Source organism: Lathamus discolor, chromosome 2, assembly GCF_037157495.1.
Source record: "Lathamus discolor isolate bLatDis1 chromosome 2, bLatDis1.hap1, whole genome shotgun sequence".
NCBI lineage: Eukaryota > Metazoa > Chordata > Aves > Psittaciformes > Psittacidae > Lathamus > Lathamus discolor.
Genome location: NC_088885.1, coordinates 115,007,284 through 115,079,372, shown reverse-complemented (window position 1 = coordinate 115,079,372; position 72,089 = coordinate 115,007,284). Strand labels below are relative to the sequence as shown.

The 72,089-nt window shown below is 38.1% G+C and overlaps 1 protein-coding gene across 2 annotated transcripts; it reads left to right on the top strand.

Annotated features, from left to right (window-relative positions):
• The first annotated feature begins 21,662 nt into the window (after positions 1–21,662).
• Positions 21,663–48,130, top strand: LOC136008631 (desmocollin-2-like). Of its 2 annotated transcripts, XM_065668175.1 has the most exons (17): positions 21,663–21,902; positions 24,481–24,565; positions 27,197–27,399; positions 27,884–28,009; positions 29,662–29,817; positions 30,732–30,876; positions 32,025–32,191; positions 33,277–33,411; positions 34,656–34,841; positions 36,283–36,542; positions 36,747–36,889; positions 38,402–38,617; positions 40,170–40,406; positions 42,666–42,787; positions 43,984–44,220; positions 44,859–44,904; positions 44,991–45,073. In XM_065668175.1, the coding sequence occupies exons 1-16, from the start codon at positions 21,864–21,866 to the stop codon at positions 44,892–44,894; spliced, it is 2,493 nt and encodes an 830-aa protein (XP_065524247.1). In that variant the 5' UTR covers positions 21,663–21,863; the 3' UTR covers positions 44,895–44,904; positions 44,991–45,073. The 2 variants fall into 2 exon arrangements, with proteins under 2 accessions (XP_065524247.1, XP_065524246.1); XM_065668174.1 differs by lacking the exon at positions 44,859–44,904 and having other exon boundaries at positions 44,991–48,130.
• Positions 48,131–72,089: the final 23,959 nt, after the last annotated feature.

Below are 72,089 nucleotides of genomic sequence, written 5' to 3'. Positions count from 1 at the left end.
ATCTAAACTAATAAATGTTAAACGTGTGCCGAAACTAACGTACATGTATTAACTTGCCTGTGCTTACAAATGGAATAATTTAAACAGAACATGGCAAAGGAATTAGAAAAATAAAGGAACAACCACACCTATCCTTGTAAAGCATGTAAAACTGAATAACATGAAAGAGCATGAGTGAGTGAAAGAAAATTGTATGTGTGTGTATAAGCCACTTAATGTGGTGATATTAAATGAATGTATCACTAACGCAGGGTGGATGAGGTGGACCTGGTCAGCTTCCTCTTCCCATGACACAATAAGATCCAATCAATGCAATAATTAAACAAACGTTTCATCTGTTAATTGCTGTGTTATTGTCAGAGTTTTAACGTTTCTTGTGAATGCAAGCCATAATACTGAGATTTTACAGGAAAAATCCTTGCTGTATTGAACTGCTAAAATGTCAAGACTTTAATGCAGGGTGCAGTCACGATGAAAACATTCTAAATTAATATTTCTGGGGTTGTAATTTTATCCAAAATGTTCCCTACACATTATAGAAATTACAAGGGGTCTTTCCTGTAGACACCAAATCAGAACATCATAGCAAAATTCTATGGAACTTGACATTGATCTCAGCAGCGACAGTCCGTCTTCACTAACGTAAAAACATCAACCAGGAACTGTGATACTCATTTCCAAATTTAAATTTTGCTCTACTAATGAAAGGTAAAGTGCTGTTTGGTTTTTGTTTGCTTTTTTTTGTTTTTTTTTTTTTTTCTCAAGCTGGTCACACATTTGCAGATATTTCTGAGATTTATACAGCGAATGAAAAAAAAAAAGACCAAATATAAGCAACCTGAAAGTCATATGCGAAGTGAAACATGAGATTATTTTAAGGATATTTTAAAATATCCTTCTACTATCAATATCCTTCTATCATCAACAAGTAAATACTAATTTTGTAATTTGAAAACACCTTTTAGCAGTATAAAAATTCTATGTATATTCTAGCATGTATAGTGAGACTTGGGAGAGCTCCAACACCAAGCAGAAAACCCCAGCCTGATGGAAGTCAAACCCACCCCAACTTCCCACTGTCTCTTCTCCTCTGTGTCCTGGTTTGCACTGAATAGGACCTTGCGCATGAGGACAGCCCTTTGTATGTCAGTATGCTGCTACATAGTTCCCTGTTTGGGCAAGCCGGGGCCAAGCCTGAGGGAAGCACTGTGGACACCCAAACTCACCAGTTAAATGTAGCCATAAGTGTTAGCAATGCCTGCAGATTTGCATGGGGGGTTTTATTCAACAACACAAAGAATGCATTGTTATATATGACTAAAATTATGAAAAGCATAAAAAGATTTCTTCTTCTTTAGTCGCCATTAAAAGTTTCAGTTTCTTCTGTGTCATATGACATACAGTAATAGTCAATCTCCATTCAATATTCTGAGAATTTAAATAAGAAGTGTTCTGGTAACTGATCTTTTGACCTTTTTTTACATCACAGGTCAACTCCTCTACCACTAGACCCAGTAATTTTTTCTTGATAAATACTTACAAATCCTTATGGTCTTAAGAAGCTATTATTCTGAAATTTTTCTGCTCTTGGTTTGAGATCTTCAGGAGCATGAGTCGCCAGCTCCTCCACCCCTATTATTTAACATGTTCATCTCATAGTGTAGAGTATCTACCAATTTTCAAATAATAATTGCATGGTTTTGTCTGTTGATTTTACCATAAGAATCAGGTACTTTGCTCTAGTACTGTTCTCACCAGTTTTGGATACAGATGTAAATCATCGGGTTTTTTTCCCCCTAATCTCTGTATATCTGAGGGTCATAGTAACTCTGCTTTGTTGATGCCTTGCATTGGAAACTTGTGTTCACTTGCTGATCTAGTAGTGCTTTCTCCACTAAGACATGAAAAAGCCAAGGTACTTGATACCTTATTTGCCATTGTCTTTATTGGTAAGACCTGCCTTCAGCAATCCAACATCCCTGACATCAGAAGGAAAGTCTGAAGCCAGCAAGGCTTACCCCCAGTGGAGAAGGATCAAGTCAGGGAACGTTTAAACACACTGAACAAACACAGATCCATGGAACAGAGCACTGAGGGAGCTAGCCGATGACATTGCAAAGCCACTCTTAATGATCTCTGAAGAGCTGTGGCTATTGCAGGAGGTTCCTGAGGCTTGGAAGAAAGCAAATGTCACTCCTATCTTCAAAAAGGCCACACAGAACGATCTAGGGAACAAGCTGGTCAGACTCACCTTAATCCCAGGGAATGTGATTGACCATGTAATCCTGGAAGCTATTTCCAAATACACTAAGGATAAGAAGGTGACTGGGAGTAGTCAGCATGGATTTATAAGAGACATCCTGTCTGACCAACCTGATGAAATGACTAGCTCACTGGACAATGAAAACAAACAGTGGATGCTGTTTGCTTTGACTTTACCAAGGCCTATGACACTGTTTCCCATAACATCCTCAGACAAAATATTGCACTATGTGGGCTAGAAAAGTGGACACTGAGGTAGGCTGAAAACTGGCTCAGCTCCTGGGGTCAAAAGTGTTGCAACCAGATGCATGAAGTCCAGCATTATGGGAGTACTGCAGGGGTCAGTACTGAGTCTGATACTGCTAAACATATTCATTACTGATCTGGATGATGGAACAGAGCGTGTACCTTCTGAAAGTCTGGAGATGACACAAAACTGGGAGGAGTAGCTGATACACAACGAGGGTTATGCCGCCATCGAGAGAGACCTTGACAGGCTGCAGACACAAGGGGCAAAGAGTCCAGCAAAGGGCCACAGTGATGGTTAATATCTTGAGGCATTCGACATGCGGTCAGAGTGAGTGAGCTGTGACTTTTGAGTCTGGAGAAGTCTCAGGTGGGATCTTCTGGATGTGTTTAAAGACCTGGTGACAAGAAGAAATAAAGTGGAGCCAGGTTGTTCTCAGTGATATGACAAGGAACAATGAGAAACTGAAACACAGGAAATTTCACTTAAAAGAAAAAACTTTTTTTACTATCAGAGTAATCAAGCACTGGCACAGGTTGCCCAGCGAGTTTGTGGAGTCTTCATCCTTGGAGATACTAAAATTCCAGCTGCACCGTGTTCTGAGCAACCTGCTCCAGCTGACCCTGTTCTAAATAGCAATGATCTCCAGAGGTGCTTTCCAACCTCAGTTATTCTGTGATTTTGTGGTTCTGTAAATCAACACTGACAGAACACAGCATTACACTGTTGGGTGCAGCTTAGGCATGTTCTTTCAACAAATAGACATATTTTATTTCAATGCAATTTATTTCTTATACGCAAGATATGGTACAAGTTGAAGAAAACTTTGAAAGTCTCCAGGGGTAATTTCCCTAGCCTTTATTGATTGTCAGTTCTCTTCAGATAGCACTGCTAATTTTATAATGGTATTCCAGTGCTGGAAGAAATTGTTACAGAAAGTAACAGAACAGTGCAAAAAGATCATATTAGGGCCAGAACAAATAATAGGACAGCAATTAAGGCAGAAGTTTTAAAGAATTTTAAAGCTGGGTGAAAAATGCCTCCATGTAAAGTGCCAGGGAAAGTAAGAGTGATAAGTTACCAAATTGCAAAAATAGAAGTCTAAATATCACTTTATGTGTTGCTTTTTTCCCCAAATAAGCAAACACAGAATTACCTGTTTTTATGCCATCTAATATATGGCAACATGCTATGACCCCTAAGCAAGGCCAGAAGTGACTGAAAACAGAGAAGCATCTCCAAAAAATCCATCCCATCACCACCAGGCCTTTTTGCAGGAAGCTCATCTCACCCTATAGAGTAATGAGAGAATCTGGGAGGTTGTATTAATGACTCAATGTGACTTCAGTATCTAAAGAGCAGAAAAGACTCTTGGCCAGTCTTTCAAACCAACACACACCAGAGTTAAAAGCTTCTGGTAACTTCAGGTGACTCGGAACAAAATGAATGAATCATAGTTCTGTGAATGCTGTTTTGAGATAATGATTTATCTGAATTATGGTAGGATAAAGACTGGGTATTAACGTATTTCAGGGCACACGTATCTCAAAATTAATCTCTTAACTGACTTGAGGCACCTCAACAATGTAGGCAAAACTAGGTGGTGGCAAAGGCCATTTCAAATGCAAGTGGGTTAGGATAGGGGAAACTGGGAGTTTGGTCAGAGACTGGAAATCTGGTGAGGTAGGAAGACTCAGGGGGTTTCAAGAGAGACCTGTGTGCAATGAGATAGGGGTGAGATACATGAGCTGTGCTGGAGGGAAGAGGAAAGGCCTGAGTGGATTCTGGGGGTTGGAAAACCTCAGTGACTCTGTGGGCTATGAAGTTGGAGAGAGGTCTGGGACAGGACATGGCAGTTTCAGGAGGCTGTAGAAAGTGTCAGAAAAGGTCCAGAAACATTTTTTTCTCTTCCCACACTTGTCTTTAAAAAATCCCTAACCAGATGATTGGATTCAAAAATCTGGACCACCTGCCATGGGAAAGAGGAAAGGGTGAAGCTGGGCTGGGTTGTCAGAGGCAGAAATGGCTGCTGATCTTTGAGCAAAGCCTGAGAGATGAATGGAGCAAGATGCAACTGCTGTTACAAGAGGAAACCAAAAACTGCTGTTGACCACAGATTGGACTGGTGCTTTGGAGGCAACTGTGTGGACAGCAAGTTCAGGGTGGGTACACTGGGTTGTACAGTCATTCATTTCCTCAGTCTCTTACACAGGCTGTCTTACACTGTTCCAGAAGTTTGCCACCCTATGTACCTGCCTATTTTGCTCTTCTCTAATTCAGCTGTGCAGTAAGTGTTTGTAAAACTTAGGAATAGATGTAATTTAAAACCAAGACAAGCTGAATAAGAAATATCCCACATCTATTCCTGTGTGTAGTGAAATTTGATAGGAGATCAATATGCCATAAATGCCAGTGAAGTCACCCATATAATCTATTAGGATATTACATGGCCTTCAGTATAAGTTACACACCATAATAAGTCTTTATATACATATCTAAAAATGTATGCAGGTTTCAAGATTGTTTGATTGACAATGAATACCTATGTCAGCATGTTTCAGAGATGTACATGAAAATAAAGAATTTCACATTTCAATACAATTCAACAAGCCACTTTCATTTCCTCTATCTTTCTGTAGCAGGATTTATCAATGGTCTTGATCAAGGTCATAGCTGACCTTGCAGAATAGATGATATATAGAACTCCATCTCATATTATCAGATGGCATCCCTTTTGGGACTAGTGTTGATCACATACATATGTTGGAGCAATCCCAGGCACAGCTACAGGTTGGGCAAAGAAGAGATTCAGAGCAGCCCTGCAAAAAAGGACTTGGGGGTGTTGGTTGATGAGAAAATTAACATGAGCTGGCTTGAGTGTGCACTTGCAGCCCAGAAAGCCAACCGTATCCTGGGCTGCATCGAAAGGAGCGTGACCAGCAGGTCGAAGGAGGTGATCCTGCCCCTCTACTCTGCTCTTGTGAGACCTCACCTGGAGTATTGTGTGCAGTTCTGGTGTTCTCAACATAAAAAGGACACGGAACTGTTGGAACAAGTCCAGAGGAGGGCCATGAGGATGGTCAGGGGACTGGAGCACCTCCTGTATGAAGACAGGCTGAGAAAGTTGGGGCTGTTCAGCCTGGAGAAGAGAAGGCTGCGTGGAGACCTCATAGCAGCCTTCCAGTATCTGAAGGGGGACTATAAGGATACTGGGGATGGACTATTAGGGACATTAGGGACTGTAGTGATAGGACAAGGGGTAAGAGGTTAAAACTTAAACAGGGGAAGTTTAGATTGGATTTAAGGAAGAAATTCTTTCATGTTAGGGTGGTGAGGCACTGGAATGGGTTGCCCAGGGAAGTTGTGAGTGCTCCATCCCTGGCGGTGTTCAAGGCCAGGTTGGATGAAGCCTTGTGTGGGATGGTTTAGTGTGAAGTGTCCCTGTCCATGGCAGGGGGGTTGGAACTGGATGATCTTAAGGTCCTTTCCAACCCTAACTATTCTATGATTCTATTATTCTATATGACTAGCACGAATTCAAGCAAACCCTACCTTGTAATGCTGAAGCCAACTAAAGAGTCACGTAAACAAAGAAAGAATCATAGAATCATAGAATCATAGAATGGTTAGGGTTGGAAAGGACCTCAAGATCATCTAGTTCCAACCCCCCTGCCATGGACAGGGACACCTCTCACTAAACCATCCAACACAAGGCTTCATCCAACCTGGCCTTGAACACTGCCAGGGATGGAGCACTCACAACCTCCCTGGGCAACCGATTCCAGTGTCTCACCACCCTAACAGGAAAGAGCTTCCTCCTTATATCCAATCTAAACTTCCCCTGTTTAAGTTTTAAACCGTTACCCCTTGTCCTGTCACTACAGTCCCTGACAAAGAGTCCCTCCTCAGCACCCCTATAGGCCCCCTTCAGGTACTGGAAGGCTGCTATGAGGTCTCCACGCAGCCTTCTCTTCTCCAGGCTGAACTTCCTCAGCCTGTCTTCATACGGGAGGTGCTCCAGTCCCCTGATCATCCTCGTGGCCCTCCTCTAGACTTGTTCCAGCAGTTCCATGTCCCTTTTATGTTGAGGACACCAGAACTGCACGCAATACTCCAGGTGAGGTCTCACAAGAAATAATCTTAAAGACTTGTATTAGTTCTTAAAGTACAGATTTTACTGGTTATACCTAACATCAAATCATTCAAGTCAAGATTAAGAACCCCCCAAAAGATACATTATCTTCCTGCTTTTCTTAAATCAACAATGTAAACAGTATGTTTTGTTTGAAATGAAGTAATCCCTAAATATTTTAATTATTTTTATTCTTTACTGGCCACAGAAACCTGAGAAGAATCCAATGTAAACAATCTAAGTAGGAAGTTTTCACTTAGAAGAATCATCTGGTCAGGTATACAATTTCTGTGTATGTTGTGGATAGTGTACTAGCCCTAGTGACTGCAAAGAATAAACTTTCTCTTAAAACAATTTCAGAACACCAAATGAAACTTTCACATAGTAGAGAGTAAAGCAAGTTGGTTTTTGTGGGTTTTTTTTTAGTTTTTTATTTTTTCTATTTATTTCATGGAATTAATTCTAGAGCATATAAAAATAAAAGCTTTTGAAACACCTTCCTCTAGAACTTGTCACACTGATATATGAGTTTGTTCGATCATGAATCTATACCTTTGAACAGAGATAAAGAGAGTGCTCATCATCTAATCAATACCTTCAGAAAGCCCTAATAATTTCATCCTGTATTTACTGAAACACAAACTTTTACAAACCCTTTTCATATTTTTGGTAGCAATTCTAGATGCATACACAATAGTAGTAGTAAGACAGCCAAAGTACCGGCTTCAAGTATTTCAAGCTCCCAACTGTATTGGTACCACTGTGTCACTTAATTGTACCCACTGAAGTTCCAGTTGCCATTTGATTAAAGCAAATTGGCCATTGGCATTTCACCTACATTCCTATTTGTATGAATTGAATTGGCCTAATGATAGTAACATGAACACATTTACGGAAATGTGTACGATCTAAAGGAAAAATTGGTTAGAAAACAAAAAACATTCTGTAGTATGTCAAAACTGTTTTTGTGAAATAAAAGTTGCATCTACAGTTTTATTCTGGATTTCAGTAGCAGAACATTGGAATTTGGGTTTCAAAACTTCCTGTTCCCTCCTTTTTCTTCTCCTTCTGCTAAACAATTATCTGTTTCCTCACTCACAGGAAATGCTACTTCCTTTTCATGATTTCCAATTCCCTGCACAGACACCTTTCCAAATGTTGTAGCGCTCAGAAATCCTTTGTATCTGCATATTTTACTACTTAAAAAAAAAAAAAAAAAGATAAATAAAAGTAATTACTTGGGATTTATGCTGTTCCCAGTAGGAGCGTATTTTCAAGAACACTGTAGAAGCATGTTGTAGGAAACTGTTTTGAATGCAAATATTTATGTGAGAGGAAAATGAAGAAATATGTTCGAGTTGTACAGATTTCCAAGTACCAGTCAAGAGAAGCCACAGGAATCTTGGGATTTACTTCTTTCTTCTAACAAAAGATGAAATGCTGTAAAACATTTCACTGCCAACATCTCCGTTTGCTACTTTCACCTGTATGTGAGAAAGCCAGATTCCACAATGAATGTAACAGAATGAAAAGTGTCTACGCATAGCTACCAAATGAAAGGCCTTTTTTCGGTTACCAATGCAAATGACTATATTTAGAGTCTCAAGGCTAGTTTAATGTATGCCATTCATTAGCTGAAACATCACACTTCTGCAACACATTTTTCACTTTCTTTATACTATTTGCATACCTTTCTCTACACACCGATAGATACCCATCCTTAGGATATCTGTATCCAGCAGGGCAAGGAAACAGTCTAGATGTAGCAGTACAAGATGCAGCAATAGAATTACAAAGCAATATAGCTACAAAACTAGTACCAGATGTAGTAATATTTTCAAAACCTGTTTAATCATTCTACTTTCTTCCTTGTGTCTGTAATAAAATTTTATTTTTCCGACATGCTCCAGTATATAAATGCTGCCAAATTACTATTTTCTCTACAGTATTAAATAGATTTTCTTCTTGATGATGAGAAAATTAAAGTGTGAGAACATACTTGCATTTGTTATATTCACACTCTCGTTTGTTAAATTAACTCTGTGATTCTGTTTAAATAATCAGATTACCTGAATAATGAATTTACACAGAAAAAGAGAGGAAAAACATTCTTGGGTCATTCTGCAGTTGCACATAGAATCACGAATAGTTTTGACTCCTTTTCATTCTGGCTTTTTTTCTCACTAGCAATTGCAGAGCTTTTCCTTATATTACTGACATACATAAAATACTGACATTTCTCTTACAAAGTTCCTCTTCTTTGTGGAAGGAAAGTTAACCTTCCACAAAAGGTCTTCATCCGATGCTTTAGGAAAGAGAACAGAGGACCATGTCTACAGTTCAATGATATGCACATAGATTATAGCTCTGTCTTCAACAGAAACCAGTCTGAAAGATAGACTAATTTATTAGGAACTTAGCCAAATCTTTTACCAGGAAAATAATAACATGCAACTTTGAACTTCAGTACCTCATTTACCTGAACAAATTGTGTTTGATTCATTAATTAAACAACAATTGCTCTGGCAAGCTTTCAATGTCAGACTGCCACTTTTGCCTTTTGCTGTGTTCCATCAAGGTTCTTTCATTACTTTGATAATAGTTGTCTCACATATTTGATGAGAACTCTGTATTATTAAAATAGACGTTTAGATTTAGGTCCTTAATATTCATCTTCTTACCCTTTGTTATACTCTGTCTATCCACACCACAATATTGCTATTCTATTATCTTCCTTTTATTGCTACTGCATCAGTTATTACATTGCTACATAGAGTATAATCAAAGCAAAAGCATCATAAAAAGTCTGTTAGTAAACCAATATTTTCTGTTAAAAATTATTTACTGTTTTGCCTCAACTGGAAATTATTCTATAGTAATACATATTCTAAAAGCATCCTTAATAATACACTGTTAATTGTATATTCTATGTCTACGTATTTGCAAATATTTGCTAAGCTTAAGGGACAATTTCAATATTCAGATGCTGTGTGCATAGAGATTAACTCCTAAAAAGTATTATCAACTTTATTTTTGCAGAACCAAAGAAAGCTTATGTCAGATTCTCTTCTTAAATTTCCTGAGTTTTCAGCAGTGCAAAAATTAAGGTCTAGGAAATTGCACCACGCTACATGACAGAAGAATACAATCTGTATTCTTTATGATGGGGAATTTAATAAATGTTTAAGTAAGTCCAGAATAAATATAGTGTCATGAATGCAAGACAAATGACAAATTATAGCTTATTAGTGAGTTGAGAGGATTCACTCTCTGATCTAGTACCACCAGCAAACCAACAAGAAGGCAAAAGGGAAGGGGAGGGAGTGAGAGGGAAAGAAGGAACAAAAGTCAGGAATAAGGCTTGGTCAGTGTAGAATAGTTGTTAAGGACAATCAGCAGGATCATTTCACAGATCAGCATAGCAATACTTCTATGACGTGGTAGTGTTACATTCACACTGTTCAAGTCCCCTGTCCCAAATGTCTCCTAAATCAGTTATATTAAAGCTTGACTTTCTGTGGCTTTGGGAGCTAAGGAAACTCAAACTTCCTCTATTGTATCACTGTTTTTTGCCAAATAAATGTTACAGTTGAACTCCAAGAGTGAAACTCTGTGATTTTTACTACACCTCCACATGGATGATGACATTTCGAAGACCCTGAAACTTCAACAATAAATAGAAGGTGGTATCTACTCATTAAAGTGGAAAAATATCAACATCAGATTTTATATGTATATTGTTATAATTATCTGACATACATAATACATGGTCAACTCAAAGTAATCAAAAGTATGCAAAAATTTATTTTTGGTCCAAAGCAAAGCTGTGTATTCTTCAAAGATATTTTGTTCTCTATGTGTAACCCTTCAGACATTATTAGAAAAGAATATAAATTTGAACAGAAACAGAGACAGGCTAATGTAATAATAACAGAATGTATTTCAGAAAGTTAAAAGGTCTATTTAAGCTATGAAAGTGGAAGATTTAGATATGATTATTCTTTAAAATTCACCTGGATAGTCATCTGAGATGGAGAGATTTTTAGGCCTAATCATGAAAGGCATTGGAGGTATAAGGTCTGTCACTGTTAAGAGAGTAAAACCCTGTAGGTGCTTTTCAAATGTAATAAAATACATAAGAAACCTTCATTGTTTAAATATCATGCTTATAAAATTTATGAAGTGTTTTACAGACTCATACTTGCTTTAATATGCTGGCAATATTTGTTGCAGTGTCTTTTATTGAAATCTGTTTATCCCATGGATCATGGGTTCTCTTAACTTGTGTATAAGACAGGAAGGAATTTTTACAAGTTTTGATGAACTGTTAAGATTCCAGGGGAATTTTTATTCTCTTACATTAAAGTTTGGAAGGTATCAAAGACTTGTAAAAGTCATGGAGAAAATATCATCAATGATTAGACTTAGGATCAGAAAGTAGTTTTCCCTCAGATCCCAGTAGAAGTCGTTGCTTTGGAATTCCTTCTTTATTTTTGCATCTTTTTCTAGAAAGCCTAATATTTTATTTCTTTAGGCTGGATCATTGCAGAATATTTCATGCTCTTCTTGTACCAGAGGCCAAAGAAACATTTCTTCTCTCTCCAGGTCGAGAACATGCCCCAAGACATAGCTTTTTGCTAAAAACCTAAACTTTTTATAACAAATGTCAGATCCCTGTGATGTCCCCCAGTGGATAAGCAAGGAAGGGTAGATGAACTACAGTTTCAAATGGATTTTTCTGGAATTAATATTGATTACTGTACTGAGTCTAGCTGAGATGGAGATAATTTCTCCCAAAGCAGCCCTCATAGTGCTGTGCCTTGTACTGGTAGCTAGAAAGGTATTGATAACACACCAATGTTTTGGCTACTGCTGAGCAGTGCTCCATAGCATTGAAGCTGTCTCCCGAACAACAACCCCTCATCAGTAGGTTGGAGGTGGGCAAGATCTTGCGAGGTGACATAGTCAGGAAAACTGACCCAAACTGACTGAAGGGATATTCCCTACTACATTTGGTGGCCTTCTATGGTGGGGCTAAGTAACTGATGGACAGCAGTAGAGCAGTTGACGTCATATACCTGGACTTGTGCAAAGCATTTGACACTGTCCAGCATGACCTCCTTGTCTTTAAATTGGAGAGATATCAGTTTGATAGGTGGGCTACTTGGTGGATAAAGAACTGGCTGGATGGCCGCACACAAAGAGTTGTGGTCAATGGCTCAATGTCCAGCTGGAGACTAGTAACAAGTAGTGGTGTCTCTCAGGGATTGCTGTTGGGACTGGTCTTGTTCAACATCTTCGTTGGTGACATGGACAGTGGGATTGAGTGCGCCCTTAGCAAGTTTTCTGATGACACCAAGCTGTGTGGTTTGGTTGATATGCTGGAGGGAAGGGATGCCATCCAGAGGGACCTCAACATGCTTGTGAGGTGGGCTGATGCCAACCTCATGAAATTCAACCATGCCAAGTGCAAGGTCCTACACCTGGGTCGGGGCAATCCCAGGCACAGCTACAGGTTGGGCAAAGAAGAGATTCAGAGCAGCCCTGCAAAAAAGGACTTGGGGGTGTTGGTTGATGAGAAAATGAACATGAGCTGGCTTGAGTGTGCACTTGCAGCCCAGAAAGCCAACCGTATCCTGGGCTGCATCGAAAGGAGCGTGACCAGCAGGTCGAAGGAGGTGATCCTGCCCCTCTACTCTGCTCTTGTGAGACCTCACCTGGAGTATTGTGTGCAGTTCTGGTGTTCTCAACATAAAAAGGACACGGAACTGTTGGAACAAGTCCAGAGGAGGGCCATGAGGATGATCAGGGGACTGGAGCACCTCCTGTATGAAGACAGGCTGAGAAAGTTGGGGCTGTTCAGCCTGGAGAAGAGAAGGCTGCGTGGAGACCTCAGAGCAGCCTTCCAGTATCTGAAGGGGGACTATAAGGATACTGGGGATGGACTATTAGGGACATTAGGGACTGTAGTGATAGGACAAGGGGTAAGAGGTTAAAACTTAAACAGGGGAAGTTTAGATTGGATATAAGGAGGAAGCTCTTTTCTGTAAGGGTGGTGAGGCACTAGAATGGGCTGCCCAAGGAAGTTGTGACTGCTCCATCCCTAGCGGTGTTCAAGGCTAGGCTGGACAGAGCCTTGGGTGACATGGCTTAGTGTGAGGTGTCCCTGCCCATGGCAGCGGAGCTGGAACTAGATGATCTTAAGGTTCTTTCCAACCCTAAGTATTCTGTGATTCTATTATTCTGTGATGTCTGCTCAGCAATAAAAGCTAAGGGAAAGGAGGACAACATGGATGGTAAAAACTTGAACTGCCACTAATGCTAAAATTCCTCAGTTTTTACTGAAAATAATTTTTGTGATCTTAAAATGACTCCCTCTCATTCTAGACAGGATAGTGTCCTGTGATCTGCCAGTAATTACAGTTCCCCGTCTTCAAGTGCCAACTCCAGCTGATAAGCCTTCTGTTTAGAGTGGAAATTATTGAGTTACAATGTGTATTGCTTTCTACTATGCTCTTTTATCCTATTTCTCTAATTCCAGTTCACAATGTGTGACCCATCTGCTGCTATCAACACTGTCATCATCCATACCATGGATTATTAATGCAAATATTAATCTAAATTTTTTAAAGCAGTATCATGAATAACAATGTTAAACAGAACTGCTTTCAAGGCTTTATTTTTTTCAAGGTTCTTGGAAAATTTAATTTCTAGCCTTTATCCAGCTGGGCAAGTCTCTTATCAGCGTATCTTCTTGTAGTTTTCCCTTCAGCTATCATGATAATACTTCCATAGTCCTTGTTTTAATTCCCACTTTAATTTCATTTGATATTAATTTTAATTCTTTTGAATTGATGCTTTACTTAAATCTAGATTATTAAATTGACCTCACTGATCCCAGCTGAAGGATATAAAAGAATACTATAACATGACACAATCTACTTTTGCCAAAATCATATTGAATTTATCTTTTTAAAACCACATAGTTTTGGTTAGTCTTCCTTTCAGAATTTGCTACAGCATAGTGTGTTAAGGATAAATGAAGAATTCTGTTGGATATCCCACTTTTCCTTTTCAGATATATCTATCATATTTATATCTATCATATTTACTCTAATGCAAATAAATAAAGTACCATTCCCAAAACTGCAGGTTCCTTAAAAATCACTGTTACGGGATATTACCCAGGCTGTTCAGATTTCACACAATACATGCTTATTTTTGTGTCCACCATAGATGTGATCATTCAGTTTCCTATCCTTGTTAGATAATATTTTCGTAATTGTATATATAATTTCTTCTATTAAAACTGGGGCAAAGCATTAAGATCTGTGACACTCGCTGTCTCTTTTTCTCCACCTGATCCTGAGGATATGGCCACATTTGCCCTATTCATATTATCGCTATAGTAGTGTGGTTAGAAACCTCATAATTTCCTTTAGTTTCTTTGAAAGATCTAGCTCAGATAGATATTTTGCCATTCATACAATTCACTGTATTTTTCTACTTTTTGACCAACAGATCAATAACCTTCCCATTTCAGTAAATTCCCTGATTTCTTATGATGTCTTGTACATAGGTGTTTATTGGTCCAGCTAGGTCCATGGTTCTACCCTATCCACGTACTACTCCTGCTTTACACTCAAGCCCAGACTATGGAAATCTTATCTTCATGTGATTCTTTTTCACATTTCAGTCCATGGGTGCCTCTTAGTTGCTTTACAGCCTCAAAATTTGGTCTCCTGAAATCTGAAACTTTAATTATTACCAACCTGTTTATCAACCTGCATTTGAACTTACTGTGGCAGTTTTGAATCTATCTGAGGTCATCCATTCCAAGTTTACTTTCTCAGACAACTTTTCACAATACTCAGTCTCCCCTCTAAATTAAGATTAATGTTAAGATTCATATTTTTAAAGTGAATGTAACATGGCAGTTACATTCTTTCAATCAGTAAAGAAATCTGTCCGGTATTTAACTGTTATCATGGTATGATTGATTACTACTGTAACTTGTAAGTTGTTTTTTTTTGTCAATCCTGTGTCTAGGAAATCTAAAATTTCCCATAATTTGGACTACTTCTTTCATAGTTTCAATGAGTTTTCTATCCCATATTGAACTCTGTTACACAGATTATAAAAACCCTCCAATGTGTTAGGGGAGTGCTTTTGTTCTTTTTAAAATAACCTCTTCAAGAGATTTCTACCTAATTGTTCTCTTATGTGCAAGGAATACGGATAGGTTCAGTTCTGATACATGACATGAGTAAAAAGGAGTCATAGGATTAGCAAAGCTAGTACAGGAAAAAAATATTTGATGAATAATACTCAAGTAACTCCCATATCTGCCCCTCCTATGCAATTTTATTATGCATCCTTGATGTAAGACAAAATAAAGCTGTGCAGAACAAATACTTCCTGTTTAAAAGTATTAAGCAAGCTATTTTCAATGTTTTTTTTTCTCATTTAGACATATTACTCTAATAATTTGCTCAATATAAAAGTAAGAAAATAGGAAATAAAGCATGATACAGAACTAAATCCAACTTTAAATAGGCCCTACGACCTTTTACAAGGCAAGAAATCACATTTGTCTCATATCGCTTAGAACCCTCAACTCTGCTAGATCTCTAGGAAAATTTGGCAGACTTTATGAGAGCAGAATAAAATTAAACTGCTTTACCACAGCCTATTATAGGTCCATTATATTAATCCAGTCTCTTACAGAAGATTGTAACTGATGTTTAGGGGGGAAAGCAGGTGAAGAAAAGCATGTATGGCATGGTCTTTTCCATGTATGCTCTCCAACTCTGCCAATCAGTCATTAGGGACTTCCACAGCCAATAGTTTAGTTTGTCTCTAGCAAACACAAATGAACACACCATGTTTTATTTTTAGTTTACCATTTTTCTGACATATATATACTTCTGTCCTCCATAATATGATAGCACTGAGTGGATTATTTACCATACAAATAAAAGTGACTGCGTTTATTTGATTTATACCTATTGTCTGATCATTTCATTTGATACCTAAATTCTCAGCTTGCAAGAAACTGTGACTAAACATTCCCTATTATTCTCTATATGTCACTTGTTACATTGCAACTCTGTCATAATCCTTTTTCTCAAAAATCTGACCTTCCACCTAGTGTCTTACATTTCTGATACTGCATTTAGCTTCATTATATGAAAAACACTCATTTTTATTTCCATTCTTGATAGCTTCTCTGCCTCCCATAAGCAGAAATGACTGGACCAGCATGCAGTATTCAAAGTGTAAATCCATGGCTTTACACAGTGGCATGATTGTGTTTTCTATTTTGCATCCTCTCTTCCTTCCCTAATAATTCTTAAGATTCCACTTGCTTTCCAAATGCCCCTTATTAATAACAGGATTTTCTTTGAAACAACAGTGACTTTTACTGTGAGGGGCATTTCTGCATTAAAAGCTGTTTATGTTTCTTCCTGTAATTCAGGACCAAGCGTGTACACTTCTAGGAAACAAATACTTATATTTGGGTAATAGTAAAGACTAGTTGGTTATAAACACCATTAGTTCTTATCATAGCTACTATTTGACTGTCTTGATCGTATCACCCATGGTAGATTTTTCTCTGTCATTTGTCATATCAAAACAAAAGAGGAACAAGCAGCATTTAGAGAAACTTGTTAAACACACACAAAAAGCTGCACTGAGTTTCTTATTTACAAGACATATTTTGACTCCTGCTGATTTTTTTGCATTATGCTAGTTTATGACACTTCATCATGAACCACCTCTTTTTAAATTCCTTTGTTTTGGACACGGTTTTGATCTAATTTTGAAGAAGCTATTTTTAATATGAGCTCTTTTTTTCCTTTGGTTTTTGGTTTTAGCCTGGCAAGAAAAACTTCAATATTTCTTTCACTGTCACTTAAAGGTAGAATACTCAGGTCCATCACCTCCAAAAAAACTGACATGGCAGCCACTATTTTCCTGGCATTTCACCTGGAGAGACTTTTTTTTTTTTATCCAAGTGTTAAATAGGCCCATGAAATGTCAAATAAATTATTTTGATTTAGTGTAAACATTAGTTATCTGTATTTATTTTATTAAACCAAAAAACTATTTAATGAAATGCATCAACTTCTAAAAATATATTTTTATATAAAGATCTGGAGGTATATATATATATATTTAAATGGCAAAGAAAAATTATCAAGCATTTGTTTGAAATAGCACAATGAAATACCTGATTATTTCCCAGTTCCAAAAAAGCACATGAAAATCAAGTTCTGCTGTGACAACAGGTACACTCAGATCATGAAACGTCCATCTTTTGCTAGGCAAATAGTGGGTTTTATACACAAATAATAATAATGAGAATTGCTAAGCACAAACAAGAAAAGCTAGCTTCAGTAGAGAACATATGTTTAATCATTCTGTGATGTAAAACTGATATAACTTAAAATTTAGACAAACATTTAAATGAAAACAATTTCAAAATCAGAGATTTAATCTTAAATTTCAGAGTATGCTTTCATTTCATTATGAGAAAAAGACAAGTGCAAAAGCATGAGGTTATAGGCTCTGGAGTCTTATTCAATCCAACCCTCGTGTGGGAATGAGTAATGTGTAAAGCCTCAGACCACTGATAATAATTATTTTCTAAATTAAAGATGAGCTTTACCCCATCTTCTTTGATGATTAAGAAAGCCAAATTTTCAAAGCTAATTAGTTTCTCAGAGTCATTATTGTTTATTGTTCAGGCACTCTTAAGGTAATTAGCATGCCTGACCTAAATTAAGAATATTTAACACATTTTATTAACAATGTAGAGTAACAGAAGCCCCTGGTCAAAACATGTGCTGGGCCTCTGTCTTCTAAAGTGGCCTACCAAGGAAGCAAATTTCACATCCAAGGATGCTTCCAACGTAAACATCTGGCTACAGGTTCTCAGTTACTTGACTAGCAATGGTTGCACCATCCTGCTGCACAGGGGAAAGTGGCCTCCATGTTTTCCCAGTCCTTTGTTGGCATTATATTGTTCTACGTGCTGTGAGGAGTTGAGCACAGCCGGCTAGGAAGGTAATCTGAACTGCCTAAGGAACTTAAGGAACTAGATGTTCCTTAGGCAGTTCGGAGTAGAACTGGTTTGCTCTTCCAGCTCAATAGTCTGCTGCCCTTAGCAGTAGAAAGTAGCTGACATTACAGAAAGAGTAGAAATTAGAAGAAATTGAATATACCTTCCTGCCATATACCCTGTCAGCTTCCAATAATAAGCATTTTACAACTTTCAGAACCAAAGGTCATACTGCTTTTAATATCCATGGTGTATTTATTCTGATAGTTGGATTATGAGAAACAGTAAGCAGTACTTCCCAGCTCACCTTCTCTGTATCATTACTGATACTGTAGATGCTACCACACCACCTCTTTTTTCCAGGCTCAAGAATCCTGCTCCACTTATTCTTCACAATCTTTCCTTTGCTTTTTTTTGTACTGTTTTTATTTCTACTACTCCTTTTATGAAATGGCTTACCAGAATTGCGAGCTGGTTTTAATAACACGATGAACCTGTGGTTACAGAGAATATATAAAATTAAACATAAAGAGGTTTATATTGCTTATTTCCAAATAATTACTGCTGGTTTATTTCCCTTTAATAGACATTGGTCACTGAGTTCACTATACTCACAGAGAAGTATCCCAAATCTATTTTCAGCAACGTAACTGCAAGGCTAGACCCTGTCATTCTGTTCTTTTCACTTCAGTTAAACTTTCTATTACTATATTAATTGAAAATTTCAGTTATCAATTTATCACCTGTTCACTCAAGATAGTAATATTCTTGTGTAACTTTGAGCAGTCAGTCCTAGATTTGGCTGTCATGAATATGACTGTTTCTCCACTGTTACTGTGCTACTCTTAATTTTCTTTCCCACATCTTTTATGGACAGGTTCCAGCTGTCAGCCTTCCCTACAGCACAACTTCTGTGATTCTTCTTTTCCTCATTTTAAACAATCAGTGATCACAGTAAAACCTCTCCTCCTATTGCAATTTTCACTGGGATTTTTTTGGTGATGGGCTTTATCAAACTTTCTGAATTCTCCAGCACTGATTAGGTGAAACTTAGCAATATGCTCATTGGGTCCAGCATTGAACTGCTGGTGATTTGTGAGATATAATTTCCCTATACAAAAGTCATGCTAATTCTCCAATATTTCCTAAGTATTCACATGCTAGCTGATCCTACTCTTTAATAATCCCATATATTAGGTGGAATCCAAGTTACAAGCAACTTTATTTGTAATTATTTCTTTTTTCAAGTCTGCCATGCATAATGCCATCAAAGTTTGAGTTAACACTGTTGGAGGATTCATTCTGCAACAATGTGACTCTTTCGTGGGCATTTGTAGGGTCTCTGTGCTAACAGTAGCATGAAACAAAAGATTGCTTTTCTCCTCACATTCTTATTAAGGAATAAGACTCTAGCCCTAAGAATGCACTCACAGGAGCCTTAAATATAAGCATATCCATGCATAACCGAGGTCAAAAGCACTAAAAAGGATGAGAGTTAATGAAGAGCTCCAGCTATGGGAGATTCCTCACATTCAAACAAAAGCCTTGAAATGTGTCCACAAGCTCACGGACAGAACACACAGGGCAGGGATTTACTGCAGTTACACAACCTAACTCTTCCGATGGGCAGGCCAGCCCATTTTCAAATACCTGTCTGCTGTACAAATGCTTCCTGGTGATGAAGAAGGCATGAATGACTCTTAAATAAAAGTGCTGTGGTGGAAAGGCATTTACTCACTCTGGTGGAATTTCCAACTGGATTTCTGAACAGCAGAGCAACTTTGATGCTACTGACACTAAGAAAGGCCCCACATTTTCTGGGAGAAGCTCATGGAAGCACAGGAGCACATGAGCGACCAACCATGTTCTGTCATACCCAATGGCCTGTCCAGCCCAGTGTGCTTTCTTCTGCTGTGGCCGTAAGCCAATGACCAGGAAATATCAGAACAAGGCTGTCACTTCAGATAGCCTTGGGCTGAGGACACCATGACCCCATCCTGCTGTTATTCCTCCATGTATCCTTCCTGCCAGTATTTACCTGGGTCCCCCTTGAACTCCTGAAATTCTCACAACCATACAAGAAGCTTCACATTCAGTGTAGGGGTTCAGTGTGCTACTGCAAATACTGAACATCATGTAGGAGGAGGAAAACACAGTGGTACGAAGCCAGGCCAGAGTTTTAAGACTGTTAATTAGGGCTTTGGAATAGAGAGTCTGGGTCAACCAAGTCTAGGCACCTATTCTGACAGATGTGGGTTTATCCCACACCGACACTAAGCAAAGAATTAAAAAGCTCAAAAAATGAAGTTCTGACCACAAGGTTAGCATTCTGGGTTATTACTTCTGGAAATTATTGCAGGTCCTGACAAATTCATTCCCTTCCTATGTCTACAACTGCTTGAACGGAGCATAATGAATTAAAACATTTAGAAATTAGGCTCCATGCTTACTACTTTAACTGTGAAACCCACTGTGGCGAAGTGACAGGTTGAGTACAGATGCTGGGACTGCAGGGCACTGCGGGCTTTTGTCATGCGCTTATATGAACACCTGAGCGGGACATGAGAGGTGAAGATGACTGAAGGCCAAGAACAGGAGGCTGCTTCTTGTGACAAATCAGGCTTTACCAGTTCAAACAACAGCAAAAAAAGAAAAACTGCACCCATTTTTCCTTTGCTTCCGTTTAGTCTGTATGATCACAATGTGAGTTTGGACAATGTTTTGTGTTTATGCTGCAACTATCAGCAGAGTCAGTCTGCAACGCCAATGTCCCACAGTGTACTGCAGCGTACAGTTGTGAGCATTATCACAGGTTACCACAGGTTATCGCAGTGCCCTATGCCCAAGGAACAGTTTCAATCTACCTCTTGCTTTCCCAGCACACCACGCCCTGGATGCACTTGTAACTAATCCATTGAGCACAAACCTTTACAGACTGCCCACACGTCTAGAGGGGAGCATGACTGTGGTTTCAGCCATTCCATCATTTCTTATGCCCACACAGATGTGCAAGTGTCCCACTGCAATTGCCTGATAGTTACACCTCTCCCTATCTTCTTGCCACTAGCGGTGTTGGTAACCTCAAGAAGTGAAGGTCTTTGTTTTCAGACACAGCATTGTCATTGATGCCCCTTATTATGTTGAAATACTGAGAAACGGGAAGGTTTTTTGGTTTTCTTTTTCTTTTTTTTTTTTTTTTTTGCCTCTTAATTGTGCATTTGAACATCAATATTGAAATGTATTTACCAATCCACTTGATCTTCTTTTCGACTGACAGATTAAAAAAGTTGCAAATCAGTATTGTTTCTGAAGCAAAGCACGAAATAAAAAATCTCAGCACCGACTGGCTTGCAACAGAAATGCCATGCCCCACTCAGGCTGAAAGGTCTTCAGTTGCAGGGCGTTTCCTCCGAAAGCTCACCTCCTGCCTGTGCAATTGCATTTCTAACTTTATTATCTCTGCTATTCACTCAAAGCCACTCCGAAACCCTGCTGAGCACACGCGGCCTGAGCCCAAACAACCCTCCCCAAAAAAACAAATCTGCCCCAAAAGTCGAAGTAACCCAGGAACCCAGCTCCCAGCAACCACCCGCACTCCTCCAACCCGCCCGGCGCATCCCCTCCGTCCCACCCCGGCCGGGCGTGCGCTATGGCGGTCGGGGGCTGACACCGCCCCGACGGAACGGACCCTGCGCAGACCCGGGAGGGCGACAGCGTTGGGGCAGGCGGGCCGCGGGGGGGGCTGTGCCTCCCCGCCTTCCCCTGAGCGTCGCTCCGCTCTCAATCGGCGCCGGGACAGGACAGCGAGGGGAGCGAAAGGGAGGGCCATTGACTCGCCGCGAAGGTGGGCGGGCAGGGCAGGACAGAGAAGGGCAGGGCAGAGCGAGGCGGGGCGGGCGGGGTGTTCCAGCGCTGTGCCCGGGACAGGCATTACCCTAAAGAGGGGGGAAAAAAAAAAGAACGTAATTAAAGTCGCCGCTGCTGCTGCGCGCGGTCCCACCCTCCCCACCGGCCGGCTCCTTTGGCAGACGGGAGGGGACAGAGGGAGACGGCCCGCTGCCGAGACACGCCGCCTGCGCCGGCACCGCGCACTCGCTTGTCCGCCCGCCCGCCGTGGCAGCACCGACGGCGGCGGCTGCCACCTTCCCCCGAGCGCTATGGCCCCTGCAGTCCCCCGCCTCGTCCTCGGCCTCCTGGTGAGTGAGGGAAGAAGGGAGTGAGTGGTGGGCGTAGGGGAGAAAGGAGCGGGGGTGCTCGGGCGCGGAGTCCGGTAACGCACTTGGGGTGTGCAGCGACGCTTTTCCTTCGCTGTGTTACTTTGTTTCACCGCGAAACCATAGCGGGTTGATCTTTATTCCCAATAAGCTTTCCCCTCGGCGGGGTCCTTGCGGAGGGCGCGCTCCGGTGCGGGCGCCCGCGTAGGGGAGCGTGGTGGCTGCGCGGCATCTCGGGGTGCCGCAGCCGGCGTGTCGGGGTAAGCTTCGGCGGAGGGAGAAAACCAGTTGATGGTTCAGTTAGCTTTCGGACTGGTGGTAGAGCGGCTTTTGGTTGAGGGTTTTGCCGTGAGGTTGCGCGGTGGACGCACAGTCTTGTCGCTAATGATACTTCTGATACTTCTGGTCATTCGTAGGAAAAAATGAAACCGCAGTTAATTTTATTTAGATCTCCCCTTTCTGCGCCCTCCCCCCCCCCCCACCTGCGGCTGTCCCGTTCTGTGGGAAGTGTCGTGCGTTGTAGTGCAGAGAGCGTTAAGCTCCCGTGGAAGAGTTGGCTCTGCGTTGAACAATTTCAGCCATTTCCTTCACCTTCAGTTTACAGTATTTGTAGATTATTATCAGCTACGGAAAGGCAGTTGTCGGGGAGAGCGGGGAGATCGCTCTCTCTTTATGTTTTTTTTTCTTTTTAATGAATGAAAGTGATTTGTCTTCTGTTTCTTACCCCCTTTCTTTCCCATTATCATTGCATTAACACAAAAGAACGTTTCTGATCGTTTGAGCCCGAAAGAAGAATACTCGGTAGTGTCGAAGCACTGAATTTATTATTTTTATATTAATTATATATGTACATTTTAATGAAAGTGTTACTGTTCCAGACACTATGCATGCCTGCTTTTGCCAGGCTGGTAATAATGAAACCCAAGCGAGTTTACTCAGACATATAATGAAAAAAAAAAAAGTAAATTCATCTATCGAGTAAAAAACCCAACACCCAAACCCCCAAAATTCCTTACGTGACTTATTTGTGTAAAGTGAAAGGACAACATGGCTTATTTTTATCTGGGGTTTCCTTGTATCTTGGTATTCACAAATAGCTACCATTTACATTTGATTAACTCCTCAATAGTTCTTCGTGCTGACACCAAACTAACTTGGCATTAGTATTTCAAAATTAGATGTCATTGATACTTAAAATAAAATAGAACAATGTATTAAGATGGTGTGATTTAATAACTTAAAAATCAATACAACATTTGTCAGGGGAGAGTGTTTTAGTAAGTATCTGTTAATAAGGAAAGCGCCCACTAATACATAAGCCGGAATGTTTAAATTGTTTTAAGTATTTTTATATCTCTCTGTGTGTGTATATATATATATAAGGAACAGTATAAAGAGCTTTTATGATGCAGACACCACATTTAAATTACTTTAATGCAACGATTAAATTCCACATTTCAGCTTCACTTTTTAGCTGATCATAGCTTTTCTGAAGGTTCCTAATGTCTTAAAGATCTTAAAGTATCTTTATTTAATTATTTTATAAATAAGAATCACAAGTCATTTTCAGAACTTCCATTAGCTGTTTACTTTTATGTACCTTTAATCCTAAAGGGTGCAAAATAAAAATTACTTTCCTTTTTGCTAGACTTTCATCCTGAAGGAATAAATATACTTAAAAGGGTAAATGCATTTATTTACATTTTGCTGTTTCTTTGTTTAATTGGCTGTGTGATTTTTGGATTACAGTTTTAAACATCTGGATAGAAATTAGGCAAGATATATATACACACAGATATATATGTACACATTATATATATATATATATAATCTGAGGATAGGACTACATTGCTCTGCTGAGGAAGGTCTGTACCTCTTTATGATTCTTTTTATAAAAAGGTCTGGTTATCTACTATTCATTTGAATTTTGAGGAGGACCCCATTTTGTAACTGGTTATATGGGAGTGGACTGATGTGATACACAGCATTTTATTTATGTCATATCTAATTGCTGAAGCTAGATTTAATTAGTTTGTTGAGAACGTACTTTGAAGATGCATAGTGATATGTAAGTGCAGGTGTCGTCATGTGGTTTTAATAAGATACTTGTCCCTTTAATGTTAAGCATCACCACAGTTCTACTGAACTGCGTGTTAATGGATTGTTTTTTAATACTTGGGGACCTTGGATCTAAATCGGCGAAGAATGCTCTTGGAGGGAGCGCACAGCCAAGCTGTATTTTATCTTCTCACTACTGAAGTAATTGTTTAGCTGACATCTTCTAGTTAGAGGGAACTTCTGTTAATGTCAGTGCTACTGTGATTTTTAGTAGAAAAAACACAAGCCATGGACAGATCCAGGAGCAGAAGTCAGATCTGGTTTGAAACTTTACATGCTATGCTGCTAGTACCTGAATTTTTAGCTTGAGAGCTTTCTGTGCTATTGCAGTGGCTAGTCTTAAAAAACAAATGAATCAAAGGCAGCTTCAATGTCTGTAGTTGTTATTCAAAATACCATGCAATTATTTTTTGTTTTCATGATTTCTTAACTTGTTTTCTAGGTACTGAGTTTGTCCTGTGAAGCTTGCAAGAAAGTAATTTTTCATGTTCCTTCTGAACTAGAGGCTGAGACCTTAGTTGGCAGAGGTGAGAAACTGCAAGGTCCTATCAATACAACATTGCACTTTGCTGGGGATGCTGTTAACAGTAAAGGAAACCTTTTTTGGTTGTTTTTTTTTTTTTTTTTAATGGATTGAATGGATGACTGGACAGCCAGTTAAACAGCTGGATCAGCCTTTTTATGAAGGATACGCCCTGTGTTTGTTACGGATTTGAACGCTGGCTCCATGCATCCATTTGACTTTTGCATAAACAGCTATTGTCAGGTTACAGTGTATACTTTAAAACAAGAATGAGAGAGTCTTATGGTTTAAAAATTTTGACTCTAAAGCTTAATATTTACATAAGTGGCTTGATATTCCAAAGTTGCACCCGTAGCCCACAGTCATATGAAGAAAGTAGTAAGTCATTTGGATAATGGAAAAGGAAAAAAAGGAGACAAAATCCACACAGCCAAGCACCCAGAAGCTGCTGCTCTGTGAAACACACGTGACTGATTGCTCAGTGGTGCTGGAACATTCATGGCATGCGAGGGGACACGTTGCAAAGGTGTCCTACGTGCACATTCATTTGGGAGAGTGCTCCTGTCTGACTGGATGGTCTGTTTTGGATTTATGGCAGTTCACAATTGACTGGGAGGAATAGAGGAGACCAGAAAAAAACACCACACTCCTCTTTGGTTTTAGTTTTCCTTTTTTTTCCTGTCTTTTAGCCCACACCACTTTATGAAAGGCAGCTTTTACAGGTGTGGCATAGCAGCTGCAACAGGGCTGAGACTGAATTTTTGAGGATTCAGAGGTCTGCTGTGTAAATCATAAAACAACAGAGGAATACGCTCCAAATCTGTGATCTTAATCCACATTCCTACAGAAGGGACAAGTGAAGTGGATCAGTAGTTCATCACATACAAATGCTCGGAAAATCTAGCTTTAAAAATAAAAGCTCACTGTCCTTACTGTTATTTTTTTAAATGTAAATTTGCCACAGCTTTAGCTGGGAGTTTAGCATTTCTCTGTGTAAATAAACTTCATTTACATAAACCCAAATCTTCATGTTATTATAGTGCTATGAAAGGAATTGCATATAGTTGAGAGCATGAGAATAACATTGAACTTACTGGTTTGGCTCTTTCTTAAAACAAAAATTCAACAAAACTTTTATAGCTTGAAAGACATTACTTAAACATTTATTGAGAAAGCATAATGTATTTTGCATTGATACAAGGACCGAACCTTGAGAATAAAATGAGTCAGGATTTTCCTGCTTGTTGTAAGGTATTTTAATATTTCTGAATTACGCAATACAGGAGGCTGTAAAGCAAAAAGATCCCACAAAGCCATGGCTAACTGAATATAATGTTGACTCACATAACAGTCAGAAACAAGATCTCCAGTCTGGTATTTTTGGAAATGCAATGCTGTAATATGCAGCAATATGCAATGCCTTTAAGTGCGGCAGTGGTATTCTCTGCAATACTAAATTTTCATTGACAAAGGAACCACTGCTACAGTACTATAGAAAATCTAGAAAACTTTTAGTTCAGTAGTTAAAAGACAGACTTCAGAAGGAAGAAAGGGAGAAGTCATGTCAAAATTATGCTTCCAGTCTTGCATTCTTGAGAGAGATGTGAAATTTAGTTTATTGAAAATATCAACTACATATATGGGGTTAAATTCTGAGTCTACATTTTGCAGTCAGCTTTCATAGAACAAGGTGCTATCCACTATCATATCACTGAAGGAGTATTGAAAACTTTTGATTTTGAGAGCATGACACTGACACCTCTTGTACTCTGCAAGGGTCATTTGTCTAGCATTTAGGTCTCTGGCCTTCATCTTTTTCAGGGTGCCAAATCGTTGTTTAGTGCTGTGGTCCTACTGCAGTTCATTATGAGTATCCTGATTTTGGTTATTTCCAAGCTTTAGTGCTGAATTACTCACTAATGAACCAAATTTATTGAAGTGCATTAAAGTTTTTGTAGCCACAAGAGACAGAAAATACAGTAAAAATGTACCTGAGAAAGATGTTGAACTTACCTGGTACTTCCTATAAACTGCATGGGGTTCTATCATGTACATACTAAAAAATTGCCAGTTGCTTGTTCTAGAGTTACTGTTTATCTCTCCCATCTGTCTGCTTCATAATTTAAAGGCTTTTGTCCTCCCAAGACTATTAAATCACTTTGTACCAGTCAGTGTTTTCTTCCTGAAGGCAAAAATTATAAGACTTAGTATCACCATTGGGCATTTGCATTAATTAATCATTTTCACTGATTTTGTGGGGCAAATGTCATAGCTACTGATCCTGTAATGAGCGTGTCTCCAACATTTTTTGCATTTAAACATATTAGTTCATCTCTGATGCTTCAGTAGTTTCACCAGTATAATAGCACCTTGTTGAAAGATATGAAGCACCCGTACCCTTTAGGAAACACTTATGAACACAAGAGTGGAAATTAATGTAAACTTGGTCAAAGCTGAATGCATAAATGAGTTCTAGAATCTATATTTGTGATGCTTAAATGTGGAATGATCAAATTTTTGAGGATTCCATGTGTTGGTAAATGTGATTTTTACTTAGGGATTTCTTTTTTGTTTTCTGAGCGATGTTGTTGTCTCGCTGTCTGAGTTATTGTCTGAATATATATCTCTTTTGCAGTTGATTTGAAAGAATGCCTTCAGTCTGCAGAGTTTATCAGTTCCAGTGATAGGAACTTCAAAATTCTGGAGGATGGTTCTGTGTATACAACATCTGCTGTTTCTTTGTCTGCTGAGAAAAAGACTTTTACCATATTACTTAAAGATATTCAAGAGCAAGTAGAAAAGAAAATACATGTTAGCTTGGTGGAGGAAGAAACAAAGGTGAGCTTCTAGCTTCAAGATACCTATTTGAAATACTGTATCATAGAATACAACTTCATGCTGAGTAATTGTATTTGAATTTTGGAAATCAAGTAATTAGGCAAAGCACTATGGGTTAGAGTGTATTTTTATTTAGCAGTTGTGGATTACTGTGTTGTTTAAGTCAACACAGACTTCCTTTCTGAAATGGAAGATGCAAGGAAATGGAAGAAAGCAAAGAACTTAATCAGGAATGTCAAGAATCTTAAAAGCCATGTTTGAGGAATTAAAGCAGCTTTTGATCATGCAAAGTATTACAATGAATGAAAAAACTCTTGGAATACTATCACAGGTATAATCAGAAGTTAAGACTTTGGAAAAAAATGGTCAGTGGGAAAATTGAAATGGAGGATAAAAAAGATGAAAATTCAGAACAGTAGCTAAGCAAAAATACACCAAGTTAAAAATATATGGATATATTCTTACCTGTCTTTTTATCTTCTAGGCCCAGACACAGAAGACCAGGCATGCTAGAGATACAGTTCTCAAGCGAACTAAAAGAAGGTGGGGCCCTATTCCATCTGTTATGATAGAGAACTCACTGGGACCTTTTCCACTACAAATACAGCAGGTATATTTTATACAAATCCTAATTTTATGACACAAGCTAATATTGTGTGTGACTATTAAGATAAAAGAACAAAAGTGAGCTCTCTTGTATTCCATCTCCCTTATGAGGAGAGGCTGAGGGAGCTGGGTCTCTTTAGCTTGGAGAAGAGGAGACTGAGGGGTGACCTCATCAATGTTTACAAATATGTGAAGGGTAGGTGTCAGGATGATGGAGCTAGGCTTTTTTCAGTGATATCCAGTGATAGGACAAGGGGCAATGGGTGTAAACTGGAGCATAGGAAGTTCCACGTTAACATCAGGAAGAACTTCTTTACTGTAAGAGTGACAGAGCACTGGAACAGGTTGCCCAGGGGGGTTGTGGAGTCTCCTACACTGGAGATATTCAAGGCCCGCCTGGACAAGTTCCTGTGTGATGTACTGTAGGTTACCCTGCTCTTGCAGGGGGGTTGGACTAGATGATCTTTTTAGGTCCCTTCCAACCCTTGGGATTCTGTGATTCTGTGATTCTGTGATTCCCTACTGATATCATTCCTGCCATTATTCCTCTGTCTTGTTCTGTTCTGTTCACTGTGTATCTTGAGGTCTTTTTGCTGAAGCAGCTTGTGATCACAATTGTTGGGGTGAACTGGAAGTGTGTAAAAATTGTAAAAGGAGAGAGGCATACTATCAGAAGAGAGCTTGTTGGCCTGGAAATCAATAAAGAGTGTAATTAAAAAAACCCAACAATCCCCCAGAAAACATTGCCTAGAAAAAGGTTTTGTAAACACAGGGTGAGGGAAATCTTACTTGCATGTCTGCATCCTTTCTGGAGCACGAGGTGTGTACCTGTAGCGTTGAAGACTGACTATAGCCTATATTACTAGGAAAAGTACTTATTGTAGTAAAACAAGTAGGCGTGAAAGAGAAATGCAAGAACTAAAGTTATCATAGATCCATCTAGCCTTCACTAGATTACAGTGGCTGGTAGCAGATATGTAGAGACAAGTGTAATAACAGAGTCTGTGCAGAGCAATTATTCTACTAATTTTACCTTCCTAACTTCTGGCATTCAATAGGTAAGGAAAGTATTTGGGGAGGAGAGTGTTTTTAAATAGGTAACTGCTAATGTTACCTCCTTGATGCTTGTAATGAGATTCAGAGGGGCTATCTGAATTGGCATATTTCTGGACTATACGCTAGGTGGTCTCCTTCCTTCCTCTCTCCTTTTATTTCCTCCCTTCCTACTTTCCTTTAGTTTTTCTTCTCTTGTTGCAAACCACATTCTCAGTGGGTGCACTAAACCCGAAATCTCTTGAACCAGTAAGCCAACTGTATCTGACTGTGCCTTGTTTGTGCAGTATTCTAGCAAGATTAGATTTGAAAATACTTTCTTTTTATTCACACTGTCATTTCTTTAATTGTTTGATAGTCATAAACATTTCTGAGTATGAATTAACTACCTCAGTGTACACACATTGAAAAGGAAAGCAATTGCATGGCAAGCTGTTCTGTTCTGTGAAGTTTAAGCTGGTAAAGAAGTAGAAGTATATAAATGTTTGTTTTTTTTCTTTCAAAAAGTTCCTGCTTGTGCTAAATATGGTCATGAAAAGGGGGGGAAATATATTAGAAGGATGATGCTGTTTTCCTTGGGCTTAAAAAATGTATTCTTTACAGGTCCAGTCAGACACAGCTCAGAACTACACCATTTACTATTCTGCAAGTGGACCAGGAATTGATCAAGATCCAAAGGGTTTGTTTTACATAGAAAGAGAAACTGGGAATATATTTGCTACCCGTGCAGTAGACCGTGAACAATATCCAAGCTTTCAGGTACAGGCCTAAACTGTGTAAATATAATTAAATCTTTTTTTGTGTCATGCATGTATTTGAAGGCTGGGTGACAGGGGAAAAACTGGGAGCAGACAAGATCTGTTCTGAGTAATGTCTTTGGTGTTACAGAGATGAAATCAGTGACAAATAAATATCTGGTCATCTACATCTACAGAGTAGTTTTGCTTTTTACTACTTAGACTCTAATTACAGCATAAACAAGCTATTTATGCTATAATTTACAGCATAAGTGAGCTATTGGATTTGCATAACTTTTGAGAAGAGTTTGAAGTTATCCCAGAGTTTTTCAGGGAAGGTTGGTAAGGTGCCATAAAAGTAAAATCATGAGAAACTGTAGACCTGAGCCTCTCAAGCTGTTTTTGGTGTTTTGTTAGCAAGGTACACTGCTCTCTCTGCTGGCTGAGATGTGTAAGAAGGCAGTAGAAACAGCTTCCAAACAGTTAGGTAATTTGCAGTAACTATTACTGCAAATTAGATTATGTTGTAATGGACAAATAGTTTTGCTGTTGTTCTTGATTTTGTTCTAAATAGAAATATTTACATCAAAATTTTTGATAAGGCCGAGATTGCCTCACAGACACCTGGAAAAATGTGCTCAAGCAACTTGGACAAAAATGTTTGACAGAATTGTTGGGGGAGGAGGAAGAAAGTGATTCAGATACATGTAGTGCAACGAATGGAAAGGGAGAAGACTGAAAAGCATTTAAAGGGTTTGTGTTGCTGTCATAAGGTATCAGTCACTTCCCCTTTCATGTGGCTGAAGAGCCTGGGGTTGAGCAGGTTATACTTTGCATGCTGTATTTCACTTTATTGGCTCCTCCTTTGAACTGAAAGTGTAATAATACTTTATGTTGCTTAAGCGTGAAGTGAATTATTGAATTTATGTCTTACAGATCATTTGCTTCGCAACCACTCCAGATGGTTATTCACCAGAGGTACCACTTGTGCATACAATCAGGATAGAGGATGATAATGACAATGCTCCATATTTTACGCAGGACCTTTTTGAGTTTTCTGTCCCTGAAAATTCCAAACCTGGTAAGAATTGTTCTAAATCAGTAAAGGCAGTTACCACTACTCAGCTCATTTGCATACCAGTATGACTAAGTGTAATCCTGCCCTTTAATCACTTTCAGTGGCATTTCCTAGGGAGTATTTCTTTACAGTTAAGACAGAATTTGCAAAGAGCAGGTCAAGATTTCTTAAGGTTTAGAAGTTCCAGAATGCCATCTCAACCATATTGAAAAGTATTGTTTCAAGTAGAAGTTTTTAAAAATCGAGATTATTTGGTGTTTCTAAAAATTTCCGAATCTTATTCTTTTTATTTTATCCAAGATGCCTGTTTCCATAAAATGTTTTGATTGACAGAACAGCAGCTTTTAACAATTAGTTTCATAAGCAACTAAATGAGATGTGTTCTAAGGTGTAAAAGGCCTTTGATTAAGGTTAGAGCGTTTTTCTGAGCTGATGAACTAAGGACTTTTCCTAAGAGACAACAGGAGAGGACAAAGTCTTGCTTCTGCCTGTACTTGTAAAAGGCAGGGGTTTGCCTGTTACTGACTTCACTTGTCTGTGTAACAGAGGACAAAAGCAGAGGGGAAGGTGGACCCCAGGGAATACGGAATGCAAAAGCCATGGTATAGCCTTTCTTGCTCATCTCTTAGGCTAAGGCTATAGAGTGGGGAAAGTCTAATGTGCTTCACAAAAAAGGAAGCAAAGTATCTTCCTCTTCACCCTAAAACTTCAGTTGCATTTCACTATCTGAGCTGCTCTACTTCTTACTGTTACTGATATAAAGCGGAGTTCCAAAATTGCTGGGGCTATAGGCATAAAGTACAGCAGCTCTACCCACAAAGCAGGACTGAACCTTCCCTTCCATCCCCCCTGCAACTCCTCTTCAGCTGTGTTTGAGATGGTCAGTTAGAAGACACTGTCAAAGACAATAACTGAAATCTAGAATTTTGTGTTTATTTCTGACAGCTCAATAATTTCAACTTTGTTTAAGAAGAAAAAAAAGCCATTACTGTATTTTAGTACCGTTTACTGTGTTTTTAATATTATTTTCATTTAAAGCTAAATGACCAAATAGCTATTTTCATGTATCTAAAAGATAAATACCTGTTCAAATGGCTTTTGATTATTTCCAGATTTTTCTGGAACAAAAAATTGCTGTATTGTGTTCACAGGTGTCATTGTTGGAAAGGTGACTGCGGAGGACAGAGATGAGCCTTATACTCTGCATACTACGTTGAAGTACCGCATTGTGTCACAAAATCCACCAGTAACTCCAGCATTTTCTTTACATAGTGACACAGGTGTCATTGCTGTATTATTGCCGCAGCTGGACAGAGAGGTGATATTTCCTGAAGCATGTTTAGCTGTCATCTAGTGCACACAGATAGCTTCTTAACTGCTGGCACGGGAATCACCCAGCAAATCATTGTTTATGATTTTTATTTCCCTCACTAACAAGCTTCTGAAGCTTACCAGAGATCTGTAATCCGTCCAAAGAATTTCTGTATAGATGTACCATAGTCTAGCTAATCTTCGCAGGGGACCTCCCACTGCTCTCTTATTTGACCTGTGGTTTGAAAGCCCTATGAAGTTTCACTCTTTTTCTTTTCATGAATCCCATGAGCCCCTGTTTCCTCCTAATCAAGCTCCATTTGAGGTGTTGCTTGCTTCTGTACAGGGAAAATGAACCAGCTTTTCTGGAAGTAATCGGTCATCATGTGCTTAACAGAAATATCTCTGATATCTGAAACTAAACAACAATATCACATTGCCTAAAATTAAAGTGCAAACCATTTATACTTACCAGCTAACTTTCAAGTAAATAAGATAACAGGGGTTTTAGTTACTATTTTATTTGGGATTTTTTTTAGGGGAGGGGGTAAAATGTGCTGTGAGATACCGTTTATACTAGACAGACATGTAATTACACGTCTGACAGACGTGTAATTCAAAACAATATTTCTAGCATAAGACAGTCATTCTAGAAGAAAATCACTGCTACAGGTACATCTTTTCTGAGGATAAAATTAATCATATTCTGACATACTTACATTGCTTCATGGCTGAAAGTCCACGTTAGCAGTGTATTGCAGAATTGTGCAGTTGCAGGTACACTGCTCAACTTTTGTAGCAAGAGAAAAATGCAGTGACTCTGAGCGTCACTGTGACTACTAAACAAAATATCACAGTGACAACTGAGGGAAGAAAGGCTTAATAAATTAGCCTACTGCCTATCTTTTAATGATAAATTTATGAAGTGGAACAGGAGAGGTGTTCTTCCTCCACCTAAGAAACCTAATGCTATTTCCAGGCACTGAATTTCGAGCAGAGTTAGGGAACTGGAATAAAATATTTAGTTCTACTCATGTGTGTAATGAAGAATGAGTATGCCAAACTTCTTTATGCTTTTATTCCTCTTTTCAGCTGGTACCCAGTTACACTTTGTTAGTTGAAGTGAGAGATATGGCAGGCCAGCCTTTTGGTTTGTGTACTACGGGAACAGCTGTCATTAGAATTGAAGATATGAATGACAATGCACCATGCTTTAAACAAATGCAAGTAAGTCTTCTTAAATGTCTGTTATAAAGAGGGGGGGAAAAAACCAACCCCCAAAAAAGCCTATTTTTATCACCTTCTAGTTTCCTGAAGGGCAGTCCCTCAGTGAAGCCTAATGCCCTGAGACAGCTAGTGCCAGTATAGACATTTCAGAGCGCCCTGTTCATTGATGTGCTGTTTGTTAATTAGACCTATTATTATGTTAGTTCCTTTGATTCATTTGCCTTATGTCCTGAGAGAAAGCTGACATGACTCATTCATTCACTTCTGCTGCAATGCATAGTCTTAGAAATCCCATAATTTAACCATTTTCAGGGGGAGGACAGATTCACTCCTAAGCATTGTTATGACCTTGTTACAATTTGGCCAGCTTTTGGCTACTTGTGTATTGCAAATGTAAAAGTTAGTGTCAATGAAGTAGATGAAAGTATTTTCGCCAAGATTTTTTAGCTTTTCCAACTTTTCTTCCATCTACAGAAGTATTATTAAAACCACTTCTTGTTCACCAATAGCTATAACTCATACTTAAGTCTTTGCTTATTGCAGCCATCTCTATGAGAGCAGGTCTTCACAACATATACAGCTCAAATACACAGGAGATTTTGTAATACGAAATTCATAAAAAAATGAAAATACCTTGTCCTTTCCATTCACTACTGTAGAATATCATCAATAATATTAATTCAGAATCACTGTTATTCTGTACAAGCTCAAGAAGCACAGGTAACATAACTCTTTCAAAAAACAAGTAAGAAGAATCCTTTTCGTCCTTTGCCATCCAAGTAGAGATGCATTTCACTCTTCTTGGCTTTTCTTCAAGTTCCTGTGTTTATATATATATATATATTTATTTTTTTTAATTTATCCCCATGTCTTTTCTAATGCTGAGCTTGATGGTGTAGGCAAATTAGCATGTAGAGCTGAAGTAACTGAGGGGAACTGTGCTAATTCACGTTTCCTGGAAGGAGAATTCCAGACTTAGTTATATTAATGTATGAAGGAGCTGAGATTTCATCTGTGCTGGCAGGAAAGGTTTACTGTTTTACTTAGGGTGTAAGGCAGAAGTAGGAGAATTATGCTAATGCATGAAAACAAAGTAAATCATTACAGCAACTTGGTAAATTGACCCCTTGGGTTTAAGTAGTCTTATCTAAATACAGTGTTCTTCAGTCCTGCATCATAGAATGGTATTCTTCAATTTAAATTGATTTTTTTTTCTTTTTTTTTTTTTTTCTGGATACTCCAAGTATGAAACACGAGTGGAGGAAAACAGAGTGAATGTAGAAATACTGAGAGTCTCTGTTGTTGATCTTGATGAACCTGGTTCGCCTGGCTCAGGAGCAGTGTATGAAATTATAAAGGGAAATGATGATCGGTCCTTTGAAATTACAACAGACAAAAACACAAATGAAGGAATACTGTGTGTTGTTAAGGTACGTAGAAATGGAACTGCTAGAGGAAAATTTGTATGTCTTCAGGTGTTGCTTTTAAAACCAATAATCTAGAATTCATTCAAAGAATATCAGTAACTATTGGGCAAATCATGCTTTCTTCCTGATCTGAACTCTCTTCTAGTTCAGGTTGCATATTGCACTGCAGCTGGGTTCATGTGTGGTACATAACCTGCAAAACTCATCACCTGTACTACTCCTCAGTTTTGCACATAATTCAAGGAATTCCCTTTGGTTGGTCATTCCAGAATAGCTTGGTGCTTTTGGCTGGTTCCACAGTTGGAGTTGTTTAGACTTAGGGATGTAAGTGAGGAATGATTAATGGTTGGGTTTTTAAGAGAAATGGGAGTGTTGCAAAGGAGGGGAAGGATGAACACCTTCTCTAGCCTTGCCCTCTCTGGGAGTTGATTGAATTTACTAATTCAGGATAAACCTCTCCAGGTTTTATTTTGCAGGGTAGTGACTTCAGGTTTGCTTTTTTGGTGTGTGAGGGAGTCCGTGTACATGGAAGACTAGATGTTAGTTTAGTTACTTGTTATACCTAGTACTTTACAGATGTGTCTTTTTATCAGGGCATCCTTTATCAGGTTGTCCTTTATCATCATGCTTCACCATGCTGTTTTTTATTATCTCTTAAAACTGCAATAGCAAAGTAACTTCTAAGGATCAGGGAAGATTAATGCTTAATTTTGAAAATGTAAATCATAAGGATAGAGTTTGGGGGTTTTTATTTATTGTGTTTTGTTGCTGGCAATTATTAGAACCTTTCCTAAAGCTATGTCCTTGGTATACAAACCCTGTTGAAATTTCTTATGTTTAAATTAATGCTGTAGTAGACTAAAGAGTATTATGACTTTAGGATATAAATAGCTGTATTAAAGGCATACAGTGATACCGGAGAAGTTATCTGAAGGATAAATGGAAGATACTGATCAACACCACAACTTCAAATGGTTCAGGTGGTTCAGATAGTTCAGATGTATTTCTAATGGATGAAGTTTTACTAGGAAGTAAATGTAGGTGCTTGCAAGAAGCATGATTGACTTGTGCTGGAAAGGAAATATACATAACCTAAAAAAACCCAGCCAACTAGATACAGGATTAGAAGATCCTCTACCACATGTAATTCTTATCTTTGTTTGATTATTAAGTGACTATCAGAATATTCACCTAAAATTTTGCGGTGGTGCTGCTTACCTTATTAGGGGTAGTTCTTCAGGTTTTCTTGAGTAACTTAGAACTTAACTTTTTTGTATCATGCCCCTTTGCCTTGTGTCGAGCTGGATATTCCGGAAGAATAGCTGACTTCTTTTGTAAATAAATGTGGTACAGTTTTATCTATTTAATAGTTGGGCAGTAGAAACAAGACCAAGTTTTGTATTGGTTCGAAAGAAAAAAAACACCACCCCACCTCTTACTACAGGGACTGGACTATGAAAGTGCCAAGCAAAGGATCCTTGTGATTGCAGTCAACAATGAGGCACCCTACATGCTGGCACCACATTCACAACAACTTTCCCAGAGCACCAGCTCTGTTACAGTGCATGTCCTGGATGTGGATGAGGGGCCAGTGTTTAAACCCTGTCTGTTACGCATAGACGTTAAAGAGTGTGAGGACATCGGAACAGCTATTGGGAGATATGTAGCAGAAGATCCAGAAACTGGAAATAGTGAAGGCATAAGGTATGAAAAAATGTTATTTACTAATTTATTTGGAGTACACCATGAATGGGATATGGGAAGGGAGAAATAGTTGTTGATGCTGTATGTGTGTGTGCACGTCTGCATACACGAGTGTATGTGAATACTTGTATCTATATGTGTATGTATGTACATACATGTGTGTATATGTTTGAGATCTTTAACTAAGCAAGTTATTCTTGATAGTTACCGGATAGCACCTGGCCAATGTAATTGGATCAACATAGATGAAAAATCGGGTGAAGTCAGAACTGTTAAAGTCTTGGACCGAGATGTAGGAGATATGAGAAGAGGTCAATGCAATATCACAGTCCTTGCCGTAGACAGAAGTGAGTACTAAATGTTGTCGGTATTCTTTGTGGTCTGTAACAGATGCAAATTTAGTGTGAGGACAGCTATGTTGTTTGAGGCCAGAGGTCCACATAGTCCCTTGTCTTGTCTTTGGGATAGCTCTATCAAATGCTTATGGAATATTATAAAGTAGGGAATGCATTTAAAAAATTGGGGCAAATTCTTAATGTTTTCAAAAGTTATCTGCTCCCATTTAAAATCCTTCAGTTAGGTTTAAATTGAGGGATTTTCCTGTGAATTGCATTCCTTTTATTTCCCAGCTCTTTTTTAAATGGTACCATTTGGCAGCTGTGAAGTTGACAAAAGAAAGTAGAGAACTTCTTGAAAAAGTTGTTAACCTTGCAACTTTTTCTGTTTCCTGCTCTGTTTGACTTCTTGGTGTCATGCATTTAGAAAACCTTAATTTAAGGACCTCTAAGAATAGCTGTATTCATTGCTGTGTGTTATTGTGCTCTTATTCTCAGTCATCTAGATTCTGTAACAGTGTTAACACTATGTGTTGCTCAAGTGATAAGCTGTCACATATTACTCTGATCATAAAGGAAGGGTTATAAACTCAGATTCTCATTCTAAAACAGATTTTTGTTCTGACTTAATGTGAGTGATCATCTATTTCTGATTAATTTGTGTATATGCATTTATTGTAGGAAAAGATGTAATTTTGCCTTAACGTCATGTACGCAGGAAGATTAAATAGACCTTTCACTTCCAAATGCTAAATGTAGCAAACAGATTATCAAAAATGTTAGGCCACACCATAAATTCTAAAATAAGTATCTTGTATTAAAAAGGAAAAATAGACTGCCTTTATAAATCCAGTGGCAGGATTTAGTATGAGCCCTTATGTGCTTAAGCCACAGTAGGAGTAGAGAGCAGACCGTTGAAAGCTTCTTTGCAGCTAAAAATTCTAACTCTAAAGCTTGCATATTAAAATTAAATGTAGATAATACAAATTTAAATTGTTTAGAATCTCTGTTGTATAAAAACTAAACATCTGACTCAGAGGGAAGAGGACAGAAAGAAGCCTCCTATTTCTGAAAGTGTTCGTGTTCCAAGGGAAAGGAGGGTAGGGAAAGTGTAATCTATTTCCTCCTTCCAGAAGTGAAAAGGCTGTAAATCTTCACTTTCTGCTTTTGACTCTCAGTTTGGTGTCATGTCCTTTAGCCTTGATTTATGTGCTCTTTCTCCTCTCATCATCATAGAATGTTATCTGTGCCCACACATATCTCAACAAAATACATTGTATGCACATGCAGAATAAGGAACTTTGGGAGCTGTTGATCCCTTCTATAACCAGCAAACAAAGAGAAGCAGCCAAGAGCAGTCTCTGGGAGCTCCCCTCTCTTTTTGGCTAAATCAGCAGCTGCTTTCCACCTTACTTCTGAACTTGGATATTACAATTTATGACATTTCATTGTGAAAGTTTGGAGTAGAAATAAATATGTGAATGTTATAAGTAAGTGCTAAAAGTAGTTATTTTTATCTCATAGATGGCAAAACAGGCACTGGGACAATTCAGGTTTTCATCGTGCCTGGGAACAAGAATTACCCACGAATCACCAAAACTGAGTATATCATGTGCAGAGACAGAAAACCCATCTGCCTTACTGCACAGGATGGTGATGAGTCTCCTTACAGCACACCCTTCGTCTATCGCATAACTGACCGTAGCTTGGCTTCCATGTGGAAGATAACTCGACACAATGGTAACTTAATGCTTTGTCCTCCTCACTTAGCTGTAGGTTGGCAGAGGAGGCTTTGCTACTTCTGCCTTGGGGGGACTGTAAGAATAGATTAATTGACTATATGTTAGGTATTGGTGTACTCAGTGGGGCTGACAAGGTAGGCCTGATGATCTCCAGTGGTTCCTCTATTTCATTTGCTATACAGGAGGAGATCAAGACTATGCCAGAAATAAAGGGAAGCAGCTAAAGTATTCTTTATTTTAACTGTCCTGGGTTTGAAACAGTTTGCAGAAGTTAAGAAGGTAGCACTGCATCACAAAAGGAATGAGAAGGGTAATATGCTCTGCCTCTTAAAGCATAAACAAGAATCTGTCACCAGCATCCTTGGGTCAGCAATCAGCTGCTGTCTGAAATTATGATACAAGAATAGATATAATAAAGTGTATCATCATAATTTAGAAGAAATTTAAGAATGAAATAACTAGTAGTCTAAAGAAAAATTCAACTTTTCTTAAGCTGCTATTTGTGGTGGAGAACTGGAAAACTGAAGTTTTACCTAAAATTGATTAGATGCTGACTCAAAAAAAATCATGGCAGGTTTTTTTTCTTAGTACTGCAGTCAGCCAGCACATTTTTAGTAAAGCTGAGCTGGGTGAAAGAAAAAATTACTATCTCCCTTATTGTATTCGTTAACTTTTATAATTTCAATAGAAGTTAAATAATTTATTACCAAAGAAATTGCTGTTTCCTAAAATCTGCTTATATAAGTTATAGCTGGTGGTGGTTTCTTGGTGAGTGCTAGGTGATGGCAACAAGAGCAGCACATATATTTGCTGCTATGTTGTAATGAATTAGACTGAAAAGGATGTGATTCTCAAGTGTTCCTTCAAATGTCACTAACGAAAAGGTGAAGACAGCAAGGATGTTAAGAGCCTTAAGGTTTATATTAGGTAAATTGAAAAAAAAATATTTTGGATGATACATGTAGTTTCATATACCACATCATAAAGCAACATTATATACATCAGTGTTTGGCTTGTAAATATTTTTCACAAATGATTTCTTTTGCCCTTTGAAACATAGTCACTAATCATTGCTGCTAAGGAGGGCAGTAGACTAAATGGATTTTACTTCCCAATGAATATAGCAGTAGAGCTAAAGAGTGGAAGAAGTATAAATTAAATTTACAATTATTCCACCTACACTACTGTAAGTCCTTTTAATAAATGCCAATTCAGTTGATGGTCTTTACTAGTAAGCCCAAATAGTTTCATTTATTATAATCAACTGAATCAGTTTCAATCATACGTTGTTAGAGAGCTGTGTAAGGTTTGCTTTTTCAATTCTAACATTTAAAAGGTGCTGAATGTATGAATACTTTCAAGATGTAGTTTTGTGTCAACACATCTGAGCTAGCTTTAAACTAGCTAATGCAGATCTGGTAGCAGTGTAGCTGTAACAAAAGGGAATATTGTGACTATGTTCACATTTGCGACAACAGAATTTCAGGTGTTGTTAACCCTAAACCTGTTTTTTTTTGTGTTGGTTTTTTTTTTTTTTTTTTTTTTTACAGATAATTCTGTGTATCTTTCACCAAAGGGTGATATTCCATTTGGTACATATGATATTCCTATAAGTGTGATTGATAATGGAGGAAAGGTAGGAGAGAACCACATAAAAGTCAACCTCTGTGATTGTGTTACTCCAACCGAATGCAATGGTGTCCAAAGCCGTGAACTTTCTGGTGGAAATGTTACTCTTGGCGTGTGGGCCATCCTTGCAATGATCTTAGGGTCGCTATTACTGCTGCGTAAGTACACTTGTTTTGTTTTTTTAACACTAAATGCAAAATACTTAATTTTAAAATTAGCTGAAGGCACCTGATTCAAACTTGATTCAGACATTTCTTTTTTTATTTAGGCAGTTGTATAGCTGTCACCACTGACTTAATCTACCTGCACTATTTGTATATGTATCATAAGCTTCTTGCTCTCAGCATCTCCTGTAGTTACTGTGTGTAGATTTTTGTTTATTCTTCTAAGTACAGTTTATGTAAAATATTCTGTGTGTTCATGCTAGCAAGGCCAGAAAACCTGCATTCAGAACTTGAACCAGAAGAGGGTGAGATTTGTAGTGCTTATCAGATCTTGTCTTGAGGCAAGTATAGCAAACTTTGTGATTTTAGTGCTGGTTTTGGGGTGCACATTTCTGTTTATAGGAATACAGAATCAATTTCCAAGAGCTTTTTGTGACCTTTCTTGTGTCATGGGTTAAACATGGAGTATCTGAGACATTCACAGGGGATTTTACAAGAGCCAGTGTCATGTTGAAGGACAGGTTAGATACCTCTGCAATGGACCAAATCCTTGAAAACATACTGTTTTACTTGAGTTGCCCAAAGAGACAGATACTTAGCAGGTTAATATTGCTGTTAACCAGTGTGGCGGTGACTGTGATATGCAATAGCAAAGCCAGATCTTTTTTTTTTTTTCCTTTTTTTTTCCATTTTGTTTGTTTGTGATTTGGTTTGTTTGTTTTTTTAGTTCCTTCTTTTCCATTTTCTCGATTAATGATCAACTTGTCTTGCCCCTGCTCAGTTCTCCCCCTGTTCTTACTCAAGTAGATAGAACACTGGGACCTGCACACGTTTTGAGGATTAGGTAGATTCATATTTTATCCCAAGAGAGCAGGTATCCAAATTTGTGATACAGCCCAGAGGTGTAACTTTCAGATGTGGGGATGCTCAGTAGGGTGACCATGTGAAACGTCAGCTAGCTTTTGTCACTACCCCTTGACTGCAGCCTTCCCAGACCCATTATTTTACTGTGGCTAGGTTTTACTCTGTGTGTCTTCTAGTCAGTACTGTCATGGGTGTCTTCTTCCCATCTGTCTGCATGAGGCAGCAGCCTGCTGGAACTGCTGATGCAGATCTCACTGACAGCTGCAGAGGCTAAATGAGCTTGAAAGTAGCTCTTGGCCAATTTCCACAGTTATGTGTTAAGAGATCAGATTGCTCAGTGGGCAGTTAGGCAGAACTGTTCTGTTCCTTGTGGACTTTATTTTTAAGCTATCAACTTGAAAACAGAAGGAGAGAATTCTCTGAATGAAATGTTTAATCCTTTGTTTAACATTTGCACCAGTTACTGATGTAGTGACTGCATAAATAAAAGCAGCTGTAGTAACTTTACTTCTAGCCTGCTTTACCTGAGGAGTTCTGCTTCAGAATATTGTTTCTAGAAGTTCATTTCTTCACAGAACAGACAAAAAAAGTCTAGTTCTTCCATTCGCTGGGGCATGCAAAACACTTGTAAGGAAGAGAATACCTTAGAACTAAGAGTAGGAGGAGCAACTCTCCAATAACACCTTGTCAGTGGTATTCCAGAGTGAAATCATAGAATCATAGAATAGTTAGGGTTGGAAAGGACCTCAAGATCATCTAGTTCCAACCCCCCTGAGGTACTGGTTGCTTGTGAGTCTTTTATATAAAGTAATTTCTGGCAGAGTCTCCATAACAACACAAAGTAGTATTATAGGAGGGATAAACTGAATACAAGGAATCAAGTAAGACTGTTCTGTAACATAATGCTTGAAGTCCTCCAGGGTTCTGCTGACCTTTCTGTGAAGCAGAAGTTTCTGGTATTGGGACCTTTATCTTAGGACTTTGTCATAGTTCCTTATGATGTAATTTGACATCTTCATAAATGAAAAATATGTACAACTTTGTAGGCATAAAATATGGTTTTTCACCTGGATTTGGCATAAATATATTACCATGAAATTTTGCAGTCGCAGTGTTTTCATAAAGGATGCTTACATTTCTTTTATGAAAACTGAGCTGTGTTCTAGAAGAGTGACATAGTTCACCAGTGTAGTGAAAACTCCATGTACTGTTTGAAAAAATGTGTATATGTACAGTTTTGTGTATGGGCTTTTTTGGAAACAAAGTATTTTTTAACCTATACTTGATGCTCAGGCATTTTAGAAGGCTGCTACTGGAAAGGTCATTGTCAGACAGAAGATACCATTATGAGTTAAATTTCATAGTATTTTCCTCACTTCTTTTCCATAGTAATCCTGATCACAATTTGTGGCTGCTGTGGTTCTGGAGTAATGCACAGGCATGTGACTGATGATTGTGCCAATCATAATTTAATCATTTCAAATACAGAAGCTCCAGGAGAAGAAGTGATGGTAAGTTGTCTGTTTACTTTAGTGTACAAATGTAGAATGAAGGTATCCATAGCATTTCAGTTTGAGAACAGGACCACGTTCAAGTAAGTGACCTAGTAAAGGAAATAAGCAATACAAGTAAGAATATACTCAGGGATCATTAGATATGCTTTGCTATTTAAGAAAAATTTTAATATTGTGGTTTTTTTAGGCTGAGTTGGTAGTACCATGTATATTTAAACATATCCTGTAGTTGTTAGCCTGGCTGCTTGTAATTCTTCCAGACTTTTAACTGTTTAGTTGGAAATTTCAGATGAACTTTTTAATCGCTTCAGTCATTTTGAGCAATGAGATTAAGTGGAAATCTACTACTTTGCCTATGTCAAATGTGTGTCTACGGCAGAAGATTACTGCAGGTGCAGTTTCTGCATTTTCCCTGAAAAATGACCCCAAATACAGCTGATTTTTGACCGGGGGGGGGGGGGGTTTGGGGGGAAGTAAATAATCAAACAGTCCGTGTTCATGAAATATGTTTGTGCTTTTAGCATCTAAATTTTTTTAAGATTCAGTCTACCATGAGCATAGTCCTGCCCAGGACTGCATTCATCCACAGGAACTTAGCTGTTTCCCTTCTCTTCTGTCTCCCACCCGCTGACTTTGCCCTCCCCAAGAAAAGGAGATTAGTTTAAAAACCATTCAGTTCACTTCACTTTGAAAAAAATCCTAATGGTGACAAGTGTCAAACTTGTTGCCTAGGAAGCATAATGTAGTGCCATTATGAACTGATAATGTAGTTTTAATTTGTGATCCCATACTAGTTTTAGTACATCTAATGTGTTACGTGAACTTAATGGTAAAGAAACGGAATGAAACTTATGCATATGACTATATCTGGCTTAGTGGCTTACAGGTTGTTGACTTGGAAAAAACAATTATTTTTACATCTTAAGAAACTAGCATATGGATTATAGTACAGTTTTCATTGGTTTCAAGATTCAGTATTTGTATCTCATATCATATTTAAATGTGGATTTTTTTTTCCGCTCCTTGTGATAGTATCCCTTCCATAGCGATCCTTATGCAGTAAGAGCCAAGTACAGCTTTTTGTTCAAAAAAGGTAGAGACTTCCCATTTCTCAGTATTGACAGTTCCTGACTGCTGTTTCATCTTTTGCCTTAAAAAAGTAAAGGTATCTCCACTGTTGCATCTTTTTTTAGGATCACAATATAATTCCTCTACAGAATACATGTGATCAAGGAGGATACGGAATAAAAACAGGAGATCAACAAACATTTGAAATGACTAAAGGAAGAGGGCATACCTTGGAATCAGTCAAAGGAGGTGGACATCAGACTCTGGGATCAGTTAAAGAAGGAGGAGGACAGACTATGATGGATACGTGTAGATACTCCTACTCAGAATGGCATAATTTCACACATCCTCGTTTAGGTGAAGTAAGTATTCCCAAATGGTTTGGTGTTCTGTTTTGGTTGGTTTTTTTTTTTTTTAGTGTAGGCTATGGTCAATAAATGCGTACATTTCAATGAAGCCATACATGTATCTGTGCTAGAAGGGTGGCTTTCTGTGGTTTTTGTTTCCTTTTCTCCTCTGCATCCCCTTTGGAATATTGCCCTTTCAAAAAATCACCCTTTCCTTATTTTAGACATAAATGTAAGTAAGTTCCTTTTCTTGGCTCAAACTATAGGCAGTATGCTCTTTTTCATTTACAAGACTTACTTTACTCAAGCTTTTGTTACATTTTTCTGACAATGTCTGTTTGCCTTATTCTAACTGCTGGCTTTGTACAAATTTAAACCTGATATTTACCTTAGAAATGTTGCAGGAATGAATGTACAGCATTAGAAATGTAGCTGCTCCATGTTTTGGAGATCAAAAACTCGCACTCCTTACCTAACTGCTTATGTGTAAATCAGTCTTTTAATTTCGAGTAGAGTTGCTTGACAGGTTATTTAAACAGGTTCTTCCTCTTTTAGTGTTACATACATGATTAGTAGAAATTATTTATTTATTTAATACTTATATTTTGTAGTCTTAATGATATAGACCAATCATGTGCATTTTTTGTATATAGGAATCCATTAGAGGACACACTCTGATTAAAAATTAATCAATGAAAGGTAAATCAAAAAAGAAATTATTTTTATGCAATATGTTTAGGATAACAATTTAAGAAAATAATAAGATGTGTTCTCTTCTTATGCAGAAGGTGCATCTATGCAGACAGGATGAAGAACAGAAGCACTCTGAAGATTATCTCCTTTCATATAACTATGAAGGAAAAGGATCCTTGGCTGGCTCTGTAGGCTGCTGCAGTGATCAGCATGAAGAAGAGGCACTTGACTTCTTAGATCAGCTGGAACCCAAGTTTAGGACATTAGCAGAAACATGTGTAAAAAGATAAATGTGCCTTTCACAGTGCTGAAAAAAAACCTGTAAATAAGTGGCTGTTGTACTTCTGTGGTACTAGGTATTTTGGAATTGAGGAGGGGCAGAGGTTTATCAAAATTCGTATAGACTGGTGAGAGTGTAATTAACTTTAATTTTCACCTTTTTTTTTTATCTTTGCTAGACACACTCCATCAAAAATAAGGGATTCAAAATATTTTTTCTTCAGACTATGTTGATATAATAATGCTAGTTTCTAGTTAGATTCCATTTCCTATTCTTTGTGATTACTTTAAAGTACAAAATTTGGTGTACTTTCAATTAATTATTCAGCTTCAAGATTTTATTATATTTGGGTTTGGAGAAAAAAAGCTTTTTAACTTGCTGTTTCTTTGTTTTAATTCTGTAGAAATAAATCGAAAAACATTACTGGTGGATCTCAAATACCTTGTTAATTTTTTAATTTATATGAACTGAGATGCAAAACACTTTTTCATTTTTCACTTAAAATACTGATGAATACATTAGAAAACTTTATATTTTGATTGAAAATTAAATATATATATATATTGTATATATGTAAAATAATATTAAAAATATTTTTTCTCCTAATGGGTTACCACCCATCAAACTTGCTATCCTAAGGGATTTATGGCATCCCCATGTAGGGTATCAGCATCGTATGCGAGTATGTATTTTTCTTTTAAGGAAATAAAAGATAAAAAAACATAAAAATCAGGAAATAGGGGTAACTGTTGTACTCCAAATGAATGCAAGACAAATCTCATGTTTACTTGACATCAGATTGTACCTCAGTTTCTTGAGAAGTTTAACATAGGATCATTACAGAAATGATGAACATTGCCAAGAGTTTTGTCCAGTGTAGCTACCTCTACCTTTTGTACTTGCCTTGTTACGGACTTCATTAAATTGTTTCTTTTCTGTAAGTGGAACTTGACAGAAGATACAGCTCAAGTGACCTGAGCATACACTGCATTAATAATGTGTTTTACAGATAGCTTTATTTGAGATGCAAAATTACGCTGGGATAAACTGTTTTGAGTATATTATGTGGTGGTTGTAGAGGTGAGCATTTACACAGATCTCTGGCAGAAATCATCTGAATCCCATTTGTTATTTTACTAGATTAAGCATACATATACATTATATATATATCCAAAAGTCTGAGATAGCTTTGGCAAATGATAGTAGTAAGACCTGAATGCTACCTTAAGCATTTCTGGAATTCAGCCTCTGCTTCCCAGGTTTTATATGTTTTTAATATTTGCACTCCTGGTTAAGTAATCTGTCCTCGGCACTCCGGGAATTCTCTTGTGCCTTAAAAGAACGTCTTTCTGACTATGAGAAGCTTGTGCAATTACTTTTTTCTGTTCCTATAATTCTGCTTTTAGGATTTGCTCTGTAAACAAAAGCCTTAGGGAGATACTTTTTAATTTTTTCTATAGTTAATGATCTGTAAAAGAAATTATTAGTAACAGCAAACAGTCATGCTGCTCTGAATTTCAGTTGCTGCTGACTTCCAGTGGTTGCAGTTTATTCTACACAAATTATGGTCATTGGAAATCCATAAAAGTATAAAAACTTAACCAAAGTTGTAAAATAGTACTTTTAAAACCACCTGTTTCACACTGTAAATGGGCTTCAGAATATTTCTGATAAGAACTAGCTGCAGTTAATAACTTAATAGATGAACGTTAAATGTATTGTAGTGTATCATTTGAAAGTCATGATGAATTAATCCTGAGCTAGATACATTTGTCAGTGGTAAGAGCAATAGTCACCAGCAACAAAATACTAGATGAGAACCAAGGTGTTCTGGACTTGATTTCCTAACACTGTTATTAGTAGTGTATTAACACTACTTCTGAACACTATCACTAACATAAACGGCTTTTGCTGTACATGGATAGGCAGACTGGTGGCTGATGTAAGTCAGGGTGGCTCTGCTGATGCCAGTGGAGCTGTTGTCTTTATGCCAGGTAAGATCTGTCCCCTTTGTGTCTCATATCTTTAGTTGTTGGATACACGCTTTTTAGGGTAATGTTAATGTCTTCTTTCTTGCCCCTACCCCTCCACCCCTTCCCCTTCGCCCCCCCTTAATGTTTGCTGGTTAGGTTTTGTTGTTTGTTTGCTTGTTTGTTTGTTTTTTAATGATATAAAAATCCTGTGGTTCAGACGGAACTAAGATAAATAACTGTATGCACTCTTTAGAAAATTACTTAGGCGGAGTCATAGGGAAAGCTCTGGAAATATGATTTCCTGCCTCATGAAATAAAATAGTAGCACTCTTGTAAAGGAATAGACCAGTTTTGTGTAAACTTTAATTGAATTGGCATTGGCTATTTTAAGTATATGTTTGCTAAATTTCCACCCTGGAGTTAAAATAATACTGAAATCAAAATACTGTTTTCTAGTATAATTTACCTTAAAAATGTTTCCATTTTTTTCTTTTACATTTCAGCAAACACCAATAATGAGTTACTTGCAATTTTTGTTCATTTATAAACAAAGCACAGATTTGTAATTAATTCTGTGTGTCTTTTAAAAATTAAAGTTCTGAACTGAACCAGCTATTTCTGTAAAACCAAGAGTAGAAAAGTAATTGAAATGCTTTAGAAAATGAACTGTAAAACATTCTTTTCATTGTATCTAATCACGTGAATGAAAACTTTATATACAAAGCATTAAGGTTTACAGATACTAGTACCAAATAACATTTTGTGTAAAGCTGACAAATGAAATATTTCAAAACGTCTAATTCACTCGCTGTTACTGTCTTGAATCACCTTAAAAATTGTGAAAATTTGTTCTTTTCAACTGGGTAATTTGCAAACTACCTACTTGTGTCAACATTATCTTAACATGTTTTAGGTATGTTTTGTACAACAGTGAGTAATAAATGTTTTGCAAAATAAAAGTATCTACTAAAACTAGTAATTTCTTGTACATGAAAGATAAGCATGCCTGTTTCTGAAGGGGATCTGTGTGGATTTCTGAATTTCTGGTCATGTCCTTGCAGCATGAGCAGTAAGGAACTGTAGCTGAAGTTTTATAGTGCAAGCTGGCCAGTTGCCTGTGGGGCTTTCTTAGTGCTTTGAAAGTGATCACAGAACATTAGATGAACTTAAGATCTTAAAATTAGAAAGCATTACTCTATAACCTCACTGATAAATTACAAAAAATACACAGTGCCTATTTTCAAAACCTCTTCATGAAAACCAATGGAAGCAGATAACCCAAACTTCTGATGTTTGGCAGTCATAAAGCTGCGGGATATTAGTAGCGTAGGCATCATATGATGCCTGTGATACTATGATTGAGGAATCATATTATTCATGCTTGGGATTGTTCTTCTCCATGTGCAGGACTTCACATTTCTCTTGTTCAGCTTCATGATGTTCTTATTGGCCCATTGCTCCAGCCTGTTGAGGTCCCTCTGGATGACAGCATCACCCTCTGGCATATCAGCTCTTTATCCTGGTTTTGTGTCATTAGCAGATTTGCTGAGGGTACGCTCTGCTCTACATCATTAATGAAGATGTTAAACAGGACTGGACCCAATATTGACCCCTGGTGTGTGCTGCCAGTTACTGGCCTTCAACCAGTCTGCACTGCATACCACAGCCCATTAGGCCTGGTCTTCAAGCGAGTTTCAGTCCACCTCCCTCTTTGCTCATACAGCCTGTACATCAACACCACTTCTATGAGATTTAATGGGAGACTAGCAAAGGCCTTACTGACGTCCCAGTAGACAATTATGACTGCTCTCTGCTCACCTACTAGGCCAATCATTTCATCACAGATGTTTATCAAGTTTGTCAAGCATGACTTCCCCTTGGTGAAGCTATGCTTGACTACTCCTGATGATCTTCTTCATGTACCTGAAGAATAGTTTTCAGCGTTAGCTGCTCCATCACCTCCCGAGGTGATAAAGTTGAGGCTGACTGGCCTGTAGTTCTTCTTGCCCTTCTTGAAAGTAGGAATGATACCTGCTCTCTGCTAGTCATTGGGCACTTCCCCCAGTTGTCATGATCGATCAAATATTGTCAAGAATGGCCTTGCAATGACATCTGCCCTAGTCTTTTTGTCAGCTATGTACTTAGAGAAACCCTTCTTGTTTTTGACATCCTTGGCCTCATTAATTTCCATTTGGGCGTTAATTTTCCTAATTGCACCCCTGAATACTCAGGCAGTGTTTCTGTATTCCTCCCACATTACCTTGTATTTCCATGTTTTATATGCTTTTTGTGTTTGTTTATTTTTTTTCCTCAGGAGCAACTTGTTCATCCATTTTTGCCTGACTTTGTATTTATTGGGATGGAACTCTCTTGAGCTTGGAGGACATGATCTTTGGATATTATCCAGCTTTCTAGGACTCTCTTCCCTTCAGGTCCTTATCACATGGGACTCCACCAAGCAGATCTTTGAAGAGGCCAAAGTCTGTTCTCCTGAATTTCAGCATTGTGGTCTTGCTTTTTGCCCTGCTCTATCCTATTGGAATCCTGAGCTCTATTGTTTTATGGTTACAGCAGCCAAGGTTGCCTTTGACCTTCACATCCTTGATAAGCTCCTCCTTGTTGGTATGATGTCTAGCAGAGCACCTCCCTTGCTTCTCTTTCACTGTGTCATGAAGTTGACATCAGTGCTGTCTAGGACCCTCCTGGGTTGCTTATGCCCTTCTCTGTTGCCCCTGCAGCAGAGAGCAAGGTGGTTAAGGTACCCCATGAGGACCAGGGCTTGAAAATGGGAGGCTGCCTTTAGCTGTCCGTATGTGGCCTCATCCACTTGCTCTTCCTGGTCAGGAGCCCATAGCAGACACTCACTACCTTGTCACCCATATTGGTCTGCTCCTTAACTCTCAGCTGGCACGCAGTGCCCTAGACAGCATGCTATGCTGGCAAATGGGAGTGTCCGTACCTTGGAGCAGGGAGTCGCCCACTGCTATCATTCACTGCTTCCTTCTGGTGCATCTGCATGGCTCTAGGTCAGTCAGCCCCGATGCTTCTCTTGACAGCACACCTGACTCCTCTTCAGCTTTGAGGGGGATGAACCTACCTCATTATTTATGTGCTATCAATATTCAGGCAATTGATGTGCTTCGGCTATAGCTCATACAAAGGGTGCTATTCCTTCCAGCCCTGTGTTATCTGACACTCTGGGACCTGTAAGGGGAGGAGGAGTTGTAGTGAGTCCAGAGGAGGGCTATGAAGATGCTCACAAGGCTGGAGCACCAGCACTGTGAAGCCAGGCTGAAAGAACTGGGTTGTTCAGCCTGGAGAAGAGAAGGCTCAGGAGAGACCTAATAGCAGTCTTTCAGTGCCTGAAGGGGGCTACAGGAAAGCTGGAAAAGGAATTTTTATAAAAGCAAGTAGTAATAGGAGAAAGGGGAAGCGGCTTTAAACTAGAGGGTAGATTTTGTTTAAATATAAGTAATAACTTTACTGTGATGGTGGTGAGGCACTAGCACAGGTTGCCCAGAGAAGTTGTGGCTGCCCCATTCCTGGAAGTGTTCAGGGCCAGTTTGGATGAGGCTTTGAGCAACCTGGTCTATTGGAAGGCATCCCTGCTAGTTCCAAACCACCGGCTGAAACTAAATTATCTTTAAGGTCCTTTCCAACCTAAACCATTCTGTGAGTGTGAACACACAGGCACAGTGGAGGGCTTCCATGTGCCCTGGCACTCCATGGTGTCTCATTGAGCAGGAGGTGCCAAAGCGCTGAGCTCAGCATTTGTGTGCTGGCCATATTCATGAAGTAGAGGGTTGTTACATCCACAGTTCTGAGTGCTAGGGCAACTGAGATGGGGAGAAACTTGTGAGTGGGGAGAGAAAAATAGCTTGAAATTGAGTCATCTCAACCTCAGTTGACCACAAGTTGAGTCTATACTTAAGCACCATGATGAAAATATGCTTTGGAGTTTCCAGCTGATCTTTCTTTTTTTCCTGGTTTTAAGTATTTTCTCAGGGGTGGGGTAAGGGGGCAAAGCATTCTTTCATCAGAAGGCTATTACACAAGGTGCTATTCTTGTTCTTTTAATCCCACTCAAAGCTTTCTGAATCCATCTAAGGCAAGCTTTTTAGATTAAAAGGGCTGTGTTATTAGAACAGAGATGTACCTGAGATGAGAAGGGCACTGACTTGTCTAACAGAGTTGCTTATACTGAAAATAGACCACTATGAAAACTATTGTTGTTTGCCATGGTTTTTGTTTTGGCCTTACAGCATTAGTCGGTTTCTTTGTTCAAGGATAGCGTGTGTTTCCCCATAAAGTATTGTTGATTTGCACCCAAATATTCATTGATTATTACTCTTCAGTATATATTCAAGTGGAACAATACAAATACTCATTGAAACCTCTGTAATGTTTTCAGATAAAACTGACATTTAAAAAATTACTTACAAAAATCAGATTTTTCTAGTTTAAAAGTTGCCCATGTAATATTGGTGATCAGCAAACCTGAGCAAGACTACAGAAGTGACACATTGTTTTGCACAGTTTTCAAACATCTATAGTTTTCTTTTGGCTGGAACACATTGAAAACTCTGTATGCGGCTCTTTCCACCAGCAAGTACTTCAGCTCCAAAGTGCTACATTCATATGGTTTGGGTAACAACATTATTTATGTTCAAACAACTCCCAATGCAATTTGTTCTGTTCTTTGAGCCCTGACTCCTCCTTCTATTTTAAGACTTGGCCTCTTAAGCTATAGCCTCCACATCCCTCTTACCCTTGTTCTGTCTTCTCCTTTGCTTTCTTTGTTCTCAGCCCTGGCCTCAGGACATGTCACTGTGTAAATACCATTATCATCTCTTATTTCTCCAAAGGTCTTTTGTTTTGTTTTTTTTTTTCATATGTCAAACATCTTTGTTGGGATTTACTGTCTCTTCTTTCAGCTGTGAATTTCCTGTGTCATCCGAATCTGAGTGGGCTCTCTGCCCAGCAGAGGCAGTCCCAAGTATGTGAGGAAAAAGCAAGTAACTTAGCATAAGCCTTTAAAAGTGTAGACACCTACAAATAAGGTAATTATTCTGCCGTGAATTTACAGTTAGCAGAGATTTAGACAATGGAGTTTTGGATCGTGATTCATTTAATCTGAAGATAAAGGTCTCCATTTGGTTAAATGATTCTCATCTGTGTATCTAATTTTAGTCACAAGGCCTATGGTTACAATGACAACCAAAAGGAAAGTCTCAGTCAACCTCAAAGATTCTTAGATGAAACACGCTTCAGAAAGGTAATACTTTACATATGATCCAACAGACACTAATGAGCTATCTGCAAAGTGCAAATCAGACTCACAATTTGATCAAGTGTGACAGGCATGATACTGATGCCTGACAGTAGAATAATCCCTTGGAAACAGTCAAGCTTTTATTTAAAAAGCTAGAGACACTGGAACTTTCAAACAGCTATGTTGTGTGTATGTGATGGTTTTGATTTCTTTTTTTCACTTTCTAAGAAAGCATTATATTTTTGAGCTAAAAGTAAATATGCTGCTGAGAAAATAATCAGCCTCCACCTGATCCCAAACAAATTTTCAATGCAAATCATCTTCATCTGTTGAAATCATTATGAGTGACTGAAAGCAGTCTTGAGCAAACAAGGAAGCATTTCACAACTCTTTAAGTACAGGTAGCTTTGCTGGATCAACCTACAATTAAGCCATCCCATAACTACAACCAAACCACTACAAACTTATCACACAAATGCTTAAACAGATCAAATAGGCCCATAAAGACCCATCTCTTTCCTCCCTCTTTAAGGAGGCTATAATTTGACCAGATCAAAGAGTATGTGATTAGGTTTTATGCTCCACCTGTGCTCTAGAACACAAAAGCAGTTGGCACCTTTTCCTTGCCACCCTAACGCATAGGTTTATGATTACCTTATAACTTGGGTTTTGTTTTGTACACAGCTCAAGCAGTCACTGCATCAGTAACAAAAATAAAAGGGCAGAAGTTAAAAGTGTAGCACTAACATAAAGTAAATACAGGAAGCCTTTAGATAATAATCTATACACGAAGGATACATGATTTTCTCACACTACTGCTATATTCTGCAGTAACACAAAGAGCTTTTGCTGGTTATCAACAGCTGCACGTTACTGAAAGTAGAATTTTAATTGTTCCTCAGAACTTGAATTAACCAGATGATAGCGAGAACTCTAGAGTCACAGTGGCTTTTAAGCCAACAAGAATTTACACAATGTATAATCTTTTACAATTAAAAACGATGAAGGAAATAATATCAAAATGAAATTCAAAGATAATACCATTATGTGAGGTAGCACTACAGACAGTCATAACCTCTGTAGTGTTAGCTTCATTAGTTATTATCTATCCTGCAAAAATTACATGGGAGAAAAAGTTTGGTCAGATATTAAGACTAGTGTGCAGTATAGATTCAGGACAAAACCCTCAAAACCTTTTCACCAAATAGTGATGTTTTATGTAATAAGATTGTTTCCTAGAATAGCTGCCTCATTTGTTTGTGTACTGGTGATGGTGTAGCATGGATTACACTGGTCTGTAACATGATTATCAAGAGAAAAGAAAGCCTGGTTCATTCCCACCAGGAAAACGGTGACAGGAAGTTGTTAGAAACAGTTGTTCACTAAAAGGCTCACTTTATGGTTGAATGAGGTGCAAACAGTGACTGATGAAAGTCTACCTCCATCACCGTTATTATTAAAATTATTTAATTTTGTCAAAGTCTGTTCCGATTTCTGTTAAATGTTGGCACTGACACCCTCTTTTGGTACTGCATTTTCATGTATGAGGGTAAGGTACGACACACGGCATGAAAGATCTCAGAGCCACTGCTTTTGGAGGAATATGTGTTTCTTTCTAAGTATCCGACAGAGTACTTACTTAAAAAAAGTTATTTTTGCTCTCAGTATTCTTTTTATCGAATTTACCCATTAAAATAGGAAGTGTGTGAGAGGACAGGCCAGCTGAAACTCTTACTGAAGGGAAACCTGTAGGCAGGAATGAGAGTTTCTGGCAGCAGTATCAGTCTTATTTCTTGCATCCTTCCCTGTACCAATGGTGCACTTCTCTACACCATTCTCAGCTCTGCACCCTGGAGAGGTAGCTCTTGCTGCTGAGGTGTCATGGGAAGTGTCAAGGCCAGGAGAATGTGCCAGGCAAGCTTTGCTCTATGTTGTTTTTCTGGGAATGGGTTTGCACAGAAGAGCAGAGTCCAGCCAGTGATGCAATGTATGCCTGCCAGAAATGCAACACTATAAGTTTTCTGAAATTTGATAGTTACAGAAAAGCTGGAGCTCACCCCTGAATATCATTTGATCCTAATGCTTTCTGTGACAGTTTGCTGGAATAAGCTGCAGTGATGCCCTTCTGACAAATACACATTTTGGAACTCATTTTCCAAACCTTTAAACACTTGCTATATTTTGTGTGTGTGGGGGGAGATGTACATGCACATGATAATGCATACGTAAAAAAAGAGGAAAATGTGTAGATGAAATGAAGAATCTCCTTGATGTGACTTTAGCAGGGAAGATGAACTGTTGGAAAATGAAATAGTTCCAAGGCAGTTAGTTCTGCTTGAACGATAAGAGATGGCTTAATCTGTCAAAGCAGGGTAGGTGTTGTAACTAACTGAATGAAGTTTGATTAGTTGTTATTGCAGATGAAAAGCATGGTTTGATTTAAGCAGGAGATAGCCTGTGTAATCAGCTGATCCTGGAAGTAGTGGTTGTATTTCCAAATGCAGATTTGCAGCGAGGTATTGGGCCATCAGTTTCACACACTTTTGTGTACACATAAATCTGCGAATACAGAGACTGACAGACCTGACTGACAGAATACTCCCTTCCTTGCTATTTGTGCATGAAGCTATTGTTGCTGCACTGTTACTGTCAGCAAGGAACACTGCTACAAATGAAAGTTGGTTTCATTAATGATAGTAACATGTGCAGGGTAGAGACAGAAAATCATAGGATGGTTAGGGTTGAATAGGACCTTAAGATCATCTAGTTCCAACCACCCTGCCATAGGCAGGAACACCTCACATTAAACCATGTCACTCAAGCCTCCATCCAATCTGGCCTCGAACACTGCCAGGGATGGAGCATTCACAACTCCCTTGGGCAATCTGTTCCAGTGTCTCACCACCCTCACAGTAAAGAACTTCTTCCTTATATCTAACCCAAACTTCCCCTGTTTAAGTTTGAACCCATTACCCCCTGTCCTATCACTACAGTCCTTAACGAAGAGTCCCTCCCCAAATGCAAAAGGTGATCAATAAGAATGGGAACAGAACATTATTTAGCTATTGGCATAATGATAGAGTATAAATGTACTAAGATGTATGTAAATTGAGATTAAAAATAGGAAGTATTAATTGACATTTTGTGACATTAGAATAAGAGACTGATAGTCAACACATTCATTCCAGGCAATGCAGAGTATATATTTCCTCTCTATGGCCCATACTGTGATGGACACTGCAACAAAAAATAGGCAAATCATTCAACATTTATGCCTTAATAAACTTCTATGTACAGTCTGTTTTAAAGAGAATGAGTTTGAGAGAACATTGATCGGTAAGTATCATGAGAACAGACCTAACTTTGAAACTATGCTTAACTCTCCTACTGAAAGTAAGCTGAAACATTTTTGCATGAGTAAAATGTGGAATAAGTTCATTATTGTGAGACAAGACTCTCAAAAACTAGTTTGGAAATTACTTGTCATCTGCATAAATCTATTTGGTTACAAGGGAGCAATCACTTAGTTTTAAAATTTCATTTGAATTCCAGCAGCTGGACTGTTGCAAGTTAGTTGGAAATTGCTAGCACAAGGTGGGTTTTCCAGAATCTCGCTGCACACCACACAAAAGGTCAACCAGACCCTAAAAGGCTAATCCAGCCAGAGGCTGTAGGAGCCTTTGGCTCTTGCTAATGTTTACTTTAGCAAACAATCTTGCACATGAACACTGTATCACAGCACTTGGTGCCAAGGCCTCTGTTTACATGCAGAAGATGGTTAGGGCAATTTCAGGTGGCCTCAGTCAAGATTTAGCCTGGTTCCCTGACCTGAATGTCCCCTTCCTGTGATTAAAGAGTATTCAAAGGGCTGTTCATTGGCTGAATCTTTACATCTTCGTTTGGGTTGATGAGTGTGTTTGATGAACACACAAAGGAGAGCTTTTGATTGAGTTTCCTCCTAAACAAATCCAGTTTGCTGGTATCAGAACTGGTCTGAGAACTGCACTGGCAAGCAGTAGGTGGGGATGACTGGGACATTCACTTCAAAATCCTCTAGAGAAAAATGTCAACGTAGACACTGCTCCAATGACTGGGGCACTCTTGCGTCATGCAGGGATTGTATGACCCAGCAGCTTATCACAGGAATGTAAGATCTGGGATCTGCTATAAACCTCTCTTCCGTCTGAAACATTAAGAAGCCATCCTTAAATTAATATTGCATAAGGTTCCTCATGGACTTCTTATAAAATTTCACTAAATTTAGAAATATATGGGGATATAATGTTTTTCTAGTTGCCTTCAGCAACGGCTACCGTATTTATCTGTGGCACTCCATATGGAGTGACAGACACATTTCAAGAAAAGCAGAAAGGAGAGAGGTTTAATAAAAAACCATCAAATGACAAATTTGTTGATGTAATTTAAGTCAAGGTCACATGTATCCCAGGCTGTGAAACTCGAATGCACAAAGAAAACAGGGTTTGTTTGTCTGGATCAACTAGTAAGTATATAGCTGTGCAGGAGGAACTGGTGAACATCTTGCTATGAAACACACAAAACTTTTGATGACATAGTAGGTGCAGAATCTGGGACAACTGATAGCATCATACTAAGAATGAAGAGAATATTAAAAGTAGTTAAGATCAAGGCAGAAGACACATATCAAAACTAGCTAGCTTTAATGTAGATAATGGCTGTGTGAATATGAGTTGCTCAAAACAATTTTCAAGCCAAGTTTCAAAAAAAAAAAGTTAAAATATTGCACCAACTACATCTTTGAGCTTATATAAAAACCATTACAATTTTAATGCACAGAGAAAGTAAAAGGGAAAAAAAGGGGGACAGGAATATATTTACAAGTATTGCTTCTACCTATTCATCCATCACCAGATGCACAAATACGCGGTTTACATCAACTTGCTTCTTAGTCTCTGTTTTGGTCATGCAACCTGCTTTAAAAATCAAGCTGAAATACATGCATCTGTTTCTGAGGTTTGCTGCTTGACATGATTTGACACTATTACTGAGTATTTTTCTGCTGCTACAAAGCATTCTCCTTTTACTGTCCAAACATGTCTTACCAGCATGATTTAATTGGCTCTCAACAAAATTACTATGATAATAAAAATTCTCAAAGAACAATGATTGCAAAATTTCCCACACAGTGACTCAGTCATGGACAAGATCAAACATATATGCAATAGAAGAAGAGAGATGTTGAGCAACTAGAGCTGACTCCTGCCACATAAGGCATTCAGTAAAACTAATTTTGCCAAAAGATGTAAGACTCTTTAGATACTCTCCTGGAAAGGAACATTAAAATACAATGCCTTGTGAGGCAACTGGGCCAACACAATCATCAGAGAATCATGTTTGAAAGGAAGATTAAACTGTAAGGAAGATTGAATTCTTCAAAATGAAAAACCTATTACAGAACACCAAACTACGAATGGGATCAGTGAATGCCTGGAAGCAGGAATTCAGAAGCTGAGGGGTGGATCTTTATTTTAGCTTGCTTAGGTACATGTCATCAACACAATCTATTTCTTGCTTGTGAAGGTTCTTTGTTCTTCCATCTTTTTCATTGTCTGGTTTTGGTCCTCACCTTGAAAAGTGAAACACACAGAAACACGCAGCCTGTGGGATCGGAATAGTTGAAGTACCTACAGACAGAGGGAAGAACACCTTTGTCTAAATACTCATTTTAATATATATCTTTTCTATATTCTACTCTATAACTGTATTTATTTATTTCTTTATTTGTTTATTGGCTGAAACAACCTTTTTTGCCACAGCTTTAGTCTAAATTATTCCACTTGCATGAAAGACATTAGCAAAGGGTTGTACTGGTTTTGGCTGGGGTATAGTAGCTTTTATGGTGCTATGGTTAGTATTTGTGACAAAAACAGTGTTGATAAATTAGGGGTGGTTTTGGTAACAAAACAGTAATGCTGAGCAGAGCTTACACAGAGCCAAGGCCTTTTCTGCTCCTCACACCACCCCACCAGTGAGTAGGCTTGGGGTACACAAGAAGTTGGGAGTGGGTCAGCCAGGACAGCTGATGCCAACTGACTATAGGGTTATTCCAGATGATATGGTGTCATGCTCAGCATATAAAGATGGGCAAGAAGAAGAAAGGGAGGGGGATGCTTGGAGTGATGATGTTTGCCTTCCCAAGTAACTGTTACGTCTGATGGACCCCTGCATTCCTAGAGATGTCTGAATGCCTGCCTGACCATGGGAAGTGGTGAATTAATTCCTTGGTTTGCTTTGCTTGTGCTTGCAGCTTTTGCTTTCTCTATTGAACTGTCCTTATCTCATCCTACGAGTTTTCTCACTTTTACCCTTCTGATTCTCTCCCCACTTCCTGCTGCAGGTGAGCGAGCAAGTGGCTGTGTTAGCTGCCTATAATTTAACAACCATGACAGAAGTGAACCAAAGAAGCATTTGATTGAAAGGTGAAAGACAGCATTATCAAATGTACAACACTGCCTAACACAGTTGACTGCTTCTCCTGTCAGCAGATGAAGCAGCACTGCAAGTATTCCACCTGGCTTTTATCATACAATGCTATGTTTTACACTGTTTCTGTTGTGTACTCATAGGAGTATAAAAATTTGCATCCATCTTACAATAAAAGATAACTTTTGGTTTTTTTTTATAATAATTATATGTTTCTTAAAGCACTTATTCACAAGCGTATTGTTTCTTAATTTATTTCATGTTACTGTAAGGGAATTGCTCTGTATTTCAGTTGAATTAATCCATATTTCTCTTTTCCTAATATTCATACATAACTGTCTTTACTGCATTGATTTTCATAATTATACAAGTTACAACAAGCCATTAGTATTTTAATTACAATATTCTCATAAATCTGTTACAAGCTGTTTATCTCTAAGCTCCCTTCTCAGTTGATAACCTAAGAAATCTATAGGCAAGAATTGGATCAAACCATAAATTTGCTTTAAAGAAAAAAAAGGATGGAAATCTAATTGCATGTACTTAGGGATATAAAAAAGTCATACCAATTCATGCCTAAAGAGGTGGCAGTATTTCTGGAACTGACTTCCACTGGATCTATCCCTTCAAGTTTCCCCAAAGAAATTCCTGCAGAAAAATAGAATTCTGTATTTAATGCATTTGTGTTTGCAGGAGTACTAAAAAGGGGCATCTAGCTACAGGCTGTATGTATTCTTGGTTTAAATTAAAATCCTAGCATGAAGATACTGAATCAGTTTTACAGCTCAATGTACTCCGCAACAGTAAGTATGGAGAGCTTGGAAGTTTTCTTTATCCTGTCCCACAACCCCCTGCTGCTACATTTTCCTCTTTCCAGCTGTCAGCTCCTTGGGAAGAAGGTTAGTTGAGCTTTTTCAGTGTTCCTTGAAGATACTGGTAGCAGCAATTTCAGATTGATTGAAAGAGAGCCTGGGAAACTTGTATCCTCTGATAGAAAGTGCACATCCCAAAACTCCACTTTGTGCTTGTCAGAACACCATCCTGAACGTATCCGCTGATCCTAAATGTTGCAGTAAGCCACATGAAGACACACTATCACTTACACAATTAGTTATAAAGCATTTAATGCATTAATTAAAGGAGAAAACACTGGAATTACATTAGGGAGTATGGCAGAGACAACAGTTAAAGCTATCATGTTTCAGATTTTAAGACCAACACTAGCTGGAAACAAGCTATTTCATTGGCAATAATAGTAAGTTTTGTGCTTCATCATTTAAAGTGTTTGCAGCCAATTATAGAAGCAAAATACAGGACTACATTAACTACTAGTCTAGTCTATAACATGGTTTGATTAATATTTCAACTCCCACTCTGCCTATTGGGCTAAAGCAGATGAACTCCCTGTCACACAGGAATACACAGTTGAACAGAGGAATAAATCTCACCTTACACCCAATCTTTCATCTGTTCTGCCATGGTGAGTTGTAACAGAAATTTGTGGGATTCAGTTTCTAACCAGGGAAATTCTTAATTGGCTTCCTTGAGAAACAAGAGAGTATATGGGGGGTGGGAGGTAAGCAGAACAGGCACAAGAATGAGTATCAAGATGAACATTTCCATGAAAGAGATGTGGTAAAATAGGTTCAGCACTCTCCATGACTCAATTGATGAAGGAAGATATTGCACGTGAATTCACAAAGGAAAGAACCTGCAAAGGTTTAAGGTAAGTATCTAAGCTTTTTGAGTAATCTTCCCTCCCTCTGTATTTCACTGCTTAACTTTAAGTTTAATTTCAGGTTTTTTCTTATGATGAAAACATGCATTAGGAATAGCGTGCAGCTATGAAGATAGCATGCTCACTCCTTGAATACTAGGACAGCATTTAGGACTCAAAGATAACAGGTTATAGGTTTTACCCCAGTTGCAGACAGATAATCATGATCCACAAAAGGCAAAGAGTAATTGCATCAGACAGTATTATATGCCTCTATTAAAGGAGTGCATCAAATTAGGCTTTAGCTGTAAAAATAGTAATCTGCACAGTATCAAACAAAAAATTCAAACCAGAAGCAAAATATAGAAGCTTGTGTGCTTATTAAAAATTAAATTTCATTTACCTACCTGGAATGGAAAAAAAAAAATATCTTGAGCTACCTCTGAAACGGCAATGTTTTAAACAGACTCAGATGATGATCTGGAGCTACATTTCACTAAGCAGCTGAGCGCAGCGTGCAGTCCTGCACAGCCGAACGCCAATCTGCAGGGTTAACGTGCGCTGCAAAAATTGGCCTCAGGATGGCAGCATCCGATGGCAGTAGAGAGTTCTAAATTCATATCCCAACCCAAAACTGCATCCTGGGCTACTGCAAACAAGCGAAATGCAGGCTAAACATCTGCAGTAACTCTCAAACTGCAAAATAACTCCATACATCATTTTAGGGTGAAATAGAATTAAAAAACATCACTATCCCATATCCAGATAAAGAGGTTTATCTGTTTTGTTTCTAGACTTCTATTTCAGTTTGTAAAGTTTATGGTTTTAATGTTTTTATTTATGGCATGTTTGTCTATTATATACTTCTTAATCAGTGACAGATTAGAAAAGAAGCATAAAGTCAGATGGTCAGGATTAAGCTTGGACAGAAAGGAATCCCCCCAAAACCAGAAGGGATGTTAAAAAGGCAACAGAGAATGGCACCTTGTTTAGCTTTCAAACTCATCCCTTCTCCATGCCCCTTCTCCATCATAGCTTCCAAGCTTTCCTTTAATCAGCTTGCAAAATTATAAATTATTTTCTTTCCTGTGGTTCATTTTGCTTTTCCTTCTGAAACGGCAGTTTTTTAAAATGAGGCCAGGGGCAGTTGTACATGGAAAGCAAAGACTACTTACTAGAACCAGTTTCCGCCTTCAAGCATGTCCTGTCCTGCTAACCCATAACCTTAAGCTTGTGAGGGTGGAGCAGGTCCCAGAGTGTATCAAGTGCATACTATGCTGAAGCAATTACTGTTTAAAGAATGCACAGGTAATTTGGGGTGGTGAGAATGTAGAAGTTCATTGCAGACAGTAGCTCCTTATAATTCTGAGCAGAAACACCTATAGGAACTCAAGAAGGGGATCTTTATTGGAAAAGTGCTCTCCACAGGCATGAGCAGTGTACAGGAAAAGCCCAAGTTCACACTTTGCAGCCAGTTGCATTCCATGATACCCTACCGCTCGAAAGCATTTGCAAGACAGGAGGTTCAACATTAGTTTATCTTCTTTGTCTGTCAGGGTTACAGTGTACAGCAATTCCTTTGTATTTTTCAGCCTGTGCTGCCATCATGTGGTATGTTAGGTGTTTGTTCATTGAAAATGAAAAAAAAAAAAAAAAAAAAAAAAAAATCATCTGTTTTCCACCATTTCTTTTTTCCCCTTCCATTTGCTGTTAGCCTGAAAAGGTCTCTAAGGAGAAAGACTGAAGAGTTGAATCCCTTGTAACACTTTGACTTTTCTTCAGATTCTTTCCTGGTTTTGCTCTTCTCTTGCAAAAGGAGCAGAAAATCCAGGCTGTCATGCTGGTCAGTGCTTGCCAGCTGGTAGAAGTCATAGAAGCTCCTAAGCTTTTGATATTGTGTATCATTTCTCAGCTTCATTGGAAAGTCTGACATACCAGTGACCAGACTGAAATGAAAATGGTGAATGAAATTAAAAGAAAGTTTAAGTCTTTTACTAATCTCCTTTTCAACCATGGTGAAGAAAAGTTCTGTCTCTGGTAGTAGAGTTTCACTTTCTACTTTGGTTTACATAAAAAAAAAAATATGTAGTTTACATTTTTAGCATAGGAAAAATTAGGAAAAAGTCCTCTTTGGACCTCCTAACCCACAAACTAGAACTGAATATAGTGTTTTGTCTTATGCCTCAGTAGTAAAATAAGAGGGCTTTATTTTTGTAGAAAAGTAGCCACATAAGAAAACCATTTCTAGAAGATTTTAGCAATTCATTCAGATTGTGACCACCTAAACTAACACATCTTCAGTATCTGTTTTCTGCCCTAATATGTTCCATGTACATTGCTAAACACAAAATTTAATGCAAATCCTACTAAATGCAGTGAGAAGATCACATAAATTACAGTAAGCTTTGGATCATATCTCCTTTGGTCAGGCAGTTTATTTACTAGTTAGACAACAGGAATTGCTAAAACTAATTTCTTAAGAGGGAAAAAAGAAAACCCAAGCCATACACAGTGCATTAGCTGTGATTGAATGCCAAAAGCATCAGCAGCGTTTGCTTTTCTATTAAAGCAACAATTAAATAGCAAAGTATTGTTCATTAAACCTCCCAAATTTCTAATTGGCAACGAGAAGCCAGCTACAGTCAAACTCTGATTTATTTTGTACAGTTTTATCCATACGATGACATATGATTCCACTTTACATGTAAAGCCTGCAAAGTTTTCCAAGTGTTCAATGAACTGGCTCTTCTGGGAGTCTGGTTAGAAGTATGTAATATTTTCACTCACATATTTCCCTTTCATGTAACACCGATAAAAGTACATTTCACTCCCAGCAAAGGAAAAAAAAACCAAACCAAACCAAGACAAAATCTTACTGCCCTTGGGGAAACACTTAAAGGAAGTGTTGTGCTGGGTTTTTATTTTTCTTCTTCATGGCTGTCCATTGTTAGATAAGTGACATTTGGCTCCAGTCAACTGTATCCCTCCAGGCAAACTTTGGTTTTTCTGTCAACGAGACTACTGCATGATATTGCCTACTGCTAAGCCCAAAATAACTTTCATGTCAGGTTTCAATTAAAATTAACTTTATTAGCTAAGTGTTAGCTCCAATAAAGAATTAAGACACCTTTAAAAGTAAAAATTACATACTGACCTTCTATTGGCTTTATTTACAGAATAGGGCCAGGATCCTGAGATGAGCACTTATGATCCCTGCATAAGTGTCTACCTTCCCCAAAAGTCTGGTTGCATGAAGAAGTAGCATCGAATGCTCACCTGAGGAACAGTAGTACCCTCATCTGTTCAGTCTGCCTCTCTCACTAACAAGTGTCCTACTGAGTGGTTTCTTGTCTCATGCTTTCCTTCCACTGAAATGGATTTGCCATGAACATAAAGTAAAAGGAGTAACATGCCTAACCATGAACCTAGAACAAAAGGAAAGAAAAAAATTCTCTACAGTATTTTTTGTTGACTTAGTCTAGCTTGCATTTTTGGACCCTCTTTTTGGTGCTTTGTTTACATACCGCAGTAGTTGGGATGGATGCTAGAGCCATCAGTGGGTGGATGGATGGGTACAGGAACCTCACAACACTTCCTTCTTCTGGGGTTTAGGGCAAGCTCCAGTCTCCTTGACACACCAGACTCTTCTTTCCATTTCTTTCCAATGATGATCTGATTTCCATGATGATAAGGAAATTTTGACCCATGTGAGAGCTGCAGAGTACTTTTTACATGGTCTGGGTAAGTAGCAGACAAAACTTTAATTGGTCCCTAGTTCTGGATGCTATAAGCCAGGAAAATATGCACTGCAATGTCTCACCTGTAAATGTCTACATTGGATTTAGTCTTCCATCAGACCAAACAAACCCATAGGATTAAAACATTTGTGAGGGAAAAGTGGTTGGACTACAGCTCTGATTGCCTGACTCTTGTAGGGACTTCTGCTTTAATTTAGGTCTAGCTCTACTTAAAGTTTTAGGTCCACTGAAATAAGTTTTCTGTTTGTAGCTGTCAAGAAAAGTGACAAAAGCAGAAATTGTTTCTAGAGGATGCTTTCTTTATCTTAATATTAAGATCTTATGGAAAGTTCTAACGTATTTCTTAATGGAACTTAACAAGAAGAAAATACGGATTCAGAAGTTTTTTGTACTTGTTAGAAAAATATAGCTGAGCCAAAGTGACTATTTCTGTTGTCCACTGGAACTGGTAAATTAGCTCTTGCAAAGGTCTTTCCTGACTTCATATATTATGTCTAGACAAATTTTCTCATTTTTCCAATAGATGCTGAATGTGGTAAACATCATGTTATCAGCTTGAGTGTAAAAATGCAGTCACCCTATCAATTGTAAGTAATTAGTTATGATCATCATTTCAAAGTGTGCTTAATTTCCTTCTGCAAGAAAAATATACTATCTGAATAACGAAATCAATGTGAAATGAAAGGAGTAAACAACAGCTTGCAAAATAAATATCTTGAAGTAATTCCCCACCAAAGCTTCAGTAATTACTCTATGGAGTAGGCTGCCCTTAATACAACAATTAATTAATTTTTCCAAATGAATTATGCAAGCCAATATTTTTTCTTCATTAATGTTTTGTTGGAGTCATTAAGTTCCATTAATGAATAACAAAGAAGCAATTTGAATTTTATTCTAGCTGATGTGTGCTAATGTGCTTAACTTGAACTAAATGTGTTTCCAGTATGTAATCAAATTTGAATCAATCAAATCAATTTACCACTGAAAGTCCTTTTGGAGCTGCAGCTGTTTTATATGGATGTCTCTTCTTAGAGAAAGATACAGACAAAACCCAAAAGACTACATAGTTCTGGAATGTATAACATTGTAATTAGGAACCAATCTGTCTGATTTTTGTTAGGAGGATACTGTTTTCCCTACTTCAAGCTCCATTATAAGTCAAAGTGGCTAAATTACTTCCTAGGAATAAATTATCTAATATATTTAGATTTCATAAAGCTGTGAAAGATTTATGAATTCTAGCTGATTTCATACTTTTAAAGAAATTATTTTTCATAAAACAGGGGGTGAATAAATTAGCTGATGAAAGAACTGGAATTTATGTAGCCTATATCATTTTACCTACACAGTATTTTTTTTCAAAGATGACCAATTCATTTAAAAATTGATCTACTGCATATTATTATTGTTGGCAATTTTCATGAATGCCTTTCTTAATGGAATTATAATTATAATTACCTGATCAAAGGATACAGAGAATATGTCTTCAGACTTTTATTGGAGGTGCATAGTGATAAAACAAGATGCAATGCTTGTATCATCTTGGACATAAATTGGAAAACAGTAAATTCTGATTATTTTTTTATTATTGAAAACATAAAAAACCCCAAGCCAAAGCAAAACAAACATCAAACCAAACAAAAACCCCCAACCAACCAAACAAAAAGAAAATCCCTCATGAGATAGTCAAACATGAGGGTGCTCAGAGAGGCTGGGAATCTTTGAGGTTTAAGGTGCACTTAGATCCACCCTAACCATCCAGACATGATTTGACTGGCTTTGAGAAGGGTTTGGAATACAAAGCCTTCAGATATACCTTCCAGTCTAATTATTCTGTGACTATAAAATTTGTTTAAACAAATATGTATTCGCCAGTAATCTAACATGAACAAGGTGGAACTGATAGTATTGGTATTGCAGGCTTGTCTTTGTTAAAAATAAACTATTTTGACAACTCTACAGAAGAGAAATTGGAAAAGCATAGAACATGATGCAAACTTTGCATCATTACCTCTTCTGAGGTACCTTAGTTTAAGATACCAGAGGGGCACTTATAAATAAAGAGAAAAAAACATTCATAAGACATCACTGAAAAAAGGTGAAAAATCTTCTCAAAAGTAGTCATATACTGCATCTTTGACTTATGGACATCCTCTTAATGATGAGGATGTAAAAAGTACTAATAACAAACTTTCTCTACCTGTTCTTGTGACCAACATTCCTAACAGGAGTCTGATGTCTTCAGTCACACCTCCAAAACTTAGTTTTAAAAAAAGTCTCTTTTCCTATCAAACGTCATTTAAATAAGCTTGTCACAATCATACTGGTTCTCTGAAAAGTTTTCCAGTAGACTTTGTTAAAAGTTTCACTGTACTGCATGTTTATTTACAAAACTTAAAACCCATCCAAACATACTTGATAAATAATAGAATAGAAAATTGCATGCGTGTTTTTCCTTTTAAAAAAAGCTTTTCACTAAATAAAACTGTTTCTTCTTCCTGTCCTGATAGGTAAGAAATAAAGAAGTAAAAATGCTAATGCAAAATACTGTCAAATAATATGTGAGAGTAAAATAGTATACTGTTAATGCTGTATAACATCGCTTCACTGCCTATATTGGACTGTTCTAGAAAGCTGAGACAAAGGTCTTCGCAGCTATCTCTTAAAACAGCTTGTGAAGACATCCTACATGATACTCTAGAATAGGTATGAAGATAGAGAAATTCCTGTTTCAGAATCACTGCAGTTCTTCAGAGCACTGTTACTGTTTGCAGGATTCTACAGACTCTATGAGAACAAAATATAGTCAGATGCTTAGCTTACCATAATAATCACAGGCATAATCAGGTTAAAAAGAAAGATGGAACATGGTAAAAATAAAGTAATAGCATGTGATTTCTCAATTCCTTTCTATGCCCAAAAATACTGGTGTTCTCTTTTTCCCTATCTGATGCTAGTTATTTATGGCACTCAGAAGGATAAAGTATCAAATTTCTTTCCCCTGGCATTGTAAGCAGAACCTAAACGATTGTATCTATGTCTTGAAAGGGAGAAATTGATTGCATACAGCAGTGCTTTGCAGATTAACTGCAAACTGGCAAAAGAAGAAAAGCACTGAAAACAGAAATGGCTGCACTGAGGAACACTACAAATATAGTCTCTTTTTTTTCTGAATTAATGTTCTAAAACTCTGTTTTAGCATAGTATGCTACTAAAAGAGTCAATATTAAGAAAATGGTTTATACTTTAAGATCCCCTAAGTGATTTTTACCTTAAAACAAATTATATGTTACTAAGCTTTTTTTTCAGTTACTTCACAGAATTTGGACTAATCAAGCAATATTATCACATCTAATGTTGCATAAATGTGACTATAACTGCCAGATATTATCCTATAGCATCCATTGGTAATAGTTATATCAGAGCTTAAAGTCAGTCCTAATGCAAAACTGTGATAAGGAAAATTAGGTTTTCTATTAAACTATCCTCTGGCATCTGTTTGTGGATGATTAATAGACAATGATCATAATAATCATAGAATCACAGAATCATAGAATAGTTAGTATTGGTAAGGACCTTAAGATCATCTAGTTCCAACCCGCCTGCACAGCATATAACACTTAAATGCAGTTACCAAGTTCAAACAGAATTCCTTTCTTGCCCTTAGGTGGTAAAGAAGCCTCTTGAGAAATAAAGTGGTTTGAATTCCCTTTATCTGACACCAAGAAACCCCATTACTGAGCCTGTAGGCAGGGTCCCTTTCCATATCTACAGTTTGCCCACTGTCAGCCCTAGAATAAGCTGATTACATTTTTTTTGGCCTATGTCAAGTACATTTTGTGGTAATTTCTTTCGCTCATGCACATCAGATAGAAGTCAAAAGATGCCATATTTAAGAACATTTTTTGTTGAATTGCATGACTGCTGTTCTCTAATCCTAGTAGAGGAGTAATTAGTATTATTTAAAGGTGTTGTGCTTGAAACTGTGAACAGAGACCTTCAGATTATTTTTACACTGGAAAGAAACAGTAGTTAGTCTCTTATGTGTTGCTCTAGTGTTGCTGCAAGGGTAGGAAGAGTAGATCAAATGTGTAAGACAGTGAGCATAATTTCCAGCTTTATCCATTGACTATCTCTACCTGAGGCAAATGTGCATCAAATCTCACAGGTGATCACTTGCTATTCAAACAACAAGAAGAGCTTTACTGAGAACCCTTTACAGAATTCACTGAGAGCTAGAAAACCTTCCTTTACATGAAGGTAACAGTATAGGAAGAAAAGCAATAAATAAATGGAATTTATATCTTTACAAAGATTTGTATTGCAACTGTGATAATGGGAAAGAAGACTATTTGTATGCTCGTGAAAATAATGCTTAGGGGTAGAGACCATATATAAGCAGGCTTCTTAATTCCTCCCCAGACCAGCAGTCCACTAATCAATGTGAATAGGAAACAGTTCATCTGATCCTCAGTGAGTTAACCCAGGTTTACAGAAGAGCTGAATCATCCTGAAAATGTCTAAGAATAATGAAGAAAGTATAATTTAAAGTCAAAGTTGTTACTGTTCCTTCATGGTGTGTATATGGGGGATCCAAGCCAAATGAGGCATAGGAAATGTTGAGGGAGTAAACAAAAAAAAGTTTCCTTATATCATTGCATCAAATAACAATTACTTTGGGAACCTCCATTTGGAGAGGTTGTAAAAGCACAGAAATCACACAATAACATGTCAGTCTCTCCAAAGCCATGTTTGCTGCCACCCATAGATGTGAAGCTCTTGGTCTGCAGCCAGTTTGGACACCACTCACTACATGAGGGACAAGTTTGTACAAGAATGAAGTCATATCAAGAGCTGCAGTATCTGTTTCAAAATTGACTAAGTATGGTTTCCTAAAATTAGGAAAATACAACTAAGAAAGATTTGTTAATTGGATATTTCCACTTATCACTTAATCAGATTCTGAAAAGCGAGTAGAGCAGGGAAGCAGGCTTAGAATGACTAAGTATCTTAACAATTAGAAGTATCAGGAAAAAACAGTGAAGAAAGCACTGATGATTTTGCAAGAGAAATTTCATTAAATTCAAGTCAACAGCTCCCTGTGTGTAAAGGGACTGTAAAGTCTTTATAGTACTATGTCAGATTGCTAATAATAATAATAATCTTTGTAAAATAATCTTTGTATTCCTAGATAAGACAGAAGCTGACAACATGAAATAAGTTGGCTGGTAAGGCCACCTAGGCCTTTTGGGATTTTTATACGACATAAGCCTGTACCCTGGGAGGCATTCACACTTTTGATAGTGGCCTAGATTTGGAAGTTAGTCTTCTACTCGGTAGGGATAAAGAGTTTTAGAGAACAACACAGCCTGGTGTAACTTAAAAGTTGCCCTTGCTTTGGCTGAAGGCCCCCACTATCCTAATTTTTCCCTGTTTCTAATAAAAATTTTATATTCATATTCCAGGATATTTCTCCCTCTTATCACCTTATTAAAACTGAATCCTGTGACAAAACTCTCTTTAACAGTTTTCATTCCCATTAAAGAAGTTGCCACCTGGACTTCTTTCCGTCTGCTCCATTTGAAAATATACCATTACTAACATTACATTTAAGAAGATTGTCTTAATTAAAGAACAGGATACTCACTGGAAACAAATGCTAATTAGCAGGAAGTCTGAAGTATCCTGCACTACATTTGGTGATAGAGTCAGCATAGGAACTCAAGCTGTGGTGAGTCACTGAACCTGTTTTGGTGGTGAGAAGTGTTTCAGCTGCTGCAAAACCACTGTGGTACTCCCTTTTACCACTTGGACTTTACTTGATTTCTTTGCTTTTTATAGGGCAAAGTAAACCACAGTGAAGGATAATCCTGTCTTTCAGCTTTTAGCTCATTGGGAATATATAAAGCTGTTGAGTCACTCAAAACCTGCTTTTTCTTGTATAACTGAAAAGGCATATCACTTGGAGCACATGGCACACATTCATCTCGTGCACATTCATCCCTCAGTTATCTACCTGACACAGAACGCACAGGACTCTGTACTTCCCTGTTTTGCACCTCCTGTCCCACTGCTGCTGGTGGAGTTAAATAATTATGCTGTTATTTAACAGCAATAGCAGCACTAAAAAATGGTCATGTCTTGTCTCGAAAAGCAGTTGAAATATGTGAATTTTTTATGGCTAGCCTCTTTCTTCTACCTTCTCAAACACAGGTAAACAAAACCCTTGGCTACATCCTACTTTTCAATAAGATTTTTCAGTTGTCTTACAGCTTCTCATCTGGATTAGACTTTGGGGTTACTTGAAGAAATGCTTTCTCAGAAAGTAGAATTATTTGTTATCTTCCTTACTGTTGTCTGTTGTAAGACCATTTATAGACTGAAAAAACAAACCCAGAAAATGTTCATTATATTGAAAGATTTTAGAAAGTTATTGTGCTCCTATGTAGTCTGACAGTGCAAAAATAGCATTTAATCTTGTTTCTGTGTACCTCAAGGGTTGCAAAGTGCTTTTAGGAAAAAAAAAGCTGGGCCAATAGGTTGTTTTATAGAATTTGAAATAATCAAGGGATTGTATTTTGTGCATCGAGAGAGTTTCTTGGCGTCACCACTTGGATATACACAAATTCTGAAAACACTCCGTGGGGTTTAATGCAATCCTGGAAGGTGCAACTGGAAGCATAAATTGTACTAAAAGGCATTTCTCAGGTTTTCTTTGAAGTTGAAACTACATCAAAAAGTGATAAAAGCATTTGCAAGCCCACCCTCAAGAGGGTTGGGTCCACTTGTGCCAGAGACTTTTCTTATGAACACCACCAGTTCATAAGTGAATTTTGCGGGAGAAGGAAGGAGTGAAGAACCAAAAAAAAATGATGCTATTCACATCTTCTGTGATGTGAAGAACTTTGCAGGGAACAGATGTTTATATTTTAGGATTCAAGGGCTATGAGCATTTTGTACTATGTATTGTGACATAATGGAAAGGTTAATCAGATAGAGCAGTAGGAGAATACAGCAAAATTAGTTTTCAGATCTTTGATCTAGGTGCAGCTTATATAATTTTCATTAAAGAAGATAGTGAAATATCATCATTTCTTGGGGAGCTTGCACACTAGTCCTCCAGGTACTGTTCAGGGTATGAATTCTTCTCTCCGCTGACTTAAGGGTGAGATGAATGTGCTGCCCCTATTTTACTATGCACAGAAAAGCCCTGTTTTCTGCATAGACTGCAGAAACTCCAAGGAGAACAGGTTTTGAACACCTGGCTTTCCTGTATTTCCTATTGTTCAGTATGGTGATTGCTGTGAACCAGTATGACAGGTATTAGTCTTCATACATGCAGGTTAGATGCTTAAGATGACACATAGTATGAACCTGCTCTCTAGGCAGCAGCAAAGGAAGTCATGATTGAAGTCTTACCTCAGTTTAGACCCCTTCCCTGGGCTTTGTACCCTTTGTGAGGTCACGGCAAACACCCAGCTGTTCTCCATGCTTGGCACTCAAAGCACCACACTTGTATGAGCTAAACACTGTGTAGGCTCCTAGACAAACTTCCTGGTTAATACACAAGCTATTATATGCCTCTGGGGCTCTATAGCAGAGACAGGTTTTGAGGTCCTGCCCTGTAGAGCTACTGGGGTTGTTACTAGAGAGAGCCAGATCCCATCACACTGCAAATGTGTAATCATATAGCTTTTGTTGCATCACGTGCATTTAAGGATAGATTCCA

Excerpts from the sequence above, each read along its gene's own strand:
- LOC136008631 (XM_065668174.1), top strand. The coding sequence starts at position 21,864 with ATGGCCCCTGCAGTCCCCCGCCTCGTCCTCGGCCTCCTG. Across the intron at positions 30,877-32,024 it reads CCCTGAAAATTCCAAACCTG|GTGTCATTGTTGGAAAGGTG; the intron begins GTAAGAATTGTT and ends TTGTGTTCACAG. Across the intron at positions 44,221-44,990 it reads CACATCCTCGTTTAGGTGAA|AAGGTGCATCTATGCAGACA; the intron begins GTAAGTATTCCC and ends CTTCTTATGCAG.